General features: G+C 36.8%; 4 protein-coding genes across 7 annotated transcripts; 2 read left to right on the top strand and 2 right to left on the bottom strand.

Annotated features, from left to right (window-relative positions):
• Positions 1–28,194: 28,194 nt before the first annotated feature.
• LOC7471722 (peroxisome biogenesis protein 5) lies at positions 28,195–36,608 on the top strand. 2 transcript variants are annotated; one of them, XM_024593632.2, is made up of 15 exons: positions 28,195–28,390; positions 28,587–28,727; positions 28,831–28,978; positions 29,656–29,849; positions 29,985–30,236; positions 30,773–30,886; positions 31,126–31,290; positions 31,867–32,060; positions 33,436–33,682; positions 34,180–34,264; positions 34,491–34,600; positions 34,740–34,964; positions 35,540–35,605; positions 35,929–36,023; positions 36,109–36,608. In XM_024593632.2, exons 1-15 carry the CDS (start codon positions 28,268–28,270, stop codon positions 36,185–36,187), a joined length of 2,238 nt encoding a protein of 745 aa, XP_024449400.2. In that variant the 5' UTR covers positions 28,195–28,267; the 3' UTR covers positions 36,188–36,608. The 2 variants fall into 2 exon arrangements, with proteins under 2 accessions (XP_024449400.2, XP_024449399.2); XM_024593631.2 differs by having other exon boundaries at positions 28,196–28,390; positions 30,767–30,886.
• A 12,873-nt stretch (positions 36,609–49,481) lies between these two features.
• Positions 49,482–51,161, bottom strand: LOC7457676 (scarecrow-like protein 18). The gene has a single exon (XM_002300563.3). The coding sequence runs from the start codon at positions 51,008–51,010 to the stop codon at positions 49,694–49,696; it is 1,317 nt and encodes a 438-aa protein (XP_002300599.1). The 5' UTR covers positions 51,011–51,161; the 3' UTR covers positions 49,482–49,693.
• Positions 51,162–55,590: 4,429 nt separating this feature from the next.
• On the bottom strand, positions 55,591–60,649 carry LOC7471723 (probable protein phosphatase 2C 6). 3 transcript variants are annotated; one of them, XM_002300564.4, is made up of 6 exons: positions 60,378–60,649; positions 59,869–60,137; positions 59,249–59,629; positions 57,267–57,384; positions 56,749–56,972; positions 55,591–56,443 (listed from the first exon to the last, which is right to left on the bottom strand). In XM_002300564.4, exons 2-6 carry the CDS (start codon positions 60,133–60,135, stop codon positions 55,904–55,906), a joined length of 1,530 nt encoding a protein of 509 aa, XP_002300600.2. In that variant the 5' UTR covers positions 60,136–60,137; positions 60,378–60,649; the 3' UTR covers positions 55,591–55,903. The 3 variants fall into 3 exon arrangements, with proteins under 3 accessions (XP_002300600.2, XP_024448302.1, XP_024448305.1); XM_024592534.2 differs by having other exon boundaries at positions 59,869–60,165; XM_024592537.2 differs by having other exon boundaries at positions 59,869–60,165; positions 60,271–60,649.
• An 8,721-nt stretch (positions 60,650–69,370) lies between these two features.
• Positions 69,371–70,430, top strand: LOC127904894 (uncharacterized). Its single transcript, XM_052449976.1, has 2 exons — positions 69,371–69,917; positions 69,979–70,430. The coding sequence occupies exons 1-2, from the start codon at positions 69,371–69,373 to the stop codon at positions 70,428–70,430; spliced, it is 999 nt and encodes a 332-aa protein (XP_052305936.1).
• Positions 70,431–72,079: the final 1,649 nt, after the last annotated feature.

Genomic DNA, 72,079 nt, shown 5'->3' on the forward strand with positions numbered 1-72,079 from the left:
CCTATGATATGTGAGAGTTTTCAATTTGACCCTAAAACTCTAATTTTCTTGCAATTTTGCTTCTGATTTCAATCAATTGACTTGGTAAAAATTAAATTTGGTCACTTAAAATTCTAATTTTCTTAATTAAGCTCAAATTAGGTTCCCAAACTTAATGTTTTACCAATTAAGCCCTTAATAAAATTAATTTGACCTATTTAAAGTATAATTAAGTCCTTGCACCTAATTAAATCCTTCAATTGGACCCATATTAATTCTTAAATAGAATTAAACATTAATTTGACGCATGATTAAATCAAATTGACCTATTAAAATTTAATTATGTGCTTGGAATTAATTTTTATGTAGATTCATTCAAAAATCATTTAATTTGACCTTGAATCTTCATTGTTTCTTCAATCTTGGGTGTAATAGGGTACAATTAGGCTTCCACTTTATTTTAAATTGTAGCTTGATCTTCTTATATGTTTGAACTCATTCTCAACCTGCTTTCTCAACATTTCCAGCCTTTTATTTTATTTTTTGATTTTTATTTTGGAAGAAAAATAAGTGAATTTGAGGAATAACCCATAAATAGGTTATGACACTGTTTACCATCTTCTTCCCCTTCACTAGTTTTACAGGCGATGGAGGAGGGTTTTTCTTCCCTCATTTGCACCTAGTTTTGGTCTTTTTCTCTCTCTTCCATGTCCCCCACACCACAACATAAAACACGTCCTTCTCATGACCTGCCACTATGCCTGACATGAACAGAGAAACAAGTCTTTTGGGCGACTGAAAAGTGGCCGCGCAACCACCCTATCCTTCGACGTGCAATAGACAACAATAAGGTGGCCCAACTCCCGATTTGCCCCTATAAATAACCCTTCACCAGGTGGTGTGAGGGGGTGGTGAAAAAAAGAAAGGAACGAAGAAAAAGAAAAGAAAAGAAAGAAAAGAGCAGAGAAAAAAAAAGAACAGAGAGAACGAAAAAAAAAGGCAAAGAGAAGACCCCTATTCTCTACACCTGTTTTCCAGAGAGTTTTCTTTGGCTCTGCTCCGAGAAGAAGAGTGCCCTCCCTCCAGCTAAAACCAACCTCTCTCCCTCATCGTTTTGACTACACCAGAGACTCTAACAACTGGTGGTACCAGCTACTTCCGCCACTCAACAGTAGCAGCAATGACTTCTCATTCCTCCAGCAACAAGAATAGCCCCAGACTAGTTTTTGCTTCTGCCGACAGCAGCGCCTCATTCCTCCCAGACGCCACCTCAGGCGATGCCATCGTGAGTGGCCGCTAGCGTCAGTGACTAGCGACTCCTCATTCTAGGTAATCTTCCCCTTTCTATTTCGTCTTCTTTAAACTCGCAATTCCTTTTGCTTCATTTTATTTGCATGCAGAACATAATTCACGTTCTGCAACAAGTAATTTTAAATAACCAGTTACTGGGTTGAACCCAGTAACCACTCAGGTGGTCTCGGGTTGGACCTTCAGCCCAACCCATATAGCTGAGCTAGGTCCAGCCTTCCCCTAAAAAAAGGGTTTTGTTGGGCCCTTGGTAGGCCCAACTAGCCCAGCACCTAGGTTAGGGTGTGTTTGGCAAATACACCCTTGTGTCTTTCCTTTAGTTTTAAACTTGCCTTTATCTTAGGATCCGACCAAACACACCCTTAAAAAACCTCAGAAAATTCTAAAAACATTTATGGATCATTTTGAATTTATTTGTAGGCCCCTCACATGTTTTCCTTAATTTTTTGTTCTTTTTAAATTAATTTATTTCAATTTCATCCTTCAAACTTCTTTTTTGCTTTTCTTTCAATGAGATTATCCTAATTTTATGCCCATGGTCATAGAGTTTGCGAGATCATTAGGTTTAACATGTTTTTTTTCAAAATTTTGTTTTACATTTCTGCTATTTAATATTAGGTTATTTGATAACTCGAATGGGCTTAGGTTTGATTTGTTTTACCGTTTTTCTATTGGTATATTTGTTGTCAATTTATTTATTTTTATTGTATTCTTTTGTTCATATTATTTGAATTAACAATTGAACCAGTAACTCGTGTCTAGGATTTTCTTACCCTACCATTCTTTTTTTACATAAAAAAATTTCTAACCCGCGACAGAGCATGAGGAACAAATCTAGTTAAGAAATACTCTAAAAGGTAAGGGGAAAAATAAAATATTACTTTTCCCCACGCCATTGTTCACCAAGGAACAAATCATCGTGGATTGTCACAGTGATTTGTTTTTTCTTTTTGTCTTCTTTTTTGTTACACTCTTATGAAAAATCTTTTATAGTTTTTTTCAATAGTAATAACATTTTTTTTATTTTTTTAATAATTATATTAATAATATTAATAATAATGAAATAATAATATTTACAACAACAACAACAATAATAAGTAAACATGTCAGACCCATGTTTATTTGGATCTAGAAAACATGCCAGACCCACTTTATTTTGGATTTGGTTAATCATCACATCCACACACTCTAGACTTGGCGTCAGACACCTTGGATCTAGCAACCATGCCAAACCCACGTTACTTGGGTCTGACAAACATGTCTGATCCATGTTTACTTGGTTCTGGCAAACATGCTAGACCCACTTTACTATGGACTAGGTTGACCACCACATCCACACACTTTGGACTTAGCGCCAGCCAAGTCCAGACATCTTGAATTTAGCAAACATGCCAGACCCATATTTATTTGGATTTGATAAACATGTCTGAACCACGTTTACTTGGGTCTTATCATTGTGCCTGGGATGGCGAGGTGCATTGAACGATGCTCGGTTCTTTTTTAGGGCCTCACGTGCCACCCGAATGGTGTAGGCGGTGCCCACTCACTGGCGCGTGCTCAGCACGCCATTTCTAAATATAAACAAAAATTTATATATATACAAATAACCAATTACTCCTAACCCCACATAATATTTACAATAAAATCATATGGAAATGATAAAAACATCCTTATATACAACCTTGTTTTTGTTGAAAACTAAAAGTAATTTTGTATTTGAACCCCTCTCAGGTATTTCTCCCTCCCCTCCTGTTAGTGTTGATATATGTGTGAGTGTGTGTAATTTACTGCCTTTTAATGTTTCCATGTCATGTCATTATTGGCAGACCTGCAGTCTTTAGAGGTCCTACTATATTAAATATCGAATTCAAAGCATGCGATCCATTTCTTCCTCCTTTAAATTCCACCACTAATTACTACTTTTTATTAATTTTCCATAATTAATTAAGTCTTTTCAAGTTATGAAAAAGTATATGTTTCTTTGGGGCTGGGGCTGACTGACACATGTTTCTTTCTTTCCTGATATGTTTTGGTGCCTCTCTTTGAAAATTAAAGCAACAGAGCATGACGAGCAACCTTTTGCATCCATTCCATTCTTGCTGCCCAAAACTATTGAAATTCTCGAGTTGAAACCTGTACTTGGAGATGATGCAGTCTTTCTGGTAGAGAAAATCGGAGTTTCCTCATCCAAGGATATTGATTTCAGCATTCCACTGCCTCCATTATTGTCCTCTGCTTTTGCATTACATTGCTTGTCGCTTCACTTAGATTATATATCGGACAGGCTAATGTAAACTATAACCAACTCCCTCCCTAATCTGCTAGAGTTGCATCTTGAAGATAGACCACACTATGAACCGCTACCTTACCAAGACTTGGCCAATGGTGGGATTCAATCCTTGGCTTCTTTCATCAACTAACTGCCCTCTCCCTAGTACGTAGTAGAAAGAACTACCAAGGATCGTTTGAAAGTGTAACTGACATAGCCATGTTTCTGCTTTCTGAGAGTTGCAAAAGCTTGGAGTCCGTGAGACTTGCTCCAATCCTGTCACAAGGTAAAGAAATTTGAAGTTCACAATGCCTTGTTATTGTCAGACTTTGCCTTCTACCATCTCACCAAGTTTCAAGCTTTTAGATGTTCTGTTGCAGAGCCCAATGCTAATTGCATGGCGAGGCGAAATGAAAAACGTGAAGGGCTTGGTCCAATAAGGGGACCATCGAATGAAAAATGAGTTGAGCTTATTTCTGTACAATTGACTGTAATTGGGCTAGATTTAGATCTCAGTTTTGGTGCCGTTACTGACAATCTGCGTTAAAATGGTCTTCAAGCCCGCTCTACGTCTTTCAAGTCTCCCATGCGTCACTGAGGTGAGCATCATTGCTTTGATCAACAAATTATATACATGTACACAGGGCTCTTGGAAACCACATCTTTCTACGCCCAAGACTAATTAAACGCGGAAGCCAAATAGAAATGAGATGCAAAGAATAGTCTGATTGATTTATATTCTTTTTTCAGAATGTTTCATTTTCTGCTAAATATAATTCCTAAGTTTCTACGTGCTAAGCACATCAAAACAAAACGGCACCACTCAATTCTTAAATGGTTAAAAACGGCCACAAGAGAGCGAGTAGCTGTTCGTCCACCCCTTCGACTGTGCCTGTCATAGGCAGTGTTGAATTTGTCTACAAGCTCATTCATTGTGCTGGAGAAAAGGGAAGGAAACGGGGAAGATGTTGTGTTAAATCAAAGGATGAAAGATATAACCATGACACATCAAGCGAAAACAATCATTCCATAATATGAAAGCTTCACGTATGTGCGTATGCACATTCCAAGGACACAAATAGGTACAAGACGCCAATCCTAACACTGTGTTTGCACCAGAAATTGAGTGAACAGGTTAAGTTCAGCAAAGACGTTCTATTTTATTGATAAGCAGCTGTACGAAGAGGAATTTGCTAAATCAGAGATCAGGATAGTCTCTACTTTGATTTCTTTTTCTTGTAAATGTTCCAATGATGAAAGTAATACCATCAGGTTAAAAGTTGGTAAGGTCACAAGTGCTTCGCTTTCTAGATTAGCGTGTGATTAATCAAGCTATGCTATCTCTGCTCCTTGTGCTACATATTCCCTTTTTCTTAAATTATTATGTTTATAGTAAAAAGAAAGGGGCAATTGCTCTGGGCTCCCGACCACAACATTGCCCCTTCAATTCTTGAGAGCAGCCACTACAAGTAAAAGGTATCTATAATATGTTTAGTGATTACTTTTCGTGAAGGCAGTATAGAGGTTTATAAGGAATGGTTGGGATACGGTGTGACTGTCATTACTGAGTAAATACTCAGTTTATAATTAGATGTTTCACGAATCTGAACCCCGACTAAAAATCATGAGGCAGACCTCTACTCCTCACCCAACCTAAAAATAGGTTTATTCGCAAAAATTAAAATGTATAAAGACATTAATCAGTATCCAATGTACTTATGCATGAGCAGTATAAAAATGCATGCTAAAGTAGTAAACATACGAGCTAAAATTAAACAGACCAAAACAAACATGCAAACAATCAAACAAGCAAAGCTTATTCCAACAAGACAAGGTGTTCCCCAGTGGAGTTGTCATCCTAAAATGGGGTGTGCGCGCGAGGCATCGAGTGACGATGGGTCTGCCTCCTTTCTTGGCCGGAGGCAAACGGTTGCTGGAGTCGTTCTTGGTGTTGCAGGGAAGACCAGAGCATGGTTGGTGGCGGAAACGACGATTGACGCGTGGTGGAGGAAGAGGCCAAAGTGGTGGTCGAGAGGGGAGAAAGAAAAATTGGGAAGAGAGATGATTTTTTCTTAACTTCATGGTATGGTCAAGTGTTAGTTCATCATTTTCATGCAATTTTTGTCAAATTTGGTTAAGAAATGAAGCATTAAATGCCTTGAAAAGGTGACCACCCGATCAACTTTTGGGTGAAAAATTGATGAAGAAGATGAACAGTACCAGACGACGCGTCGTCTAGTCTGTCTTTTTTTTTTTTTTAACCTTTTGAGTAAAAAACAACACCATTTTGGTCAGAACCCATCGTTTCATTTAAATGAAACGATATTGTTTTGGCTTTTAAGGTTTTAATTTAGGGATTTGGTCAAAGTTCAATTTGGTCCTCAAGCTTTTAATTTCTTTTAATTGCACCCCGAATTGATCCTAAACTTCCAATTTTATGCAATTTTGCCCTTGCCGAACTTGAATGTCAACCCTGGATTTTAGTGTTTTTTTCACATTAGTCATTGGTATTGAATTTATGTAATTTACCCTTAATTGACCATTAAACTTTCAATTTTCTTTAATTTCACCCTTGATTTCAATCAATTGAGTCCCCATAGGTTGATGCCTTTTGCAAAATGGTCATTGACTGTGAATTTCTTCAATCTAACCCCTAATTGACCCAAAAACTTTGATTTTCTTGTGATTTTACCACTGATTTGAACCAATTAACTTTGTAAAAATTAAGTTTGTTCTCCTAAAATTCTATTCTTCTCAATTAAGCCCAAATTGGGCTCTCAAACTTAATTTTTCACCAATTAAGCCCCTGATAAAATTAATCTGACTCATTTAAAGTATAATTAAGTCCTTATACCTAATTAAATCCTTCAATTGGACCCAAATTAATTCTTAAACATAATTAATTTTAATTTGGCCTATGATTAAATCAAATTGGCCTATTAAAAATCTAATTATGTTCTTAGGTTTAATTTTTATGCAGATTTGTTCAATAATGATTTAATTTAACCTTGAATATGTATTGTCTCTTTAGTTTTGGGTATAATGAGGTACAATTATACTCTCGATTCTATCCAAAATTGTAGCTTGATTTTTTTACATTTGAAATCCTTTCTTAGCCAGCTTTTTCGACGTCGCCAATCTCCTTGCTATTATTATTTTATTTTTATTTTGAAAAGGGTAAAAATTTGAAGGAATAGCCCAAAAATAGGTTGTGACAACCACATTTATCCCTTGAAGAGTGGTGCATATAACACTAGGGAGACCATGTTCATTCATTGGAGATTGGTGGGGCCACCGCCCTTAGGGATCACCTAGAGAAAATGAAAAGTCATTTTGAATAAGCATTTTTATTTAAGAAACTTACAATGTTATCAAGGATTATACATCCTGAGGTGATTTAAGTGATATGTATAGGAGAGGCTCTTAGGAGGAAACACATCATGGAGGTTGCACTAAGATGTTGGCTTCAGGTACCCTGATTACTTCACTTGGAAAATCATTGATGTTGGTTGTCCTTGTAAAAACAAGGAGGTCCATTTTAAAGTAAATTGGCCTATTCAAACCGTACATGATTTTTCCATGAATTGTTTTACTTTGGACAGGCTTTTATCTGGTAAAACATAAAGTTTTCTCTAAAGGACATGTTCCCTTTCTCCTCTTATTAAGGCTTCTAAGGCTACTGGCTCAATCAATTCTTCCATTTTGAGCATCTTCACGTTGAATCTCCTCAAATATACCCATGTAGACTCACCATCTTGTTGGGCCCAACTGAAAAGCTTTATAAAGGTTTTTCTAGTGGGTATGTTGGTGCTAAAGCATGGAACTAGTTTGGCATATAGGTCACTGAAACCTTCAATAGAGTTTGGTTCTATGTTGTTATACCAAGCATGTGTAAATCCTTTGAAGGTTGTGGGGAATATCTTGCACATTGAGTCATGGTCTTAGATGATTCAATCCAAGCTACTGGGTATATTTTGCACATGTTCCCTTGGGTCGGCCAAGCCATTATAGTTGTCCAGACTCATATAATCCTCAGGGAGTTGAGTGTTCAATATGTATTTAGAAAAGGGAGAAACCCTCCACTAATGGGGATTATAAACATCTCCTGGGTATGTTCATTCCTTTAGGCGTGGATATGTACAGACTGTCTCTTAGCTCTTTGTCTTTTGGGCTCTTGGGCCTAGAGGGTTTGGCGTAGAACGATGGTTACGGTGATCGGTGTCCATCATATAGTAACTAGGGGAGTACGTTCAAAGTATTTACTCTATGCATGGGTATGATAATGGCAGGAGTGATCCCTTGAGGAACTTTCATGAATGTTATTTTGTTTAGTCTCCTCTAAATAGTGTAATCATCTACGAGCTCCTGGTGTAACTGGTGGACCTGGAGGTAAGGTATTGTTTGTTGTTAGGGGTGTTAAGATTTGCAGGGGTGGCAAGGTTTGATTTTTCTCTCGGGTTGTCAACACAGCCTGGGTGAGGAGTTTCACTGACTAGTGAGTTGTAGAATCTCTTGTTGGGTAGGAGTGTACGCGACAACAAGTTGATTTGTCTCGCGTCTTAGCCCAGATGGGCATTGGTTGTGTGCTATGGAATGCCTTGAAAATGCCAAAAACAAGTTGTAAGAAGAAAATGATGGCTTTTTTATTAGTTTCTTATAGACGGCGCCACTGATAATGTCCCAAAAATCCAACTAGCCTAGGAATAAGGCTCCCGGGTTGGACAATCGGTTAATCAATTGATCTTAGCAATCTTCTTCCTTCTCCCTAGCTAAGGTAGTTGATAGTAACTTGTGGCTAGTACCTGCAAAATATTTTATTTGGTGGAGGTGAGGACTCTCCAATGTTTAAATAAAAAAAATTTTAGAGAGAAAAAATACAAGAATATTTTAAAGAGAGATGCTCTGAAAATATATATGCAATAGAGAATGAAGATTGCGAACCTTTGTTCTAAAGGTCTCATGGTGTATTTATAGCCCATGAGACTTGTTCTTTTGTAAAGAGGAGGGCCTACAATGTAATTAGTCTGATAGCATTTAATAATGGATAAATATCTCTTACATATGTATTAATATTTGATGGGAATATGATGGGTCCTTAGAGGACTTTTATACACCTAAAAATGTGTAGGGAGATTAGAGTTTAAGACATTAAATGTATCTAAGCCTATAGAAGTTGAGTTCTTCTCCGAGGTTAGACCCAAGGGAGGATGGTCATTTCCATGGATATGCCAAGGGAGGATGGTCGTTACCTTGGACTTGGCTAACTGCCAAGTCCAAATGTCTTAGGTCTAGCATCTTTATTAGACCCACATTATCTTGGACTTGGCTGACTACCAAGTACAAGTGCATCGGACTTGGCGGATTGCCAAGTCTAAGTGCCTTAGGTCTCGTATATTTGTCAGACCCACGTTATCTTGACATGGCTGACTGCCAAGTCCAATTGCTTTGGGTCTCGCATGTTTGCCAGGCCTACATTACCTTGGGCATGGCTGTAACAACCTTGATTTTCTACATCGTTTTTTTGTGATACATTGGAAATTTTCAGTAAATTGTTTTTGTTTTTTTATACAGGTTCCACCGAAATTTCTACTAAAATTTTGGCGGAGTCTCCCCTATACTGGGAGGTCCCACCCAAGTTATTGACAAAATCATATTACACTTTCAATTTCATTTCACAACCCGATCCAATCATCCTAGATCTTAACCCAACTCATCATCATCATCAACACAACATGTCTTATTCAATAACATCATACAATTCAAGTTCACAAAATAACAATGTATAATTTAATTGTTATATAATATCATCATATAAACTATATCTTACATAATAACATCATATAATGTAATTCAAGTGAAGGATTCGATTTCAACTATAAACATGCATGGTTAAATAGGTATTTAATATTACATTTCAAGTTTTAGGAGATAAGTCTCTTAATTTACAAATAATTACATGGTTGAAAGCAAAAGGTAACTAAACTAAGATCACTCCTGACACGACCCAGATGAACATGAAAATAGAAATTAACATGTACATATAAATATAAAAATATAATAACAAATAATAACAATGACAGGTAATAATTTCCACGGAATTTCTTTTGATACATAAAATTAGGCGTAAACCTCTTTTACAACATATATTTTCCATCTTTACCAATATTCATCTAATATCCTATCCAATTAGAATAATTTCATCTTGGAAATCTTTACACAACTCAATGTTTTCGAACATCATCTCTTTATGAATCAATTCTCACTCTTGCTACTAAGATATTTCTCTTTTAGTATCATTAACTTATCTCATTCTTTCGGAATAACTCATCAATACTTTCTCTTTTATTTTCCAAAAGGTGATTGCCGATATTAATGAATCTCATTAGCATCATTAGTCTCCTAATATCATGTTAGACTAATCAATTCTATCCAAGTGTTGATATCAATACAATCGATTGATATAATTAACTATTCCTACCTCGAAATAGTTAATCAATTCTTATCTATATCTGGTTTACCATCAAAATTGCTGATGTCAAGAACCCTTGACATCATTGGTCTCCTTACCTGGAGTAGCTAATCACACTAGAAATGGTTGCCGATACCAATATGACCTATTGATATCATTAACTATTCTCGAACCAGAATAGTTAATCAACTTATCTTTTTCCCTCAACCAGGAGTAACTATGCCGATGTTAGAAATCTTTACTAACATCATTAGTCACCCAATTACTCAAGATCGACTAATCAATTTAAGGAATGTCAGTAGTAATGGAACCCTATTGATACCATTAGCTATTCAAACTCGGATAACTAATCAATGTCATATGAAATTCTGGTACGAATGAAATCTCATTTGTCATAAACTATTTTTAGGTTATTCCCCAATTCATATTTTTTTCTCTCTTCAAAAAAATACAAAAAAATAAAAAATATTATCAAAAAATATAACAGTGAAAAGAGGATGTCAGAGCGCTCAAAAAATGATCAAAAATTGGTTGACGATATATCGTTGACTGATGAGAGCCCTGTTGATGAAGAAAATTTGATTTGAGGAAGAAAAGTCTAAAATCAAATATGGACTCAATTAAATTTTATTAAAGGTTTAATTGGATTTATGAAGGGTTTGATTGCAAGAAAAATTGATTTTGAAGTCAATTTGGGCTTTAATTGGAAGAAATTAAAGTTCTGAGGTCAAATTATGATTTTTGAGAGTTGATTTGGTCAAATCAGGGGCTTAATTGCATAAATATTAAAGTTTGATGGCCAATTAGGGACTTAATTGAAGAAATCCAAAACCAAGGACCAAAATGAAAAACACGCGTAAATAAAGGGGTTGTAATTAAACCGAATCAGGGGCCAAATTAAAAAAATTAGAAGTTTATTGATCAATTGAGGGTCAAATTGCATAAATTAGAGCCCAAGGACTAAAGGGAAAAAGGCGGCCAACTTCAAGGCCGAGGATTGAATTTGGCAGGGATGCAATTGAGTTGATTTTTAAAATCAAAATTGCAATTTAGGACTTGATTGAACAAATTTCAAATTGAAGACTGATTTAGACTTTGACAGGATTTTGCTGCCTTTTCCTTTTAAATGAAAGGCGCGTTTTGTCCAAAACGGCGTCGTTTCATCTATCGCGGGGGCAGGGGCGGGGGCGCGAGCGCCGTCGTCTGGCGACTGCGGAGGCTTCCTCCTGTGTGAGGTGTTGTGTGTTGGGAAGGGTTTTTGGATTTAATCATAAAATTATGATTAATGTTTAGGAGTCGCCACCTATTATTATGGTCACTAAGAACCTATGGTCTGCGAGAGTATGAGGAAGGGGCTGGTTGTGCAAAGGGAAGACGCATCACCCCAGTGCACCTACCTAAGGTAAGCTGCATTGTTGTTTGATTGTTTTTTCTAAGTCGGGTTTCCATTTGTTGGTCTTTTCTAAGGCTCAAGATAGATTTCTCTTCATGAGAGAGTCTCTACCTTATCACGTTAAATCCTAACCGTTCTAAAGTCTGAATTTTAGCATCGCATTTATTTACACCTTGTATCTTTAATACCTAAAGGTGTAATTTATCGTGTAATTTTACATCCTACAAATATTAAAGTCTATATTTGGATCCTAAAAAAGATTGGAAAAAGATTTTTGACATGTTGGCCAAATCCTAATGGATAATCATGAACTGGTTACGATATCCATTTTTGGATTTTTTAAAGATTGAATTAGGGATTTTAACTGATTTTCAATTTAGTCCTTTATCTTTCAATTGCTTTCAATAGAACCCCTATTGGACCCTAAACTTTTGATTTAATGCAATTAGGCCCCTGCGGAACTTCAACCTTAGCCCCGTATTTACGCGCCTTTTGCAAAATGGTCCTTGGTCTCGGATTTAAGCAATTTAACCCCTAATTGACCATTAAACTTTCAATTTCTTCAATTTCACCCCCAATTTTTGTCAATTAAGCCCCTATAATTTGGCGCCTTTTGCAGATTGATCCTTGGCTGCGAATTTCTTCAATTTACCCCAAAACTTCAGTTTTCTTGCAATTTGGTCCCTAATTTCAATCAATTAACTTGGAAAAAATTAATTTTGGTCTCTCAAAATTCCAATCTTCTCAGTTAAGCTCAAATTAGGCTCCCAAACTTAAGTTTTCACCAATTAAGCCCCAAATAAAATTAATTTAACCCATTTAAAGTATAATTAAGTCCTTGCACTTAATTAAATCCTTCAATTGGACCCAAATTAATTCTTAAACATAATTAAAATTCAATTTGGCCCATGATTAAATCAAATTGGCCTATTAAAAATTTAATTATGTCCTTGGACTTAATTTTTATGCAAATTCATCCAATAATCATTTAATTTGACATTGAATTTGCATTTTCTCTCTATTTTGAGGGCATAATGGGGTACAATTAGGTCTTTAATTTCCTCCAAAATTGCTGCTTGATTCCCCAGTTTGCTTTCTCCACGTTGCCAGCCTTTATTATTATTATTATTTTTATTTTGAAAAAGAAATTATCATATTGAGAAATGATGAATCCTTTTGAGGGCTAGAAAGCGCACTCAGAGTAAAAACTCGAAGATTTTTCTTTTGAAAATTCAAAGATTTTGAAGTGGTCGAATTGTCATGGGTGACCTACCCAAGTGAAAAACGCAAAAAAAGTTTTTTGAGGTGCTCTTATTGTAATGGGTGAACTACCCAAGTGAAAAATGCAAAGATTTTTCAAAGAGGTGAAAAATACGAAGATTTTTCAAAGTGGTCTTGTTGTAATGGGTGACTTGCCCAGGTAAAAATAAAGAGACTTTTCGAAGTGGTAAAAAATGCGAAGATTTTTCAAAATGGTCTTGTTGTAATGGACGACCTGCCCAGGTGAAAAATGAAAGGAGTTTTTGAAAGAAGTGAAAAATACAAAGATTTTTCAATGTGGTGAAAAATACATAGATTTTTCAAAGTGGTCTTGTTTTAATGGGCAACATGCCCAAATGAAAAATGAAAGAAGTTTTTAAAGATGTGAAAAATACAAAGATTTTAAAAAGTGGTGAAAAATACAGAGATTTTTCAAAGTGGTCTTGTTGTAATGGGCGACCTGCCCAAATGAAAAACATTAAGATTTTTCAAAGAGGTGAAAAATACGAAAATTTTCAAAGTGGTCTTGTTGTAACGGGCGACCTGCCCAGATGTAACATTTTTGGAGGTGGTGAGAAATACGATGAATTCTCAAAATGATTTTATTGTAATAGGCAACCGGCCCCAGATGGAAGATGAAAAGGTGGTGAGAAATTCAAAGATTTCTCAAAATGGTTTTATTGTAACGGGCAACCGACCCAAATGGAAGATGAAAAGAGTTTTCAAAGAGGTATGATTATGATGGGTGACCTACCTAGGTGAAAAAAAATGAAATGTCTTGAAGGAACGACATGATAGGGCTTGAAGGCGTACTATTCAAGAGACGGGATGTGAAGCCCGAGAATAAAGTATACAAAGAGGGGGAGGTTTATAATAATTCAAAATGTTGTTATAATATAAAATAATAAAAAAGAAAAAGAAAAAAAGGTGAAAGATGGGGCCAAAATGGAATTAAGAAGAGATGGGACTATAAATACCCATCCCTTCTCTCATCTATGGCTGGCTGATAATAAGAAGAAGGAGGGGGGAGAATTTCAGATTTTTTCCTTCATCAAAACTAGGAGTAAACACCTAAAATTAGTAAACCCAAATAAGCCTTGGAATTATTAAGTGGAGGAACACAATCGGGTGGAAGAATTAACAAGAAGAAAAGTGAAGAATTGGTGAAGAAAAGAGGGGGAAGAGTGGCTGACTATATACAAGGAGAAGAAGGCAAAGATTCTTCTAAATTTGTCAAGTAAAGTTTAGATTTCCATCCAAGTAAGGAGTTCTAATTCCAATTTCTATGAAATCAACTTCAATTTGATTAGAAGTTTATGCTTTTCTTGAATTGGGAATTAGGGTTCTTTAACATAAAATGTTGGGAAAATGCAAATCTCCTGTTTGGATTATATCACATAGGAAACAGTGGTTGCATGGGATTTAATGGAGTCGAGGCAACAAGTCTGGAATCTGGTAGATGCTGGTCGACAAACTCGAATGACAGAAGGATGTCAATCTCGGCAAAGACATTTAAGCAGTTGATGTTATGGCAAGACCTGACTAGGCAAAATAACTGAGGTTTCTCAATTGAGAGTCATCTTCTGATTCAACGTTCTTCACAGTTCTGGAATCCACGGTAGAGCCTTCAATCTTTCCCATCTTGATAGCCTGTTTAATTTTTGGCAATCCACAAAACTTCATGTCAATCTTCCAATGTTGTTGTTGTTGTTTTAGGATTGTTGGAAACCTTCAAACAGCTAGGTAATCTTGGCAGCGCCCGGAAAAATGCAACATTGCCATTACCGACGTGTGGAATCACACATTATCAAAACTGGAAGAGAACCTGATGAATCTAAAACTCTTTTATCTCATCTTCGATTGCTCGCAGATAGTGCAACAAACAGACGCTTGTAGAGGAAGTTTTGCTCTGTTGAAATTTCAGTCTTCTTCTTATTTTTCAGCCCAGACATGTCTCTTTTCTCTACTTCTGCGTTTTAATGCTGACATTAATGGTAGACAATCATAGATGATATAACACTACCACCCCCTTCTTTGATTCCTCATTGGCAGATTCACAAACAGATTTTTGTGGAGAGAGTTCTGCTACGTTGATGTTCTATGTCTGCTCCTATTTTCTAGCTCAGGTCTGGCTCTTCTGCCTACTACAGTGTTTCAGTGTAGAAACTGATATGGGAAAGTTTCATAGCATATGAAACTACTACATTCCCTCTTGCATTCCCCACTGGCAGATCCACAAACACATCTCTACAGAGAGAGCTCTGTCACGTGAACAAAGGTTGTCATTAGTGGATGACTGAAGGCATTGCTGTCGTTGTTCATGACTGAAAAGGAGAGGTGCAGCTTCAATGGGATGTGGACAAACAGTGTTCCCACAGAAGACCGTGTAGACATTCCCTTTCCATTTAAAGCTCAACACTTGTTCAAGCATATCTGAGTCTAGCTACTCCATCCTTGATGCTCCCAACTTCCTTTTACCAATGAGCCTCTCTTTGACCCCTTTCTTCATTTCCCATCGTTTTCAGTCCAGTGTGGTAAACCTCGGATGGGGGAACCTAATTTTTCATCCCGGTATATGCATGATAAATGTATGACATGTAATCTATATGATGAACTTGCCCTTCGAGGGGTGACATATGGTCATAACTCTTGCATGATGAAACAAGAATTTCTATTCTTGCTCAAACTCTACAATAGAAATTTCTTAAGTGATGACCATTATATCCCCAGTAAGTTCTGAATTCAAGATGCTTCAAGAAGGGCTTGCTCAGATGCAAAACAATGTGTATGGAGCATACATCTTAAAGACAAGTTCTAATCTTTTTACGTGAGACAAAGGGTAGGTTTACTACTTGGTCTCTAAAAAGGGTCTCTTGTTGTCCTAGTGATCACCCTCGTAAAGGCAATATGGGGGCCCAGTAGGTAATAGAATGGAACGTGTACCAATCATCACCAGTCTAAGCACTCAACGAAGATTTGGGGTTTACACAAACTTAAACCTTGTGTGTACTTTCAAAAATTAAAACATGTGATGCATGAAACAATTCTATATAATGCATAGATAAAACAGAAATAAAATAAGACAAAGAGCAAAATATTTAAACACATAAAAAACACAAAGCTTAGTCCAGTAATGTTGAAAACAGTACCTTTCTAAGTGGAGTCGTCATTCTGTCACACGTCCCCCACGCGACGTTCGTTGGCGATTTTTCATCTCATTTGCTTGATTGGTTCTTTGGGAGTCACCACCTAGTATTTCATTGAGGGTTACTAGGAAACCCAGATTACTTGTCTTTGTCAGAGATTAGAGGGTAAGGGACTGGTTGTGGTTAGGGAAGGTATTAGCACCCCTAGCGCACCCTACATAAGGTAAGCTGCTTCGTGATTTGATGTAATTTTAAAAATAAAATACTAGCCAAATTCTAAGGCTTTAATAATTCAGTTATTAAATCCCAGAATATATATAGAAACACGTTCTTACATTTTCATGAGAAAGACAACACATTGGTCCCTTTCTTTTTTACTGTAGACTAGTATTTATAGGAGAAGTGTGGCTTGGCCATAATCACATTGGTCCCTCAACTCTTTATTTTTTGTCAACTTTGATTTTCTCTTATTTTTTTGTATTTTTGAAAGCGGACAATATCAACGTCGACTCAACAAGGAAAATTAGTGATCATAAAATTTACGCGTTAAAAGTTGAACGCGTTCAAAAAACCTTTGCAAATTTAAATTCTTTTGAGATGGCGTTGAAAATGCTAAAAACGATGCAAATATATGAAAAATATATTTTTTTGGGGTTTTCGTTGTTTTGTTTTGCTATTTTTGGTTTTTTCTGAAAAAATATCAAAAACATTGGTCAAAATTGGGTAGCAACAATGATCTTAAGAAACCTTAATCTTTTCTGTTGTTCCTTTCTAATCTCCCTCTCCTTCCTCTCTGATTAGTACTTAAAAGTGCATTTTTATCAAGGTTTTATATCATCATTTTGCACTTGAAGTATCAATAACTCCTTAACTAGAACATGTTTTATAATAACAAGTCTTACAATATAAGATACCTTTAATTTATGGTAAATGTTTATTTTAAATGCAGGCCTATCTCATAAATCAAAGAATTGATTGATGAGTTTAACTACTGAAATTGAAAAGACAAAAAGAGGGCTAAGCTTAGAAAAGAGATGCTGGTTGAATTCAAATTGGAACACCATTCGGTTATTAGATCATAATTGGAGCTGTAAAACTTGGATTTAGGTTTGGTTTATATGGATAGAAAGCTAAGACATGGGCCTAAAACTTTCATGAAAAGTCCAAGATTCAAAAGGACCGTTTTCAAGTTCAAATTATAGCAACAACAGAGAAGTCGGAATCTGTCCTGTAGCCCGAACACTGTTCAATATTTAGCCCATATCGTGAGTTCTAGAAGTCCAAATGACCTTGTTCTTGTTTTGTTGGAAAGCTAAGACAATTTCCCAGAACTTTCATGAAAACTATCTGTTCAAATTCTGATGTTAACAATGATGTTTTATGCAGACAAGAAGATAAAGATTGTTACCAAGTCAAGAGGTGGCTACCCACTCAACAATTAGTCATCAAATCAATATTTCCGAATTTTGGCCTATAAAAGGAGGCATTTTCCATGCATTTAGGCATCTTGGTTTTCGAATCAAGATCATGTTCTTGCTCTTTTTCTTTATATTTTTGTAATGCTTAAGTTTTGCTTTCATTAATCTCTTGTTTATGCCTTTCATTTCCTTTACTATACTTATATAATCATGTTCTTCTCTTGTTTATTTATGTTTCTCTTCTTCATTATGTTTAGCTAAGTTTATTATGTCAAGGTGAAAAGGTTTCACTTATGGTGTTAGGATAAGTATAATATAAACTCAATATGAACTTCAATGATTATATCATAAACAACTTGCTATTAACATGGCTTATCATTTTTATCTTATTAATTCTTGATACCTTGCTTGTTAAATGGTTAATCTAAATTTGTGTTGTATAACACTTGGTACAACAAATGCTTGACACTTTCATAGCCAACCGTATGGTATAACCTATACTTGTGCTATGAAATGAACTTGATTTGTTAATAACATAAGTTAGCATCATGAATTCCTGATAATATTTAAAAGTTTGGTGTTACTTAAATAAGATAATTAATATGATCATATTAATAATTTATAATGAGCTATTAATGACAAATCATTCGATTTGAACCTCCTTTGTATGTGGTTTCCAGTTGAGTAATAAAAAGAGTTTATATTATACTTATTTGAAATACCATTAGTGGATCATCTAACATTGACAACTGTTTTTATCATTGTTTAATCTTCACATTAATCTTACATCTCAAAGTCCTTTTTAACTCCTCCTCATCATCATCATCATCATCATCATCATCATCATCATATTATTATTATTATTATTATTATTATTATTATTATTATTTATAATTTATATAGTTAACCTCCTTGTGGTTGGATTTCGGTATTGCCAGGTTATTTATTACTTTGACACTCCTACACTTGGGAGAAGACATCAATATTTTGGTCGTGTCACTCTCCTCTGTTCTCTCTTCTGCCTCTATGTGTTTTTTCTTTTCTGCCTAGTATCGTTTGTCCCTCTCTTGTTTCTCTTCTCTCTTTTTTAGTTTTTTTCTTCTCTTTTTTCCTCCTCCGCTAGGTCAGTAGAGGGGGCTTATATATAGCCTAATATATCTCTATTTAGGAAAGATTCAATGCACTAATTCTAGGATGTAAATCTCGGCTGATTTACAACCAAATAATGCAAATGAGGAAACTACAATATTCTCATTGATTATGTGCTGATTCCAGTGATTTCTTTCTAACATTAACACATCATCCTAGCCATCCATGTTAGGGATAAAATCCTAGTCATTAGATGATGGTGAGATTCCTCTCTTCATATCATTTTGCAGCAGTCACAGAGGAGGCACAAAATGGTTTCCTTTACTGCAATTCTGGAGTGACAAAAGGAGGGAGTTCTCTTGCATATGCCAATTAATAGAGGAGAAATTCAAAACAAAAACTAGCGGGAATGGTTGTGTAGTGAAAAAGAAAAGAGTTGCAGAAGGGGAGGGGGTTGTTCTCAAAATGACAATGAACAGTACCATGCTAATTAAATCCTATGGTGTTGTTTTACGCTGCCAAGTAATAAACATTATTGTGATGTTTTCTGATCCAGACCCTGTTTTTTTTAATTCCTCCAACGAAACCGATTCACTTTCCAAAGTTTGAAATTTGTCTTTAATTAATATGATAAATCCTTTAAACATTAAATCGGGTCCCTTGAATCAAGACCTGAAAAACTCGGGCTGGAATCCTTCTTGTGGCAGGATTCTCTGCTTTTCCACTAAATGTTTAAACGAGAATATATTGAGCTTATGATATCAAAATCAAGCGATTCAAAAGCCCAAATTCATCAGCACGTACAGGAATAAAACTTCCATGAAGGATTTAGAGTGAGATAAAATCATTTTGAAGAACAGAATTGCAACAAAACTCGGCTGGAAACCTTCTCGCGACAGGATTCTCTTCTTTCACATTAGATATTCAAACGGGAATATCTTGAGCTTATGATCTCGAAATCAAGAGATTCAAAAGCCCAAATTCATCTATGCATCCAGGACTACAACTTTGATGCAGGATTTGAAGTGAGATAAAATCGTTTTAGAGAACAGAATATGGCAACAATCTGGTTCGTCAAAAAGGGTCTCCTGATCTAATTCAGAAACTGACAATGCCGAGCATCCCGATATGACTGAGAATATGACCTAAGAACAACGACCAACTAAATTGTGACGGAAGCCGAGTATTTAGTGCAAAACTCGGGTCAAAATCCTTGCGACAGAATTCTCTATTTTCACGTTAGATATTCAAATTGGAATATCTTGAGCTTCTGATATCAAAATCAAGTGATTGAAAAGTCCAAATTCATCTACGCGTCCAGGACTATAACTTTGTTGAAGGATTTGAAGTGAGAAAAAATCATTTTAAATAACAGAATCTGGCAGCAATCTGGTTGGTCAAAAAAGGTCTTCTGATCTAATTCAAAAACTGACAATGTTGAGCATTCCGATATGACTGAGAGTATGACCTAAGAACAATGACCAATAAAATTATGACAGAAGCAGAGTCTTTAGTGCAAAACTCGGGTTAGAATCCTTCTCGCGACAGAATTCTCTACTTTCATGTTAGATATTCAAACGGGAATATCAGCTTCTGATATCGAAATCAAGCGATTCAGAAGCCCAAATTCATCTATGCATATAATAATACAACTTTGATGAAGGATCCAAAGTGAGATAAAATCATTTTCTAGAACAAAATCTGGCCATAATCTAGTTGGTCAAAAGTATCTCCTGATCTGATTCGGGAAATTGACAATGTTGAGCATCTCAATCTGACTGAGAGTCTGCCATAAGAATAGTGAGCCCTAGGACCCAATAAAGGTGTAGGTCAATTCTTTAATATGTCATGAGTGACAGAATATAACTGGGATGGTCAGATATTGCACGAAACCAAGTCAGAATCAAAGCCTAAGTTGGAACAAAAAAATTACGACAACAACAGAATCAGTTTTTTTTTAGTGCAAATTCTGATGGATTTATCCAACCTTAAAGACCAGATAAAGAAGGAACGAATTTAGCATTATGAAGACTCCTAATCAGTCTAAGAAACCTGACGATTTTGGCAGCAAAAGGGGAGGATAAATAAGGCAGAAAACAGCTCAAAAATGGTTCGAAAAACATTTCTATCTTCTTTGCTTTTGTCAATTTTTCAACAATCACGAACTAAACTCCTGCATTTGGTTCAAGAGGGATACATACCATCTTCAGCACGTGGGGCCCAAAAATGAGTAACAACAAATGTAAATAAAAAAAAGTTGTTAACAATAACTAAAATAGAAACTAGAAAAAATGAGAGATGGATATAGATCAAGAATTTTAATCTTGCAAAATGAGACATTTACCTGTTTTTGTCTACCAAATACAAAACAATATATATATTTTTTATAAAAAAAAAAACTCTATTAAAAAAGGTTTGGAAAACCCATGGCCTAGGCCATGAGACTAGGATAAACTGTTAGAAAAGAAATTGAAGATAGGCTATTTCAATATGTTTTTTTACATAAAAATTCAAAGTGTAAATCGAAAAGTTTATCCAAACATCTAATCAAAAAAATTGATAATCATCAATGTAAATAAAAAAAAGTTGTTAACAATAACTAAAAAATAAATTGGAAAAAGTGAGAGATGGATATAGATCAAGAATTTTAATCTTGCAAAATGAGAGATTTATATGTTTTTGTCTACCAAATACATAACAATATATATATTTTTTTATAAAAAAAAACTCTATTAAAAAAGGCTTGGAAAACCCATGGCCTAGGCCATAAGACTAGGATAAACTGTTAGAAAAGAAATTGAAGATAACCATAAAACCAATATTTTTTTTAAAAAAATAATGCAGAATGATAAAACCATAAAATAAAATGAGAAAAAAAGAATCCATAACCGTATCAACTCTTAAAACTTGTAACTCATGTCATTAGATTGGAAGCATGACAAATGAAAAAACCACGAAGCTCAATCCTCAACGAATCCGCTAAAGGATGGAACTAGAGAAAAAATCTATAACACAAAAAACAGAAATCAAAAGAATAAGGACCGAATCAGAAAAAATAATATATAACAAATTTTAATTCAAGGATGAAATTAAAAACATCAAAAACTTTTTCAAAAGGACTAAGGACTAAAATAGGCAATCAACAACATACAGACTAAAATTGAGAAATAAAAAGAAAAAAAGGACAAATGTGCATTTTGTAGGGAAAGAGAGAAAAACATGAAAAAGAAAAAAACAACCACCAACGACAAACCATCTATCAACCACCACCACGCCCCGCACCATGAGGAAGAGGGTGAGGCGGTGCTTCCAATGATATGGTGGAACGATAGATTTGACCACGAGGATATTCTAATGCGGAACAATAAATAACAAATTAAAGCATGAACATAAAAGAAGCTTTAGAAAAGGAAGAAGCTGAAGAAGAGAAGAAAGGGGATTGGAGATATGCAAAGTCTGCAATATTTTCATTAATCATCAAAACTGTTTAACATTTAGAAAAGTAGGATATAAATACTAAAACCCTAACTAGAACAGACGTTTGGGCTTATGACCCACTAAATAAAATACCCAACAATAATTAAATCAAACCCAACAAATAAAACCAAATTAATAAATCTTAACTAAAAGTTCATAGCAATTAAACCTAAAAACATAGGCTAAAGCCCAATTTCTTAATAGTTTGGGTTATCCTCCATCGTTTATAATCATACGCATGCGTAACCAATGTTTCCGGTTCGGTGTCCCCATCAATTCTCCCGGGGTTGGAAGAACTCGACCTCGTCGAGTATAGGTCAAGGCAGCTCCGATAATGCTCTCAAAGATAAGGATCAAGCTATTATGATATCTCTATGATAATCCAAGTATAGTCTGAATCTGGTCGTCGAGCCCATATACTGGGATTTGCTGAAGTTCATCATCCCTGGTAAAAACAACTTGTGCATTCAAAGTAGCATTAATATGTTCCTTTTGTGCCAAAGATATGGATAATGAGGTATGGGTATCAAAAGAAGCATCAGGGATAGGCTGTATTTTATAAATACTAAGGTCTTTCATGTTAAAAATAGAGCTAATATCAAAGTTTAATGGCAATTTAATGACATAATTATTTGATTTAATCATTTGCAACATTTTGAATTGTCTAGCACTACTTACTTGCAATTTATGATCGGTTTCCAAAGGACACCGTTCAGGTCTAATCTGTATCATGAAATAATCTCTAACATTAAGTGCATCATGATATTTAAGTAAATCAGCTCGAAATTTATATTGTTAATTACTTGCTTGAATTTGTTTCATGATCTCAATATGCAAATTATGAACCCTACATGGTAACGACTCAACTGACTTAGACATCCTATCGTGAGGAGATATGGGAAGGTGTTCTATAGGCTCCTCAGGTTTGTAACTATGAACACTAAATGATTGAGGGTGTGGAATGAGACAAACATTGTTTGAAACCTATGTAGATATGGTATGGACACAATCAAGTAAACTAGGATTATCTTCATCTTCCTCATCACGTGCATGTGGTAAGGGGCCAAGAAGCTCAACATGTTGCTCTAAACTTATGATGTGTTGGACACCAAGCATGTGGGATGAGGAATCAGGTGGTTTAGAAGGACTAATATCATAAGACTCTTCTAAGACCATACTCATCTTTATAGGCGATTCCACTGAAGAGTTCCCTAAAATTTCCTCTGCCATTAAAGCAGACATATGAGACTCTTTCTTAACCTCAGTCTCAAGCTCATGTGGACTCATTGTGTTAAATCCTTCTTCTTGCACATCCTCATCATCTAGGTCACTAAAATCCTTAAGATTTGGCTCATACACTTCGACACTACAATATTCCTCTTTACCTATATCCTTATGTTTTTGGATGACTAAGGGTTTAGAGGTGCAATCTAAAGAGATATGACCAAAACCTAAACAATTAGTACACTTAACCTTTGAACTCACCTTAGACATTTCATTGACAACTCGTTTTCCTTTATCTTTCTTACAAAGTTGGGCGCTACTAGGATTAGGTCTGTGAGGTGGAGCACCTAACAAAGAATCACTACTTCTGAATTGGGACCTAGTAGGGATACTATAAGAGCCCTACGATTCATCCACTGATTCTTCATGACCAACTTGTAATTTTGAACTAAAGTATAAGCTTGGTTAAGGGTAGATACACCTCGAAATACAACTTCTCTACTAAGATCATCATTTAAGCCTTCACAAAATCTACGCAAAGTCATGGCTTTATTCTCTCTTATGGCACATCTAATCATGTAATCATTAAACTGCGTTATATACTCATTGATAGACTTATTCCCTTGTCTTAGATTGTTCCATTGGTCTAAAAGTTTATTCCTATAAGACTGGGGTATGTACTTCTCCTGAAGTTTTTGTTTCATTTTGATCCAATCAGTTATAGGAGATTTACCTCTCATCTCTAAACAATCCTCAACATCTCTCCAATAAATTTTGGCTTCATCAATGAGTTTCATCTTAGCAAATCTAACTTTTCTATTATCAGACATGTTATGCCACTCAAAGAATCTATCCATATCACGAATCCACATATCAAATATCCAAGGGTCATGACGACCGTCAAAAGTGGGGGCTTCTATTTTGTTAGGACTCAAGATTCGCTCATTAAAGTCATCGTGTTTAGAGTAAACTAAATGATAGTCATATTGGTGGCGCTCAGAGTGAACTTGTCCATAATGATTATTCTTGTGATATTTATTGGTCTTTGAGTGTTTTATTCGAAAACTCTCTTGGGGCTCAATTCTTTTAAACATGTTGATCACCTAAGTTTGCAGTTCCCTTTAAATGGTCGTAAGAGTATCACTAAAGGTTGAGTCTACAGTAAATGTAAACTTAAGCTTGGACACTAGATGATCATGACGCAAATGCATGCAACACTAACTTATAAATGGAATTGAGATCACAAATGGTTCTTGCATGTAAAATCACAATACAAAAATAAAGCTAATTTTTTTTTATCTTTTTTTTAATGTGGAGATTAATCAAGAACAAATTACACTAATAAAATTGTAAGCATGTAATACTAGATTTTTAAGTGTAAATGATTAATCAAACACGATGTCACAAGCAATAACTCATAATTATCAAATAGAATAAGATATTAGCTATCATTGATGAAAGAGGTTGATGAACAAAAATTAACAATTAAAAATGCTAGGTGAGATATATTTTTTTTATGATTTTTTTGGCACAAAAGTAATATTAATGATAACTTTAAATGAAAATTGCAAAACCAGGTAAAATTCAATAAATCAAAAGCTAGACTGATTCACTAACTATATTTGACGGAGGGACTTGGAACTTGCTGCCGCTGACGTGAAAGACTGGATGATGTGGCGGAGTATGCTGACATGGTAGTAAAAGATTGCATGGCAGCTGACATGGCAGGATAAGCTTTAGTGGTTGCTGACGCAGATGCTGCTTAAGAGTGATGAAGCAGCAGGTGACGCGGCGATGACGTGGCAGGGTGAATTATTTTGTGTGGTGAATCACCAGTCGGTGCTGGTTGTGGTGGGTTTGTGGGTGGCTGTGGCTGGTGGTTTGTGACGCTGGTTTGGTTGCTGAAGCCGAAGGTCTGCTTTGGAGGTGCCGCTGATCTATGTCGGAGGTAGTAAATCGGCGTGGATCTGTGGGCTGATGCAATGGTCTTCTCGGTGGTGGTGGGTCTACCGCTGTGATTGGCTGAGGCGCTGTTGATGGTTGTCGTTGATGATGAACAGTGACACTTGATTTCGGTGGTTGTTTGCTGGTGGAGAAGATGAACAGTGTTTCCCCCTTTTTTTTTTCAATCAGAACAGTAGGACTTCTTTTGCACAGTGAACAGGGAACAATTTTTTTTTTAGATCAAACCGGATCTAGGGTTAAGCATAAACATTGTGGATCGTTTAATTGTAAGAACAATTAAAACCCGGGCTCTGATACCAAATTTGATGCGGAACAACAAACAAAAGAATTAAAGCCAGGAAAAAAAAAGAAGCTTTTAGAGAAGAAGCTGAGAAGAGAAAGCAAAGAAAGAAAAGAAAGGGGATTGGGTTCATATACCTTATCATCACAATTATCTTCTTCATCCATATCCTATTGCCCCTTGATGAACAAAGCCTTATTAGGGCAGCTAGAGGAAATATGACCAAAACCCTGACACTTAAAACACTGAATTCTTGAAGTTTTAGGTGCTTCATGAAAAATACCCTTACCCTTGTCTTCTCTAGGTATCTGGGAAATCAAAGGATTGAGTTTACGAGGTGGGGCACCTAGTATGGAGTTATTACTACCAGGTTGAGATCTAGAAGAGGTATTACGAGTGTCCTAACGTCTTGTCCATTGGTTTTTTGTGACCAAGTCATAATTTTGTACTAGGGTTAAACGTAATCATATGGATCGTTTAATTATAAGAACAATTAAAAGTCATGCTCTGATACCAAATTTGATGCGGAACAATAAATAATAAAATTAAAACAAGAACAGAAAGAAGCTTTAGAAAAGGAAGAAGATGAAGAAGAGAAGAAAGGGGATTGGAGATATGCAAAGTCTGCAATATTTTCATTAATCATCAAAACTGTTTAACATTTAGAAAAGTAGGATATAAATACTAAAACCCTAATTAGAACAGACATTTGGGCTTATGACCCACTAAATAAAATACCCAACAATAATTAAATCAAACCCAACAAATAAAACCAAATTAATAAATCTTAACTAAAAGTTCATAGAAATTAAACCCAAAAACATAAGCTAAAGCCCAATTTCTTAATAGTTTGGGTTATCCTCCATCGTCTATAATCATACGCGTGCGACACCAATGTTTCCGGTTCGGTGTCTCCATCATATTCTGCACGGGCGCCTCCTATGCACCAATGTTTAAGGGTCACGCTCATACTCTTTTATGATTTAAAAATTAATTAATTATAGTAAAAAGTTCAAAACACCCATTGTAATTCTAGCATTCATAAAAAAACCCACGTGAAAAAAATGAAATTGCTCGTAAACTCTTTCCTTATTTTTTTCCTAATGTAAAGGCAAAAAAATCATTTTATAATCTTGAAATAAATATAAAGGCATAAATACCCTTGGCAAAAGTTCAATTTTTTTTTTAAGTTTAGAGGTAAATAAATGGATATTTAAAAAAAATTGAAATAAGAAAAGTAATTCCTACAATCAGTTTGAAAAAGACAAAATTACTCTCGAAAGGCACCCAAAATTTTATTTAAAGGATAAAATCGCAGCATATTGCCACCATCCACAATGTCTCCATGCCCACAGTAAAAGAGCAACGCCTTTTATTTTGTTAACGAGATGGCATGTCCGCACGCTGCCGCGTGCTTATAAAACAAATGTATTTGATAGTGTTATAATTGTGAACCAACACTAGATAAGTAATAGAAACTAAAGGTAGGATGAAACCAATATTTCATGACGGAAAAAAAAGTTGTGCTGGTGATAAAAAACTTAGAGATTGAATAAAATGATTTGTAGCAATCCACATGATTTAGCTTTTCTGTTAATAAAAAGCAAAAAAAAATTATAAAGCTAAATTCTCCACCAACTTAATATTAAACAAAATCGACAAAGATAATTTTGGAAGGAAAAAACACCAATGAGAAAAAACGTTGTAGCAATTGATAATATTTTGTGAGGAAAACTACAGTGCTTTCCCCAATAAAATCGACAAAGACAATTTTTGAAAAAATCATAAAAAAACCATTTAGAGAAATACTGTAGCAATCCATAGTGTTTTGTGAGGAAAACAACAACGCTTTCCTCATATGATTTAGTTTTATTGTAATTATAATTCTTAACCAACTCAATATTAAAAAAAAATCGATAAGGATAATTTTGGAAAAAATCATAAAAAAAATCAAGTGGGAAAACACTGCAGCAATTCACAGTGTTTTAAAGAAAAAAATTACAAAGTTAAATTCTCAATCAACTCAATATTAAAAAAATAAAATCGATAGAGCCAATTTTAGAAAAAAAACTATAACAAAAAAAAACACAAAAAAGGAAAAAAAAATCATGTTGGAAACACTGTAGCATAATTTTGGGACAAAAAAGGACAAAAAAACAAAAGAAAAAAAATGAAAAAGTACTATAGCAATCCACAGTAACATGTGAGGAAAGCTACAATACTTTCCCCACTTGTTTTAGCTTTATGTATAATGGTTTTTTTTTTTTTTTTCTGAAACTATTATTTTTAACTATATAAGATAAACGATAACAAATTCAAGTTCAATTAAAAAGAAAAAAAATCCCACTAAACTTGTAAATTGGAACAACTTGGGTTACCCTAGCAAATAGATAAACCATTTTAACCCCGTAAAAAGGCAAAATAAAAATAAATAAATTACAAAACTTAATTTTCAATTGCATCAATATTAAAAAAAAATAAACAAAAAAAAATTTAAAAAAATAATAACAAAAATTTAAAAAAAGTGAAAAAAAGAAAAAATTAATACAGTGGGAGTGAAAAAAAATTACAAATTAAAATTTTTAATCAGTTCAATATTAAAAAAGTAAAATTGATAAAGATAATTTTGAAAAAAAAAATACTATAGAAAAAAAAAAGAGAAAGTAATACACATGAGTGAGAAAAATAAGTGAAAAAAAAAAAGAAAAAGTGCAAAAAATTAAATGAAAAAAAAAAGTAAAAGTGTAAAAAATTAAATGAAAAAAAAAAGTAAAAGTGTAAAAAATAAGTATAAAAAAAAACATAAAATAAAAAATATACTGTGAATTTGTAATTCACAGACAAATACATAATGAATCAACAATAAATTTTACATACTCTTTAGCTTATTACCCAATGTGAGTCATACCGGTGTGGGTGAACATTCATTCCCCACCGCCTTTAACTTATTACTTAATTAGTTTTCTTCAAAATCGCAAAAGAAGAAGAAGATGGCGATGCGAGAGCTTGTAACAGGAGCAGCAGCCTGTGCTGTTCCAGGTTCTTCCTCTTCATCATCTAATCCTCTCGGTGCTCTCGCCAATGCTCTTATCGGTTCCTCTTCCAAGCCTCTGGTTTTTACCCCTTTCCTTTTTCTAACAATTCATCTTCTTTTTTCTCCTACGCTACGCTACGCTACACTACACCTCTGCCTCTGCTTCTGTTTTTTTTTCCCTCCACCTAAATGTCTTTCTTCTTTTTTGAACTTATTAGTTGCTAGCACTCATTTTTTGAGATTTGTCTTTCTTTTTCCTTAAAAAAAAAACACAGGAAGGGCTGAAGGAAATTCCAACCTCTACAACCACAGCTACAGAGCCTCCGTTGTACCAGGATGCCACTGCTGAGGACCGCTTGAGAGGACTCCCTGGAGCTGACTTTGATCACTCCTTTTCTCAGCATCCTACTTCTCAGGTCTCTTCTTCTTCTTGTTTAATTTATGGAAAATTAAAAAATAGAAAATAAAGTGTCTAATTTTGCTTCACAACTCTCTGATTTTTTTTTCTTCTGGGTTTAGGGTTCAGAATTTCTTCGTCGCTTTCGCACTTCTGATCAGAATGGATTTGCCAATGCTTGGGATGAGATTCAGCGCTCTGGTCCTCCTCCTCCTCCTGCTCTATTGGATCACGGCCTACCTCCTCCTCAGCTTCAACCAACTTTGGACGGTAACTACTTAACATTACTTATAGTTAAATAATTAACTTCTTGCTACAGTCTAGATGATGAGCTGCAAGTGGCTAACAAGTTGTACTATAAACGATAATCAAATTCATAAGGGAAAAATATTATTTTCATTAGACTCAGTGCGTCCTAGACTGTTGAAGTAGAATAGGATGTGCGTGATGCAATGTAAATGGGTTGAGGATAGAGTAGTTGAAGATTCAAAACTCATTTATCTATTGCAAGTTTTGCATATTAATATACATACTACATCTGGAAAGCCTTTGAAATGGATGCCATTGTGGTTAAGGCATGGAACTAAAATTTAGGATGTCATGATTTCATTTACACGAATTACTGTGGAACTAAATTTCGAATGTAAAGGATAATACTTCTTTCACGAGGATCCCACAGCTGCCCTCCTTTTGATTCATTTATTAAAAGGTTTTCCTTGATGTAGAAAATGGTCTGTGATACCATGTTTGCTGTGACGACACTCAGAGAGTACAACAGTAACACGAGAAGAAGAATTTCAGCATTGAATGAAATCTTCTAGAACTTCACAATTTTTGATGTCTAGTACAAGCCAAACACTGTAGGAACTGTTTTTTTTACAAGAACTACCAATAAATCTCTCGTGAGCATATCTTTTGGGTTATGTTTTCTACATTTCAAATTGCAGGACCACCCCAAAGAGTGTTGTCAAACTTTTTGCACTCCTTTGTGGGCAGTAGCCATGGTGGAATTCCATTTCGTCCTGCTCCACTACCTGCATTAGGATTGTCTGAAGGTGACAAACAATGCATACGTGACCGTAGCAGCATTATGGCCCGGCATTTTTTTGCTGACAAGAGTGAAGATTTTATCAATACACAGGTCTGCTGCTGTTTCTTTGTCCAAGGAGAGCTGATGCTATTACTAGCTCTACTTCCAATTGTTATTTTGCTTTAACATCAATCCTGATTGCATTAGCAAAACTGCAATTATCCTTTGATTATGGTTCTTCTGTAGGTGAATGCACTTTTGTCTTCGTTAGATATTGATGGTGATGTGCGGGTTAAGGGACCTTTACCCGGTAGGTTCCAAGAGCTAGAGGATTACTGGAACGAGTCTCAAGCTGCTCGGAGACCTGGTCCTCCTCAAGCTGATGGATGGGTTACTGAATTTAGCCAACACAGAATAGACCATGGTGATCCTAATGTTTGGGCTCACTCATTTGAACAGCAGCATGGTGCTAATGGTTGGGCCTCTGAGTTTGAGCAGGTACTAAGGGATTACACACAACAATTTAGTCACCAGACGACCAAATTATCTATCCTAGATCCATCATTCAATGGTACAATTAAGTTACAGATTCATGAAAAGATAGTGAAAATATAGGGCTATTTTCACTATGAATGAATGATGCCTTGTTGCCATTTCTGTTTCTGGCAACTAGTGTCATTCACTTCCTACTTATACTGCGTTCACCCATTATTTCCTTATTCTGTCTTTTTTTTTAATTGTAAAAACTGTGATTTTATGATTTGCTTCTCCCTCCCTCCCTCCCTCTCTATGAAAGAACTATGCAATAAGACATTGCTTTTGGCCATTATGTTCTTCTTTTTGCCTTGTTGATTATTTACCATTGTAATCTTCATTATCTTATTGTTATGCAGTATTTTATCCCTTCCCCTTTGCCAATCATGATGTTTGTAGTTGCAGATTTTCCTCTTATATAATTGACTGGTTACTGCCTTTATCCTGATTGGACATGGCGCTGGCTTGCAATAACTTGTTTTTATTGGTTTTAGGAACAGTTGATCTCAGCAGCAGATCAAATGGGAGGTGCAAATATCTCAAACTTATCTACAATGGAACAGACTCGAATGCTTGCACACACACTAGCTCAGAACAATGACCCCAAATTTCAGGTTCATATGCTTTACCATGAAGTAGTCTTCTTCACACAGCTTGCAAGTTCTTTCATGGTCCCCTGGAATCTTCTGGTTTGTGCATGGGGTAATTTACAGTACGAGCTAGCTACTATGTGGGGACATGAACATACTAGCATTGCATGATGAAGACTTAATTATTTATTTATTTTTTCTTTCATTTTTTATTGTTTTGCTACTTGTACTGAAATATTAGTCATATGTGATGAGCCCTGCAGAATTCTAAGTTTCTTCAATTCGTCTCAAAGATGAGTCGCGGTGAACTTATTATTGATGACAATCAAGTCAAGCCAGCTGCGTTGTCTTCACCAGGGGATTGGGCAACGGAATATCAGCAAAAATATTCTGGGGGTCGTTGGGCTGATGAATATGCACGTGACCAGGCAAGTAAAGCTCTTGTGCAAGTGTGATTACAAATTCGTTGTTCTGCTTTTTGACAACAAATTAAGCAACAAAAAAAAAAGTGTCTGTGAAAGTACACACTTTTGTGTACCAATTTATATAGGGTACCTAGCTATTGACAGCAGCATCACATGTGATAGCAATTCTGTGTTTTCAAAATAGCTTATTCATTTCACTCATTTGATTTTCAGAAATTGCCAGTACCAATCTGTGCCAAAGTCTGTAAAATAATACTTCTGTGCACAATCAATTTGAGGCAAATCTTCTGATTTCATTCAAATTGATTCTCATAGTTAGGGTTCCTTTTTACATTTTGGATAAAGATTGACCACTGTGCTTGACATTTATTGATATTTATAGAGAAGACAACAACTCGGAGGCAATGGGAGTCTTTTATGGCTTTGTAGAGCAGAATTGTGAAGAGAGGAATTCTGTAATTGATAGATATAGTTGATGTGCATGATCTCCTTTTTTCTTCTTGCTGCTTGCTTAAACAAGCAGCAAGTTATGTTTGCCTTTATTAATAAATTCTTCTATCTAATCTGAGTGTTTTTCAGCTTTCTCATGGACCTGATCAATGGGCGAATGAGTTTGCTGCTGAAAGAGAGCAAAGTCGGCCTGTTGATGATAAGTGGGTAAATGAATTTTCAAAGTTGCATGTTGATGACTGGGCAGATGAATTTGGACGACAGGTTGGAGAAGGGGCTTTTGGGGAGATTTCAACTGATAATTGGGCAGATACTTATGATGAGTGAGTACAGTAGACATTATTGAAAGATTTATTTCTTACGTGGTAGATTAAAGGGTAAAATGTGCCAGCCCCTCCTAGCTATTGGTCAAAGTGCAAATAGTCCCTATCCAATTTTTTCTGGGCAAATAGTCACTGAAGAAAATTGGGGGTAAAAATTAGTCCTTATGTTAAGTTTGGTTTCCATCCAAATTTGAGTTTAGTTTTTGTCAAATGGCACAAAAATTCACGTGAGAATCACATGTGTTGATGGTCATTTAGTGTCACGTGAGAAATACTCACCCCATTTTGGATGGGAACTTATCCTGACTTAATAGAAGGGCTAATTTTTCTGTTAGTTTTCCTCAGGGACTTTCTACGCTGAATAATTGGATAGGGACTAATTATGCTTTGACCAATAGTTTAGGAGGCCCTTGGACATTTTACCCTAGATTAAATATTACTCAATGGCTTGTGTCCATTAACTGGAGATATCATATCCAATTTTTTAGGTAGTGGTTGTGCTTCAACTCCCTTCTAATATTTCAGTCTTGCTGGTTATAGTGTTCATTAGTTACAAATTCTCCTGACGCAATTCTATAATGGACAGTGATATTTAGTCTAGTGTCTAGTGGTGTGTGGCTCTCCTTTATGTACCAAGTAGCTGTCTAGGATTTAGCATCACATTTTTGAGTGTTGAAACTGATCATGTTTCTTTACTGTCTCTTGTATCAATTCTGTAATGGTGCATCCAGTCTACTGTTCAAAAGCATTTCAACTAGTGTCCACATCAAACAATGTTTTTTTTTTTTTTTTAAAAATCATTATCAGTTGTCAAGGTCTATGTTAGTAATTTTCTTCCTGGATGAGATGCAAGTAAGCTCCATTTCTTTCTTGAAAGTTTTAATTTGGTGCTACACTTTCTTGTTAATTTGTTTTAGTTATGATTATAATTATAATATAAAAATTGAAGGCAACAGTTATTTTCAAGAATAAAAAATGGTTAAATCAAGAATCAGATTGCATCTTTGCATCATATCTTCTATTTTCTGTGTATTCCTGTTTTCTTTTAACCATGTCAATTTCAAGGTCATCTTAACTACATATGTTCACAGTGAAAGTAGCAGGTCCAATTCCCTTCCAGTCTATTACTAGTTGCTTCGGAATTTTTTTTTTGTAATCATCTAGTTTCTTTTGGAAAAATTCAGTCATAATAAAATCTGATATAGGCACATCAGTAACATTTGTCATTATGCTTTAACCTATAGATAAGTTTTTTGTTTTTTCTTGCTCATTATTAAGAATACCATTGTTTAGAGTAGTTCAGATGATCTAGTCTATCTTTATGTTGTCAAATGCTTGAGTAAATTTTTTTCCCTTCATATATAATATCTTATAGGTACCTAAGTGAGCAAGTAGTTGCCAAGCAGAAGCCAGATGCTTCAAGGGGCGTCTATGTGTTTACAGACATGAATCCTTATGTCGGTCACCCGAATCCTTTGAAAGAAGGCCAGGACCTATTCCGCAAGGGGCTTTTGAGTGAAGCTGTGCTTGCTTTAGAGGCTGAAGTTTTGAAAAACCCAGATAACGCTGAAGGTTGGAGGTTGCTTGGAATAGCACATGCAGAGAATGATGATGATCAACAGGTTGGGCAATTTTCCGGTGTTAACTGTTAGATTAGAATAATTTCTAGATGTTTTGCTTAAAGTTGATTTCTCATTCTTTTCAAGAACTTGGTGAAATAGTTTATACCACTTCTGCTTGTTTATAGTTGAATGAGACCTATAGTATACTAGGTTCAGTAGTCATGTAAGATTTTGTTGAGCCAATGGTTTTATTTGAGCTGTATATATTTCTGTGAATTTTTGTTTTCAACAAATTAAAATTTTATGCTGCAGGAACCGGAAAATAAAAGTTTGATTAGTTATATCTCTATGGTCTTTTGTTTGGATGCATTAGGTGTCTTATTTATAGCTTTAGTTAGGTCTCAAGTTGAATAATGAGAATATGCAGATCAAATTTTATTTGTTTTTTGTTGTGGATATAAAAGCTTTGCTTGATCTGTATTGTTCATGAAGGAGTCCTGTTAGCTTTGATTTCAATGTAGAATAGTGTATATGAATCTGATTCAATATCAATACAGGCGATTGCAGCCATGATGCGCGCGCATGAAGCTGATCCTACAAATCTTGAAGTGCTTCTTGCTCTTGGTGTGAGCCATACAAATGGTTGGTCATTGCTCCTACACATATTTACAACTTATATTTCAGCTTAAATTTGTGTAGTATTCTTTAGGCATGCTTTTATAAAGATTGTATTATAACAGATCCTGATGGAATTCTTTTACCACTTTATGATTTGTATAAAAACTCTAGAAATAGAGATTCATTGTGAATTTATTAGTTCTTGAGGTGCTGAATTTAGGTGGGTAAATAACTTGCCTTCAAATTTCAGAGTTTGAGCAGGCAGCTGCATTGAAATATTTATATGGATGGCTACAACATCATCAAAAGTACAGAACACTAGCCACTCCAGAGCTTTCTGATTCTTTGTATTATGCTAATGTAAGTGTTGCCGAAATACCTTTGTTTCTTTAAATTTTTATATGTTCTGTTTGAAATCTTTTAATTCTTTTTTATTTTCCTTTTGAATTCTTTGGTGACTTTTGGGGTTCTCATCAAAATTTTAACCCGTGACATGCAGGTTGCTAGATTATTCAATGAAGCTGCTCAGATGGCACCTGAGGATGCTGATGTGCACATAGTACTTGGTGTCCTGTACAATCTGTCCCGGGAATATGACAAAGCCATTGCTTTTTTCCAGACAGCTTTGAAACTCAAGCCTCAGGATTACTCTCTTTGGAACAAGCTTGGTGCAACACAAGCCAATAGTGTTCAGAGTGCTGATGCAATATTGGCATATCAGCAGGTATATCTCTATACATCTAAAAGCAGTTGTTTGTTTGGATTACTTTGGTACAGTTTGCCATATCTCATAGAACATATGCACCTTTCCCAAAATAAGAAACTATAATGCTAATCTAACAAATCTTGCTTTACTTTTTGATTCCATGGGCAGAAAGGTTTCCTAGGTGTTCCATGTTAAGCCTGTTTTGTTAAATTGAGAGTGTGTGCATGTTAGGGAGGTTCAAGTGTGTATTTTCAAAGGATCAATTTTTTTTCTCCCCTTGTTTCCTGCTATTTTTGTTTGCAAAAAATAGTTCATTTTTTTTTTCCTTAAAAGCCTTTCTGCCCTGTATGTATTTCCTGGTTGCACAGCATTCTATGCTGTTCTCCCACACTTTCTTGTTTCATGGTTGTGGCTTTTCACATCATCTTCATATATTAACAAGCATGATGATAATTGCACATGTTTTTATCAGCTATGGTGATTTTGCATTTTGGTTTGGCGATGATGTTTTCCAAATTTCTTTTGGTTGTCAACTTTGGATTGTTGTTTCCTGATTGAATTTATTTGTTGATTTCATCTCTCTGGTCTTCCAGGCACTTGATCTGAAGCCTAACTATGTTCGAGCATGGGCAAACATGGGAATCAGTTATGCCAACCAGGTTTTTACCTCTGCCTCATTGTTCATAATTCTGTTCTTAGATTCTTTGGCATCTGTTGGATAGTGGTTTCCCTTCACTCAGTTGCTTTTACAGCTTTCATGAGATAAGTAGATATCACAACTTCTTGTTTCTCATTTGTTATTTACTTATTTAGAGATTTACAAATCCTGCTTAAAAGCTTATTTATCCCTTTGTAGTCAGAATCAGTTCACACACACAAAAAAAAAAAACCCTCTAGCCGGAATGCCTGAACCTTGTTATTTGTAGATTATCATGAAGTGAACTACCACTTTCAGACATGTGAAATATTTTCTTGCCTCTAGGGTATGTATGAGGATTCCATCCGATACTATGTTCGGGCACTTGCTATGAATCCCAAGGCAGATAATGCTTGGCAATATTTGAGGATTTCTTTAAGGTATGGTGGTGAAAATGAAGTTTTACCAATTGTTCTGAAATTGAATGAAATCATACATCTCTTTACCTTTGTTTTTGCCTTGCAGTTTTGCTTCTAGGAACGACATGTTGGAAGCTTGTGATTCTCGAAATCTTGATGCTCTACAGAAGGAGTTCCCACTATAATATAATTATCGGTCACTGTATTGAATGAATAAAGGATCAATGAGACAACGGCAGGATTCAAAAGCCTCCTGTTTGTGAAATTAAAATCTTCAAACACTTGTGGGAATGGGACGATGCGTGGTGCTTGTGAGTCCTTGCATCAGTGCATTTGGAGCTCTTGCTGAAGGGTAGCTTGATTTCTTATGAAGTAGGAAAATCAAGCATGGTTTCTTGGAGCTAACTCGAACAAAAACTTGTATGAAGTTTGAAACCCTGTACCTGGGTGTCACTCGGGATTCTTAAGCACCAGGGGAGATAAAGGAAAGGGAAGTTGCCCCATTTCATAACTATTGGGATGAAATTGTAGGAAGCGACAAATCGAAAGTGTGTGTGATTCTGTTGTGAATAATTTACTTCAATATTTCTTTTTACTTGTTCAATATTTCCATTTGTCTGGGTTAGAGGTATGGGAACGTGAAGATAAGGTACATGCTTAATTATAGCTGTGCATTTAAAATTGTAAAATCAAAGCGAAGGATATCGATGCTGAGCAGGCAGGCAGGCAAAAGTGTGCCTGATTACGATATAATGAAGCAGTGGTCTGGTCAAGAATCCAGCTTTGTGGCCGGTCTTACTTGCAGCTCGTTGGTTTGTGATTTCATATTTTGAAGAAGACATTGCACAAATTTCAGTCACAAAAAATAAAATAAAATGAATATTGATATAATTAACAATTAAATTTTTATAGGGAATAAAAAGTAAATGAAAATAGTTAAAAAATATTTCAGATATATATAAAGAGTTGACTTCAGCATAAAGAAAAATAATATATATAGTTTTATTATCTTGGCAAAAATAAAAAGAGATAAGTTAAAATTATGTTTGAAGGTTCAAATATATTCAATTAAAAGAAAGAGGTACGGAAATAAAACTCAGTAGCGTAATGTGCTTCCACTAAACAAATATTATCTATGATATATAATTAGCAAGTTTGCTTGACTATAACTATGCTATTAGAACGTACGATGGCCTGCTTTATCAGGAAACGACTGGGCCAGAAAGTAATCAGCAAATTAAGAAGAAAATATTGCACTTGTTAATTAAGTCTATAACATGAGTGATCATGCTGACTTAAACCAGCATTTTATTCTGAAATTAAATATATAATGTAATTATGTCATAAAATAAAACGCAATTTTGTTTTGTTGCTTTTCTAGATTAAAAGGGTTAATTGATTCATTTATCATTATATTGTGATGGGTCATGGTTTCTATAAACCAACCTCATTTAAAAGGCCATCGCACGAGATCACAATCCAAAATGGGGCTTTGTCTTTTCTGGTGCCCAACCCTAGGTTGGGTCATGACATGCCCGCACCCAACTCCAAGTTAGGTAAGGGCACATCCGCGCCCAGCCCCACGATGGGCTAGGAACGTGTTCGCCCCTAGCCTTATGTTGGGCCAGGGACATGTCCCGCCTAACTCCACATTGGGTCATGGCATGCCTGCTTCCAACTCCAAGTTGGGTAAGGGCACATCCGCACCCAACCCCACGATAGGCCAGGGACTCATCCACGCCCAACCCCCTGTTGGGTCAGGGATGTAACCGTGCCCAACTTCATGTTGGGCTATGATGCGTTCGTCCCTGACCATTCTTGAGTACAGTCACAAGCTGAACCCAACTCCTACTAGAAAAGTGTGTGAGTTGAACCCAACGCCCCTCAGGTTGAGTGCACAGCTAAAAGGTAACTCCATACTAAGCCTTCTATATTTTGGATCTGGGGTAGTAATTATGATACCCATCACATCCTATTAAATATGAACAAGCAACCCATGCTTATATTAATTAGATGTGATGGTACAAGCAATAGAATAATATTATTTTACTATTATGAGATTACATCTCTACCCCTCCTACATTGTATGACACAGGTCAAGCCAAGTAATATAAAAAATGAGTGAAATATATAGAAAGGGGTTTGAAACCTTATACTCTGAGACAAAAACACATTCTCTGCTTCTTTTTTCTTAATTCTACATCTTCTCCCCCTTCCTCTTCTCTATCTTCATAAAAGTTCATTAATACTTTCATTAATGTCTTTTGTTATATAAAAATACCTGGTACTGACTTGACCTTCGGAGGGTCCCCCACCAACACCCCCAGGGGACTTTGTGCAGGTATTTATTTAGGAAGAGATTAACACCACTGAGGAGATCTATTAAAGAAGAAGCTAGTGCAGTCTTGAAGTGAAGGTCGTATAACACACTATGAATGATGTGCAAGGATCTCTAGGAATAATTCATCCTAGAATATTCCCAGTGATTTTTGTAACCTCATCAGTTGGCGTTGTCTGTGGGAACTTTACAAAAAGTTAATTACTTCTCCAGCAAGAAACTAAGCTTTGGCGTGCGGTTCTATCTATTACACCAATATGACAGATCCATACACATTAGGGCATATCACAGATGCCAATGTTGCTGCTGGTACATCCGCCCAACCTCAAATTGAGAAGATGGTTGAGCAGATACGTTTGCTCTCTAAAGAGGTCGTCAGATTGAGAGTATAACTCACGGTTCATCCTCAACCTCACCACAATGTCCCAACACACAACTTACCAGTTACAAAGAGATCTATATGGCTTTGAAGGGTAAGAATCTACTTCAGTATCTAATCCCAGCCTCAAGTTCTCCAAGAAATACTATCAGTTCCATAGAGAGAAAGGACACAACATTGAGGACTGTTATGCTCTCAAGAAAGAAGTGGAGAGACTTCTAGCACAAGGATACCTCAGACAGTTTTTTTTTAAAAAGGATCCATCTCTGGATGGGGAGGGAGGTGAAGTAAGACAACAAAAACTAGCACTTTCAGAGGTCCTTGTCATACTGGGGGGCTTATCTACCAACATAGGCGTCACCAGTAATAAGAGAACAACGCTGAGAGATCAAATTTTAATTACAATGGATCAAGAAAGTTCTTAGCATGAACCCATCACCTTTACACCTGCTGATGGGCAAGGGACTAAACACCCATATGAGGATGCCTTGGTGATTTCCACGGTCATGGAGGGTCACATGGTCTATAGGATCCTAGTGGATCACGACAACTTAGTGAACATCCTATTAGCAGAGGCAATGACAAAGATAGGCATACACGCCTCCAAAATGGCTCTAGTGCTAACACCCTTCATCGGGATAGAAAAATCAGTAATGCCGGTGAAGGGGGCAATAGAGTTGACTGTTACTGTGGGGATTGCACCTTATTGTGTGACTTGTTAAATAATATTTATGTAGTCTTATTTATTAAGGGTAGAATAGTACTTTCAGTTTAACCTATATATACTTTGTTTGTATTTAGGTTAAGACTAAGCACTCATAATATACATATTATTCAGAATTCTAGCCTCCTTTTCGTGTTTAAGCTTAATTATTTTAACATGGTATCAGAGCTGGTTTTATGGAACGAGGCTTAATCCCGAACACAGCTTCGCGGATCCAACTCTGCGGTGAGTTGGCTGGGGGTTTGCAGGGGGCAGCGCGCTCCTGCCGGGGTTCGGACTGAGATTTTGGACTGAGATTTTGTCTTCCGCTTCTGCAAAATTTGATATTTCGTCAGTTTCTGCAATTATTTTGGTATTTCATCTTCCCTTCAGCTTCTGCAATTTGGTATTTGCGTTCAGTTTCTGCAAATTTGTTCTGTGTTTTGGAGTAATCGTATAATTTTGAGAAGATATTTGTTTAGTTTCTGCAATCTCTGTTCAGTTTCTGCAATTTGGTATTTTGTTTTCCGCTGCTTTTGCATTCTGGTTCTCTGTGATTGTTGATTATGGCTACTGAACGAGATGATTCGCTTCAGTCTGTGAGTGTGAGGTTGGATGGGAAGAACTATTCGTATTGGAGCTATGTAATGAGAAATTTTCTTAAGGGTAAGAAGATGTGGGGATATGTCAGTGGAGCTTATGTGGTACCTAAGAATACTGAAGAAGGAGATACTGCTTCGATAGATGCATGGGAAGCAAACAATGCAAAGATCATTACTTGGATCAACAATTCTGTTGAGCATTCTATAGGTACACAGTTGGCGAAGTATGAGACAGCAAAGGAGGTTTGGGATCATCTGCAAAGGTTATTCACGCAATCAAATTTTGCAAAACAGTATCAGTTAGAGAATGACATACGAGCTCTTCACCAGAAGAATATGAGTATTCAGGAGTTCTATTCTGCCATGACAGATCTTTGGGATCAATTAGCTCTTACAGAATCGGCAGAATTAAAAGCATGTGGTGCTTATATTGAACGTAGAAAGCAGCAACGATTGGTACAGTTTTTAACAGCACTTCGCAATGATTTTGAAGGACTTAGAGGTTCAATTCTGCATCGTTCTCCACTGCCTTCTGTTGACTCTGTTGTCAGTGAGTTATTGGCTGAAGAAATACGTCTTCAGTCTTATTCTGAAAAGGGAATTCTTTCTGCTTCAAATCCTTCTGTACTAGCAGTACCTTCTAAGCCATTCTCTAATCATCAGAATAAGCCTTACACAAGGGTTGGCTTCGATGAGTGCAGTTTCTGTAAGCAGAAAGGTCATTGGAAGGCTCAGTGTCCTAAGTTGAGACAACAGAATCAAGCTTGGAAGTCTGGCAGTCAGTCACAATCTAATGTTCATCGACCACCTCAGGGTTATAAACCACCACACCACAATACTGCAGCAGTAGCTTCACCAGGCTCTATTACCGATCCTAATACTTTGGCTGAACAATTTCACAAGTTTCTCTCCTTGCAGCCACAAGCAATGTCCGCTTCTTCCATAGGTCAGTTGCCTCATAATTCCTCAGGTATGTCACACTCTGAATGGGTCCTGGATTCTGGTGCTTCCCATCATATGTCTCCAGATTCCTCATCTTTTACCTCTGTGTCCCCTTTGTCCTCCATTCCTGTTATGACTGCTGATGGCACTCCTATGCCCTTAGCAGGTGTTGGTTCTGTTGTCACACCTCACTTGTCTCTCCCTAATGTTTATCTTATTCCAAAACTCAAATTGAATCTTGCGTCTGTTGGTCAAATATGTGATTCTGGTGATTATTTAGTCATGTTTTCTGGTTCTTTTTGTTGTGTACAGGATCTGCAGTCTCAGAAGCTGATTGGGACAGGCCGTAGGGAGAATGGACTATATATTCTGGATGAGTTAAAAGTGTCAGTTGCTGCTGCTGCCGCTGCTACTACTACTGTTGATTTGTCTTCCTTTCGTTTGAGTCTTTCATCTTCTAGTTTTTATTTATGGCATTCCCGTCTAGGTCATGTTTCGTCTTCTCGTTTGAGATTTTTGGCATCCACATGAGCTTTAGGAAATTTGAAAACTTGTGACATTTCAGATTGTAGTGGATGTAAACTGGCAAAATTTTCTGCTTTACCTTTTAATCGAAGTATTTCTGTTTCATCTTCACCATTTGATTTGATTCATTCTGATGTATGGGGACCTTCTCCTGTTGCTACAAAAGGAGGGTCTCGATATTATGTCTCTTTTATTGATGATCATACTCGTTATTGTTGGGTTTATTTAATGAAACATCGTTCTGAATTCTTTGAGATATATACAGCTTTTCGAGCTCTTATCAAAACTCAACATTCTGCTGTGATCAAATGTTTTAGGTGTGATTTGGGTGGGGAATACACCTCTAATAAATTTTGTCAAATGCTTGCCTTAGATGGAACCATCCACCAAACTTCATGTACAGATACTCCTGAGCAAAATGGTGTTGCTGAAAGAAAACATAGGCACATTGTCGAAACTGCTCGTTCTCTCTTGTTGTCTGGTTTTGTTCCTAGTGAGTTTTGGGGAGAAGCTGTTCTTACTGCTGTAAGTTTGATTAATACAATTCCATCTTCTCATAGTTCGGGTCTATCTCCTTTCGAAAAGTTATATGGGTATGTCCCTGATTATTCCTTATTTAGAGTCTTTGGTTGTACTTGTTTCGTTCTTCGTCCTCATGTAGAACGCAGTAAGTTATCCTCTCGATCCGCTATTTGTGTCTTTCTGGGTTATGGTGAAGGTAAAAAGGGGTATCGTTGTTTTGATCCAATAACTCAGAAACTTTATGTGTCTCGTCATGTTGTCTTCCTTGAGCATATACCTTTCTTTTCTATTCCATCCACTACTCATAGCCTGACAAAATCTGATCTTATTCATATAGATCCTTTTTCTGAGGATTCTGGTAATGATACCTCTCCCTATGTTCGATCAATTTGTACTCATAACTCTGCAGGTACTGGTACTTTACTCTCTGGCACACCTGAAGCTCCATTCTCATCTACAGCCCCTCAAGCTTCATCTGAGATTGTGGATCCACCTCCACGTCAGTCCATCCGCATTCGTAAGTCCACAAAACTACCAGATTTTGCTTATTCTTGTTATTCTTCATCATTTACTTCCTTTTTAGCTTCTATTCATTGTCTCTTTGAGCCCTCTTCCTATAAAGAGGCAATTCTTGATCCGCTTTGGCAGCAAGCTATGGATGAGGAACTTTCTGCTTTGCATAAGACAGATACTTGGGATCTGGTTCCTCTACCTCCTGGTAAGAGTGTTGTTGGTTGTCGTTGGGTGTATAAGATCAAGACTAATTCTGATGGGTCTATTGAGCGATACAAAGCTAGGCTGGTTGCAAAAGGATACTCTCAACAGTATGGTATGGACTATGAGGAGACATTTGCCCCGGTTGCAAAAATGACTACTATTCGTACTCTTATTGCCGTAGCTTCGATTCGTCAGTGGCATATTTATCAGCTTGATGTTAAAAATGCCTTCTTGAATGGAGATCTTCAAGAAGAAGTTTATATGGCACCCCCTCCTGGTATTTCACATGACTCTGGATATGTTTGTAAGCTTAAGAAAGCATTATATGATCTCAAACAAGCACCCCGTGCTTGGTTTGAGAAATTCTCTATTGTGATCTCGTCTCTTGGCTTTGTTTCTAGCAGTCATGATTCTGCTCTTTTTATTAAGTGCACTGATGCAGGTCGTATCATTCTGTCTTTATATGTTGATGACATGATTATTACTGGTGATGATATTGATGGTATTTCAGTTTTGAAGACAGAGTTGGCTAGACGATTTGAAATGAAGGATTTGGGTTATCTTCGATATTTCCTGGGTATTGAGGTAGCATACTCACCTAGAGGTTACCTTCTTTCTCAGTCGAAATATGTTGCAGATATTCTTGAGCGGGCTAGACTTACTGATAACAAGACTGTAGATACTCCTATTGAGGTTAACGCAATGTACTCTTCTTCTGATGGTTTACCTTTGATAGACCCTACTTTATACCGCACTATTGTTGGGAGTTTGGTATATCTCACCATTACTCGTCCAGATATTGCATATGCTGTTCATGTTGTTAGTCAGTTTGTTGCTTCTCCTACTACTGTTCACTGGACAGCTGTTCTTCGTATTTTGCGATATCTTCGGGGTACAGTTTTTCAGAGTCTTTTACTTTCATCCACCTCATCATTGGAGTTGCGTGCATACTCTGATGCTGATCATGGTAGTGATCCCACAGATCGCAAGTCTGTTACCGGGTTCTGTATCTTTTTAGGTGATTCTCTTATTTCTTGGAAGAGCAAGAAACAATCTATTGTTTCTCAATCATCCACCGAAGCAAAATATCGTGCCATGGCATCTACTACCAAAGAGATTGTTTGGTTACGTTGGTTACTTGCTGATATGGGAGTTTCCTTTTCTCATCCTACTCCTATGTATTGTGACAACCAGAGTTCTATTCAGATTGCTCATAACTCGGTTTTTCATGAGCGCACTAAGCACATTGAGATCGATTGTCATCTTACTCGTCATCATCTCAAACATGGCACCATTGCTTTGCCTTTTGTTCCTTCTTCCTTGCAGATTGCAGATTTCTTTACCAAGGCGCATTCCATCTCTCGTTTTTGTTTTCTGGTTGGCAAACTCTCGATGCTTGTAGCTGCCGCATTGTGAGTTTGAGGGGAGATGTTAAATAATATTTATGTAGTCTTATTTATTAAGGGTAGAATAGTACTTTCAGTTTAACCTATATATACTTTGTTTGTATTTAGGTTAAGACTAAGCACTCATAATATACATATTATTCAGAATTCTAGCCTCCTTTTCGTGTTTAAGCTTAATTATTTTAACATGACTATCCAACATACCTTCATGGTCATTATCACCCATCTCTTATGCAACGCCATCATAAGGAGGCCATTGCTCCATCATATCAGTGCAATGGTCAGCACCAAGTATTTGACCATGAAGTTCCCAACAGTTAAAGGGGTAGCTGCAATGAAGGGGAATCAGGAAGCCTTAAGAAAATATGCAAACACCTTTCTGAAAGGTAAGAAGGCCCTATTGGTTGATCAACTACAAGGCTCTAACCTTCCTCATGCATGACACTCAAACCACCTTAAGCTATATCATTGTTAAATACATAAATAAAGAATGCATATTTTTATCACTTGTGTTCTTACTTAATTTACGTTCCTTTCTTAGGAATACTTCCTATCGATCCAATCGGGGTTGCACACCCCTGTGGCATCCAGGGCCCACTTCTCCAGGATGGTAGCGAAGTCCTAAGTGAGCATCAACATCTATTGTCACCAATCGGGGTTGCACACCCATGTGGCGTCTAAGACCCACTTCTCCAGGGCAATAGTAGGGGATCAATGCTTCACTCTTCAAGGCGGCTTTCAACGCCCCCTCTCTTCTTTCTGTCTAGCCTTTTTAGTTGGAAGTAAGAGCACTGGAGCAACCTTATCAGGTTCATCCTATCTATCCAAACAGGCTACATACCCATGTGTGCGGTCTGGGACCCACATCTCTCCTGGACAACATGGGACTAGTCTCTATGGCATTCAAGAGTGTTGGGGCGGCCTTTTCAGGCTCACCCTGTAAACCCCCGTAAATAAAAATAAATAAATAATAAAAAAAAATATTAGGATCGAAGTAATGAGGTCTCGATGAATAATTGAGATTCGGTATGAAAAAAAATGAATAAATAGTAGGAATGACATTAAATGTGTCATGTGAGAAAAAGAATGATCTCCATAAACAAATTTAAAGGTATTGTTGAAGTCGAAATGAGAGTCATGATTTTTACTAACTTATTAAATTCTTGGTCTTTGCATCTATGGATGAAACCACAAAGAGAAAGGATAAAGTGAAATAAACGAGAAATTAAAATGGATTTGAGTACTTGATTGATTTAAGAATATGAATTACATTAATGGACTTCGTTGATGATCGTTCCTTGAACTTGATTAGCCGGTCCAGAATGCGGAGGCTAATGATGTTAGTAAGGTTTACTAACATCGGCATGATCATCCCTGAAAATGAGAGATATTGAACTTGATTAACTATTCGGGTGAGAATAGTTAATGATATCGACCGATGTTGTCGATATCAGCAATTACACGAAACTTGATTAGCTAGTCCCGAATGTGGAGGCTAATGATGTTAGTAAAGTTTACTAACATCAACATAATCATCCATGAAAATAAGGGATATTGAACTTGATTAACTATTCATTGTGAGAATAGTTAATGATATCAACTGCTACTGTCGATATCGACAATCAAACGAAACTTGATTAGCTATTCCTGAAGTGAAAGCTGATGATATTAAGAATCTTGACATCAACATTTCCGGAAATATTCCAAGGTATTATGGAAAGAAAAATCTAATTGGCTATTTCAGGTTAGAAATAATCAATGACATCAATCAATGTCATTGATTTTGGCATTTACAATGAACTTGATTAGTCGGTCCTGATATATGGGCGACTAATGACACTAATGAAAATTCATGTATTATTTTTTTTTAGATTTTTGAAAATTATTTTCTTTCATCTAGAAAGTGGAAAAAAAAACGTATAAGAGCATATATGAGTTTTTAAGGACGTATGAGAGGGAAAATCTTTTTAAAGAATATGAGAGAATATGTAAACCAACACAAAAAAAAGTTGATGTTATTTGTAACATGAAATGATATCCCAAGAAATAAACTTAAAACTAAAAGCACATTTGTGTTAACAGATTAATAAAAAACTATTCATGACACAACCTCGTTTTTAACCTTGTTAGAGATTTAATATAAAATTATTAGTTGCGATTTTATTTAAAAATTTAAATTTTTAAGTTAAGATAGTTTTTTAATTTTGTATCAGAGTCTTGATAATTTAAATATCATGTTTTTGAATTTTATCATTTCATTCTTAAAAAGATGTATTAGAGAATTAATAAAAAAAAATAAAATATTGTTGTAGCCAGCTTGACTGGAAATTAAGCTTAAACTTTTGAGTTTGAAAAGTTTATTTGGCTGTTTTATATGCATCATTATGAAAGTGTGTATGCACTTGATCACAAGGATTCAATATGGAATATTTTTCATGGATTTTTTTTTTATGAAAGGCATTCTTGATGATATAAATTAGATAAAAACATCATTATCTTCATGACACAATGATATCAAAAACTAAGAAGGTAATAAATTGCAACCTATTACATAATAAAAGTTTGACAAAATCCTTTACTAATAATCAACAACAACCTTTGATCAAGTAATAAATAATGGACATTTACACAAGCTCACTGGAATTTCATGACGAGGATAGGAAGTTTTCTAATTATGCATGCACACGGTCAAGCTTAGTATCATTATATGTTAATAGAAGAACAAGCCCATTGATGAAAGATTTCAACCATTAATCTAAATTAATGTCAAGGAATCTCGATACCTTTCAATTAACAAGAGAGACAATTACCGTAGGGATACCAAAATCTTATTTCAAAAACTAAACATACTAATTAGAAATTTCATATACAAATTGAATCTATATTAAAAAGAAAAAAAAAAGGAAAGGAAAAGGAAAACAAAAGGAACGAAGATTATTAACCACCGACAATTTAATAGTGCATAGCGCAGATTGATTACGCCACTTTTAATAACACAAATTGTTACATTTTTGTTGATTGCATAACTTTTCATTCAATACGTACGGTAACAATTTGAAATGTGTTATTTCCTTCTCTCTCTCTCTCTCTTTTTTAATAACTGTGTTAATATATATATATATATATCCATTGATAGTCTTGTATGTATCAAATGACAAATATGTTAGTGATAGATGGAAATAGGTAAAGCAGATGCCAACAGCAGCAGGAGGTACTTATGTCTGAATCAGATGGAAAGCTATACATATATCTGAATGGATTGTATGTAGATTGGATAATTTGATTCTGTCTATCATTATTCATGGCTTGCAATGCCATGCGTGCACGAACCCTAGCTAGCCCTAGGTAAGCCCTTAGTGGCAGTCTCTTAACTTGAACACGCAAACTAAAAGCTTTGCTTTTGCTTTTGCTTTTGCTATGCTATGCTTGTGACCTTCGTATCAGTGTGTCAGCTATCAGTGGAACCAGCTGCTAAGAGCCCTTATTGTGGCATCTTCTACTCTCTACTACTAAGTCACAACACTTCCCTTCCATGCATCATGCGATGCCAATTGCCATGCATGTCAAGATAGATTTACACACACACACACACATATATATAACATCATAAGAGATAGAAAAAGCCAAGCATATATACGTAAATCAATCAATTTTATGGTATATGTATAAATGGGGTAAATTCGTAGTACACTACTACTAGTTTATATATATATATATATATATATATATATATATATATATATATATATATTACCAGCTTCTTCTTTTTTTTAATGTAGTACTAGCAAGCTGAGGGGAGAGAGAGAGACACACGGATGGCCACTTTCCTTTCACCATAATGCCTAAATGATATATGTATGTATGTATGTATGTATAACGTTAATTACACCTTTAATTTGTTGGCGGAACGAAAAAGATACATTAATATAGTTAAAAAATTGATGGTGGGAAAGGTAGTAGGCGCATCATATCGATCAAATTAAAGAGAATGCAATACTACGTACTAGAATATGGAAGTGGTTGTTAATGAGAAATTAATTACTTGATAAAAAAGAAGAAGTACAGGACACGAGAGAGATCCATACCAGGCAGGAGGGTTTTGATCATAAATATGTGGTTGCATGGTCTTAGAGGAGGCAAGAAAAGGTTTACTTTGGGAAGTTCGATGATTTTGTTGTTGAGGGAACAAAGGACAGATATTAGGGTAACTAAGGGTTCAGATATGAAAGACAGCAATAGGCATATACGGTGACTTATTGCGGAAAACAAGAAGTAAACCTACCTAGCTAGCTCATGTATATGCGCCCCCTCTTTAAACCACAGCTAGATTTAAAAAGAAGAAGAAAAAACAAACAAACAAGGGGATTTTGGGGAGCAACATTAGGCTCTCATCTCCCTCTTCCTTTCCTTAATTAATTAATGGTAAGAGAGAAGATATAATTAAGTGTACTAACTAACTAACTAAGAGAGCATCATAAATTAGTTAAAATAAAAAACACAGTACTCTTAATTAATTACCTTAGTATATTTAAAGCAATCAAAAGTGAAGCTAGCATGCATTAATTATTATCATTAAAAGAAAAAAGAAAGAAAGAAAACCAGCCCCCAATATTGCACTGACTAATTAATTAACAGACAAATAATTAATTAAAACACTCTTTAATTTGCTAAGAAGAAGAGAAGATGCTGCAATATGCTTTGAGACCGGTTAATTAATTTTTCGGTGGAAACTAATTGTCGTCTTCCTCAATATATATAATACTCATGTTATGATGCCGATCGAAAATACTTAATTAACTGATTCAACTGAATTAATTAGTTAAATAACGAAGAAAGTAAAAGGTTACTAGCTAGCTCCCACCTAGACAAATATATAATCACTACTACTAAATGAATGTAGTGATGTATATATGAGGAGGTATTGAGGAAAAAAGAGAGAACTCATATGTCAACGACCGCATCCCACTAACCATAGAGAATAGGGAGTAATTAAACATATACATAAATGATAAACTACATGATCAATTAATTCATTAATTTAAGCTCCCCAAAAAAGAACCGATCGGTCAAAGCTTGTCTTGAACATATACGTTCAGTACTGAAGCTAGCTAGCGAAGGAGACGGGAGCCATAATATTGGCCTTCCGGTGGCCGTTTACCAAGCTATCTATCTAGAGACTCAAGATATGTGCTATCTTGCATTGCATGCACACATATAGCAACCATCACATCTATATATATATAGGCATATGCATTAATATATATGGAATTAGAATTAATATATTATATTAATTACGATAATGGAACTTCGTTGTGGGGTACTGGGTAACAGAAAGAGAAAGCCACATTAGAAAGATAAACATATAATTACTTAATTAACAAATCAAACAAGGTCATGTAATGGCAAGAAGGTAGCAGAGAAAGAACTAACTATTAACGTTCATTAACTATATTCTTTAGTGGGATGGAGCGGTTGAGGTGTTAAATTAGTTGGCTAACTAGCTAGCTCTTACATTTAAAAATTAATTAGAAGAAGGGCAATCAATTCAGGTAGCTAGCTAGTGCCATGAAGAGACAGAGAAGAGGGAATGATTTTGCCAACCCAAGAAGAAAGAATTGTTGACAATCTGAAGCTGATAGCCCTTAGAAGGATAATGGAGCCTTAGTAAGAGCTTGGCCTGTGAAAGTGCAAAGGGACTCAATGGAACGTTGCTAAACCCTGAACTCTTTAGCATCATTTCCCATGTCTCGAACCTCTGGTGCCTTTCTCTTCTTCCCTCTCCCTCTGCTGCTACGATGTCCATTATCTCTCTCCCAAACCATATCTGCTCAACTGAAAGTCTCTCCTTGCTGTTTGGTGGTAGGGTTGCCTCTAGGGAGTCGAAGAGAGCTGTATAGTGATCCAAGGCCTCCAGGAACCTCTGTAAGAAGAGAAGGTGGTTGTGGTTGGCTTCCCTTTCAGCAACCGTCACCACGTTGGGGTTCAAGGCCTTGATTTTATGGAGTAAAAGGAGCAGTTCACGAGAATCATCCATAAGGAACCGGTGAAGACACAACACGCAGTTCACCGCTAGGGCTTCATCTGGGAGAAGAGTAATTGCTGAGGAGAGATAGAGGGCAAGAGAGGCAGGGTCATTGTTGAGAAGAAGAAGAGGATGGAATTGGAACCTGAGGCCCAAGGAGTGGGCAAATTTCAAAAGGCGATCCCCAGTCCTGTGGAGGATGCTCAAATCATGACCAGTCCCTGTGATCCGAAGCATAGGAGGAGGATGAAGAGTGTTGTTAGATCGGTCGGCCAAAGCTTGCATCAATGGAGGCCATTGCACCCCATGCATAATATCAAAATCTATGATGTGAATGGCTTGCTGCCCTACTTGTATGGCTTCCAAGATAGCCTGATTGGCAGTTAGATGGCTGAATCTTATGAATGGGGTGATCTGATTCAAAGACAAATAGCAAGACTGAAGAGTGTCCTGATCCATCGACTCATAGCTGATCACCATCCTCTTGTTATTATTAGTATTAGTAGTAGTACAAGGAGGAGGAGGAGGAGGAGCTATGCTGTTCATATTGAAAACAAGAGGAGCAGTAGTAGTACTCCTAGCGGGATTGGCATGGCGATTAAGGCGGAGAGAGAGGGCTCGAACAAATTGATGAACCAACCTCTCAGTGGAGTCACCATAAGGAGAAGAGTTGTAAGTGGACAAAAGATGGGAGAGAAGGCGTTGAGCGGCGGAGAAGTCAGATTGAGAAATGAGATCTGCGCAACTGACTAGCAACTGACGCGTATGGAATGCTGTTGTTAGTGTCGGTGGATTAATCTCTTCTTCTTGATCTTGTTCCTGATCATGATCATGGGAATTAGGTGAACTCATCAGCAACTGCTGTGAATGTGATTGACGACTGTGACCGTGAGCCAAACAGACACACACACACACACTAGAACTAGCTAGCTATATTATGTTTCGGTCATGAAATATATATATATGGGTCAGAATTAATGAGATATTAGCGGCAATTGCTTTCTTGGATTAATGGGGATATTCCACAAGGATGATAACTCTCTATATAGCTACCTAGGCTAAGCTGAACAATTCTTTCTCTCTCTCATCGATGTAAAAATCTATGAAGATAAAATTAAAAACCTAACTAGGTATGGAGAAATATAAGAAGCAAATATTATTTGGGTCAGAATTAAGAAGGGTATGCTAGCCTGCTAGATGCCAAGGCCACTGCCAGCATGCAGGGGCTTGCATTTCTTAATTTAAGACATATGATCAGCCACATACAGGGAAGAAAGTAATTAATATCTGTTACTACAAGCTAAGCTTAGCTAGTCATATATAGTTATCAATACAGTGCTAACTTATATGTTAGAAATTCAACAACACTTCAGAATTTATCATGAAGGACCGACTTCGATCGTGTTTGTTGTCACGGACCAGAGCCTCCAAATAATTTAGTTTTCAGATATTTGAGCAAAAGAAATCATGTACGAGATTAATTATTTAATTCGCGGGAAGCTAGCCAGCGTGCCTTAATTCCTCGGAAGTTTGGCTGAACCAAAAGCTTCTCTCTGCAAGGGGAAAATGTATTCTCCCGTGGTTCTTGAATTCATCTTATGTATCTCCTAAATCTATTAATGTTATAAAATCTTGTATTTACATCCCTTTTTTATTATATTTATTTATTATTTTCAACTTCATTTGAATTTCTCTAAGTTTATTTAAATCTACATCCTTTTATAATATTTAAGCTTACAAGTATTTATGTACATGTACATATAAATAAAAGCATTATTGAGAAAATATTAGACACACATATATAATTATATGTTCATATGAAATAAAAGTGTTCCTTCTTCACCCCCCCTAATCTCCATTGTTATTATATATTCTATTTACTCTTTATTAATTATATTGTTTTATTATTGTATGCTTCTTGATACATAATTTTACACCACGTTATTAACATGAATTGGTCCTTACTTTCATCTTAAAGCAAACAATCATATTTGGTAAGAAGTAAAAGCACAAATTTCTCCTCGTTTTTGTCTTAAAGTAGATAATCATATTTGATTTGTTGATAAGAAGTAGAAGTAACAATGACAAACCTTGCCAAACTTGAGTTCGTGGCACTTGATATTACGGGCAATAATTATTTGTCGTGGATACTTGATGCTGAATTCACCTGGATGCCATGGGTCTTGGGGACACCATTAAATATGATAATGAAGCATCTAGTCAAAACAAGGTAAAAGCCATGATTTTCTTATGCCGTCATCTTCATGAGGAGTTGAAGATAGAGTATATCACAATCAAAGATCCCCTTATTCTTTGGAAAAATTTGAAAGACAAATATGACCATTAAAAGACAGTTATTCTCCCAAAAGCTCATTATGATTAGATACATTTACGATTGCAGGATTTTAAATCAATAAGTAAATATAATTTTGCAATGTTTAATATCAATTCTAAATTGAAACTATGTGGAGACAATATCACCAATGATAATATGTTAGAAAAAAAAACATTCTCTACTTTTCATCCCTCGAATATGCTTTTACAGCAGTAATATAGAGAATGGGGTTTTAAAAAATATTTTGAACTTATTTCATGTCTCCTTATGGCTGAACAAAATAATAAGTTTTTAATGAAAAATCATGAATCACGACCAAGTGGTTCAGTTCCATTCCCTGAAGTGAATGCTACGAGATATAATAATAATTATGGTCGTGGTTGTAATAGAAGCCAAAGGCGTGGTCATGAGAGAAGACGGTTTAATTACCGCAACTATAATGGTCGTAATTCATCAAATTCTCACAAACCTCCATAAAATGATGAGAAACAAGAAAGGAGGAAGAATATACATAGTGGAGATATCAAGAAGGTATAAAATGTTTGTTATCGATGTGGAATGAAAGGATATTGGTCTTGTACTTGTTGTACGATCAAACATCTTGTTGATTTATATCAGTCCTCATTGAAAGGAAATGAGAAGAATATAGAAATAAATTTTTCTCACCCATATCAAGAATATGGATTCACATTATGCTATAAATAAGCCCAATATCAGTGGTAGAGATATATGCTTAGTAGATAGTGCAACAACACATACTATTGTCAGGCATAAATAATATTTTTCAAATATAAGAATGATGAAAGCAAAAGTGAATACAATATCAAGTTCAGTAGACTTGATTGAAGGCTCTAGAAGAGCTAATATAATGCTTCCTAATGGAACAAGATTTATTATTGATAATGTTTTGTTCTCTACTAAATCAAGGAGAAATCTACTATGTTTCAAAGAAATACGACTTAATGGGTACTATATTGAAACTGTCAATGACAATGGTATAGAATATCTTTACATCGTATCAAATGTCTCTACTAGAAAACAAACATTGAAAAAATTACTTGTTTTATCTTCAGGTTTGTACTACACAAGTATTAGTACAATCGAAGTCAATGCAAAATGAACCAGAAGTTCAATGAACCAAATAATTTTATTATTTTGTATGACTTGTTAGGCCATCCTAGATCAATAATGATGCGAATACTTATCGAGAATTCACATGGTCATTTATTGAAGAACCAGAAGATTCTTCAATTCAAGGAAAATCCCCGTGTGCTACTTGTTCTCAAGGCAAATTGGTTATTAGACCATCACAAGCTAAAGTTGGGACTGAATCCCCAAGATTTCTAGAACGTATTCAAGGTGATATTTGTGGGTCCATTCACTCACCATGTGGACCATTTAGATAATTTATAGTTTTAGTAGATGCATCTATAAGATGGTCACATGTGTGTTTATTATCAACTTGCAACCTGACGTTTGTGAAATTACTTGCTCAAATTATTAGATTACAAGCATAATTTTCAGATTATATAATCAAGACTATTTGTCTTGACAATGCTGGTGAATTCACATCCTAAGCATTTAATGATTATTACATATCACTTGGGATAAACATTAAACATCTTGTTGTCTATGTTCATAGTTAGAATGGTCTTGCTGAATCACTTATTAAACGCCTCCAATTAATTGTAAGACCACTACTCATGAAAACAAAACTTTATGTCTCTATTTGAGGGTATGTTGTTTTACATGCAGTAGCACTTATACACATTAGGTCAATAACGTATCACAAATTCTCTCCATTACAATTGGTTTTTGGTCATGAGCCAAACATTTCTTATCTAAGAATATTTGGTTGTGCGGTATATATTTCAATTTATCTGCCACAACATATAAAAATGGGTCCTCAAAAGAGGCTAGGAATATATATTGGGTTTGAGTCCCCATCAATAATTAAATATCATGAGCCCTTAATAGATGATTCATTTACGACACAATTTGCCGATTGTCATTTTGATGAGACTATGTTTCCAGCATTAAGGGGAGAAATTACACAGCTGGATAAAGATATTACATGGAATGCATTGTCATTATTGAATTTTGATCCTCGTACAATATAATGTGAACAAGAAGTTTAAAAGATACTTCGTTTGCAAGACATTGCAAATTAACTACCAAATGCATTCATTGACTCAAAAAGAGTAACCAAATCTCATATACCAACTGCAAATGCTCTAGCCCGGATTGAAGTCCTAGTAGGACAATCCACTAAAATTATAGCAAATGAGTCCATGGCATGCCAGAAGCATGATAGATCAACTGGTTCAAAAGACAAAATCCTCGGAAAAAAAAAGGAGCAAATAATCAAATTGGCATTATTAAGAAAGAAAATGAGGAGATAAATATAACTGATTATAAAACCCCAAAAGAGGTTCAAGTACCTGAAAACAGTAAAAATGAGGAGATCTTAATAAATTATATCTCTTCAAAGAAAAGATGGAATCGAAATGAAATAATTATCGACAATATTTTTTCATATAATATATCGCTTGATATCATTAATGAAAATGAGAATCTTGAGTCTAAATCTGTCGAAGAATGTCAATGCATGAATGAAAAGAAGCAATCTAGACAGAATTAAATTCACTTGCAAAACATGAATTTTCTTTTGGACATAACACATGAAGGTGTAAAGCCAGTTGGATATAAATAGGTATTTGTGCGAATCGTAAATCACGACTTGTGGCACACATCTTTGTTTCGTAGGTCCAGGAAGATTCACATTCAACTTCTTGAATAGCTGATTTGTGATTAAATGCTTCCTTCCTTGCATCTGCTAGCTATTGCCTCGAACTTGTAACATCATCAACTTCTGCCATTTTCACAGCTTCCTACTCCATTTATCTTAGTTGTGTTAAAGCAGAGCAAGTGCTTCTTCACACATATATGGCGCCCCCACTAGCTAGCGGGGAAGGAACATGCCATATTCCAAACTAACATTTACGAAAGACCAGAGCACATTCTGCACGTTGTTCGAAATATTAAATTCTCTTATTTGTCAAGCAAGACATACAAACAAATAGCTTTTTGCGAGAGATTTAAAGAAAAAAGTCAGCATGAATTTGATTGCAGTACAACAAACAACATATGGTCATATTCCATGAATAATATCACGAACAAAATCTGTGAGGCCACTCTTCTCAGTAGGATACTCACCTGATCTAATGAAAATACCAACTTAAAATTAGAAAACGATCCCTTTTCAATATACTGGGAGACCTTTCAATTTGTAGCCAGCAACTTCAAACTATATACAGTTGCAAAATCAACAAATTTCATCAGCTTGATTGCAAAGACGTCATCAAAATCAGATTTGCTTAGATTAAAAGAGTGTAGAGGCTTCAGATTTCTCATATCCATTTTCTCCAACTGGCTGATCTTTTGTCACCAGCCAAGAGCCTAGGAAGGCTCAGCAAACTATTAACCCTTGTGATACCTTCTAGGGCCGACCACTCCTCATCCTCTGCAGTTGAAATGCACTCTGCCAGGCTCCTCTTGGACTGGCCCAGGCACTTCACAGAAGGATTTTCAACCATCAACTCAGAGACAGGTACAATCTCATCAGAGTTTTGTGTGGTACTCGAATGTGTAAAAACAAGACCACAAGAATCATCTTGTGTTTCTAACTGCCCAACGTTCTCATTGGTCACAAAATGCTCCCCAGGCTCTTTAGGAATCTTTTTCTTATCCTGCTCTTCTACCTCTGCATTTGCTGCACAAAGATGTTCAAGAAAGAGGCATACAACTGCACAATCATCATTCTTGGATGTTGGATATTTAAGTCTCCATGCTCGGACAGCACAGTCTACAAGAGCTCTGGCTGCTGTTGCACGGCCAGGGGCTGAAGCCACAATATCAACTGCTTCCTTATTTGAGAGGACATCCCAAACCTATGTTATTAACATATCAATAGTAATGTCAGTATTGGAAAAGTAGGGATGGAGTTCATCCATATGATGGTAGGTCAGTCTCTGTCCAATGCACTTAATAAAAGTGCAAACCCATCAGCATTCTAATTATCCAGTAACAATAAAGCTTCATATTAGCAGGACAACAAAGTGGTAATGCAAAAAGTATCAAGATCATGGCAAAAAAATGGAAACATAGCATGCTTCTTAGACATTAAATTGCCAAATGGCCTGGAATAAGAAAAAGAATCTCTCACGTAGATTAAAATGAAAGAAGGGAATAATACCCCATCTGAAGCAAGAATAATGAATTCATCCCTCTCAGTGAGGCAGCGATAATAAACATCTGGAACGGAAATTAAACCAAAATCCTTCAAGCAGAAGTCCCCAAAAGCTCTAGCCATTGCCAGACCAGGTGAGTCATTGTTAGGCAACCATACACGTGGAACCTCTGGCTCATCCTGTAACGCAAAGACCCTTCCTTTACATTGCAGGATCCTGGCAGCTTCCCCTAATCCAAATAGACAAGATTGCTAAGCTCTACCAATATATATGCGAAGCAGTTTCCCGATATATGATATTGCAGAGAGACTCTTTATTTTTATTTTCTGTTTCCTTAAAACTGAATCTGAGGCAAAATATGAATGCATGTGCACTCGTGTGTGTGCGCGCTCACGCTCTTTATTTTTATTTTCTGTTTCCTTAAAACTGAATCAGAGGCAAAATATGAATGCATGTGCACTCATGTGTGTGTGTGTGTGTGTGTGAGAGAGAGAGAGAGAGAGAGAGAGAGAGAGAGAGAGACTTGGTAAATCAGGTTTCAAGTCAACTGTCAGTTGAACAGCAAGCAAGGAGTCATCTTTGTCTCTGGTTGCTAAAACTGCCCTGGAGTCACCAACATTTCCAATAACAAGATCCTGGCCCTGAAAAGCCACATTTTCACATTACAGTGTTGTTAGATCCAGGTTTAATTTACTATATCAAAAAAGTCATTTTGGGAAATCTAAACAAGATACAAGACAAGTCATGTTTCTCAAGTTGACAATATAAATCAAAACAGATATTACGAACAGAGACACTCTGAAGTGCAAGAAATCCTCAAGAAAAATCAAATAAAATTAAAGGATAAGTCCATTCCAATTGAAGAGGAATTATTCAATGTACCCAGAGTTGTACTCCCTTCTCCACATGATGGTGGAACCCGTGGATAATTCTCATGGTGGGTTCCATTTTAGGCAAGAGGGGGAGTACAGCAAGAAAATCCTTCTCAATGTGCTAGTGGTAGAGAGCCTTAAAGATGCCTAACAACCACTCTGTCACGCAAAATAATCATGATATTCCTCTCCATTTAAACATACCATGTAACTGCTAGCTCAATTCTCTGCCAGAGAACCTCACAATCTTTTCGCTTCCAGAATTCCTAAAACGAATTAACAACAAATCTGCTATAATTGGTTTTTGTCCCCAGTATTTGCCACCAAAATCACAAAAGCCCATGCCATGAACTTCTTGCAAAAGCAAAATTTAGAAAAGATGCCCCCGGTCACAGTATTGCTAAGGCAAACATCAGGAAAACATTGCCATGTGTACTGTATATTTATTTAGATTTCCATAACATGGTTTAATGATCTAACATAAAAGTTCACAAAACTCTGCAATATCTACACAAGTAGAAAGACCAAACTTCAGATATGATTGTTATTGAAACAATGACTTGGCTTCTACCACGAAATGGATTGTATTAATGAATATGTGGAAATTCATGCTATCATAATGTGAGATTTAGAAGGTCAATGGAGCAGAACTGATGGCACCTTCGATGGCAACTAGTTTTACTACTGATACTCTGGTAGCATGTGATATTGTACAATGATTCTGCAAGTATAGCTTAAGCTAAAGAGCAAGATCTCTCTTCAAAGTTCACCTTACTGGAGGAAACTAAGGACTGTCTAGGCAGCTTTGATGCATGCTAAGCTAATGGGAAACAAAAGGTAGCTGCATTCCATGCATTGTTGAAAAAGGCACGGTTCTTTTTGGGTTTAGATGCTTTGGGTCTTTTTACACTCTTATGCTTAGTGGTTTCATAATCAAATTTTGCTTAAAACACTGGATGTGATTATTCAGGTTGCTTTCATTGTCAATTCACTTTTTATGCTTCAAAATTTCAGACTTCCTGCAGAATTATGCTACCAAAAATGAGGATTTCCAACACCTAAACGAATTGTAAACTGTTCTGCACATTACAAATAACAAAGCTGTAAACCTATACTTCAATTCAACTACAGTGAAGAAACTCTAAATATCTTGCATGACTAATTCATGCTTGGGAATTTGAAACATAGCCATGCATAAACAAATCGAATTGCATGTGATACTTGTATCAGAAGTGAATAATAAACAGTTATTTGATGTCTATGTGATTTAATTAATTCAATATTAATGATTTTTAGATCATCATAGCTCAAAAGAGATAATAAAAGGCTTAATTCTTCCTGTTGAAATCTAAATCACTAGGAAATTATCTACACAAAGATAGCACAAGTCAAACATAATGATTGTTAACAACTTAACAAAACAAATATGCTTCTAAGAACTTCTAATTGGTATTGCATACAACATTTGGAGCAAACTTGATTAGTGACTTCGATCGAAATCCAGCAAGTGTTTGAACTAGACTTTCATCCTCAAGCTTGAGATTAAATTTGATAGAGAATTTGGGTCTGAATATTAGAAAATCATAAAAGAAAAGAAAAGAAAATGGATAGAGAATGAAGCAGGAACAAGTACCTGCTTGATCAAAGTAACAGCAGTGGTCCCACTGCAAAAACAATCGATTGTTGGATGCAACTTCAACTCCTTATCCATTAATTTAAAAGCCTTCAATAAAGACTTTTTAAGTGGAAGATACATATCTGGGAGTTGTTTTTCAGTTTCATCGACCTCCAAAGAATCAAAAGATTCATCATCCACGGCTTCATCAGAATTTGTGGTTGCTGCTGCTGCTGCAGGGGGAGCATTTGGAAGGCAGCTGTGTTGAGCAGAATTCCAGTGGGTAGAAAGTATGAGTGGAAGGGAATCGCGAACTTTCTTGGCGACCAAATGACCATAAGGACCATGACCATCAAATACCCCACAAAAAACGGTATCATTTGTGGTTGAGCTGAAATTCTACAGCAGAGAGAAACATTCCAATTTCCAACCCAGTCAGAGTAAGTCAACATTATATCAAACCTACAACCAGGTCAGAAATCAAAAATAAATTCTCTGTCAATTTTTTTTTTTCAAACAGAGTAATGTAAATGAGACTGTTTGAATTACAATTAAAAATTGCATTTTTTATGCAAATTACTAAGATAAATTAAGAAAAAAAAAAGAGGGTAATAATATTATAAATGACTACTAGGTACCTCCCAAAAGAGCATGGCGTCTTGATTGGTGCCTTTCTTGCCCTGCTGAGTATATAAGCAACCCAGTTTGGTGGCTCCATTGGTGGTGAGCCTGCCAGGAATGTGAAGGAGCACACTTGGATCAGCATTAGCATTAGTAGCTGATGATGATGATCTCTTCTTCCAAAGATGAGAAGTTGAAGTGATTGATGACGATGATAAGGATAGTGGGTCATCGTCAGTATCCTTTTTCTTCTTCTTCCCCATGATAGAAAAGCAAGATCCCATTACTAGTAGTAGTTAATTAGTTAGTTATGGCTGTCAATTACGAGAAAAAAACATTATATACTTAAGATTAATATCGGCTAATGGCATGAGTGGGTCAATTTTGAAAAGAAAAAAGAAAGAAAGAAAGAGTCGTACCTAGCTAGTAAGCTAGCTAGCTAGCTACTGGAGAGGAGAGAAGGACAAGAAGATGGAAAAGAAAAGAAGAGATAAAGGATAAAATTAAGGAAGACAAATATTAATACCATCTATGCGGTAGCTGGAAGTGGAAGCAGAGATCAATATTTGTACAGGCGATTGGCTTGGATTGGACTGGAAAGGGAGGGAGCACTGATCATATCATCATCGATCCAGATATACAATACAAGAAGACGATTGATTTGATCAGATTCAAAATGAAAATAACGGCATTAAACGACCAGAGAGAGCCAGCCAGCGGCCAGGGAGAAACCAAGAAACCAAAATGTTAGGTATGGTATATCATCACCATCATCGTCTATTTCCACCCTATACATACATACATACATACACACACACACACACACACGACCACCAATAACTACATTTTACAAACACAGTATGCATGTACGTACATAACCTCCCTCAAAATATTATTAATATTTTACATTTTATCATTTTACAAAGCTGTAATTTGGGATAAAATTATTTTTTTCAAGAGAATCCATTAGGTATCACAAGATTAATTAGGGATAGATCCATATATATTTTTTATACTTTAATAACTTTGTTTCACTTAAAAGCATGGTTTTGAAACTCGGCCTGACCCAACGGATTGACCTGGAACTCAGCTAACCTGAGACTGGAACTGGATTGAGTTTAAAAAAAAATTAGCCAAGGATTTGGCTCAGAAAAACTCGGTCGACCTGGAGGGTCGACTCAGGACCCATAAGACTCAGGTAAAACCCAGATGAGACCTGACTGTTATATATATATATATATATATATATATATATATATATATATATATATATATATATAAAACGTCACCGTTTCATTGAAGAGTCGAAGACAAAAAACCTAATCTGTCTGTTTAAGCCAACGAAGCAGCTGCAGAACCTACTCTTAACATTCAATCTCTTCCACACTCTCTATGCTACAATTCTTTTCTAAACAATTCTTCTCTCTTAGCTCCCTTTTCTTTTCTGATTGCTTAAGCTAACCTGTAACCAGACACTTAGAGAACCTCATTTTTGCAGGTAAACTATTTATATTATGTTTTCTATTGGTTGATTCTTCCATGTTGGTTATTTCTTTTCTAAACCATTATTCTCTTTTAGATCCCTGTTCTTCACTGATTGCTTAAGCGAATCAGTAACCGAACACTTGGAGAACCTTTTTTTGCTGGCAGAAACATTCAGGTAAACTATATATTTTTTCTGTTTTTATTGCTTGATTCATCCAAGTAAAACAACATGTTGGTTATTAAATTACCAAGGTTGGTAATTTTTGCATATTATTTAATTAAGTATTTTCATCTAGGAAGTTATGATTCATGAATTAGTTCTTTATTTGCATCTTCCTAGTTTTGGGCAAACTAGTCTTTTCTGGTTTTAAAATATTCTAGAGCATGATGATAACAAACTTAGAAACAAAATTACCTTTGTCTGCAATGAAGTCAAGGGGTGTTGTTTCCACGATGGCATGGAAGACTTTCCTGTGTATATATCATGAATGAGAAATTTTCAAACTGTAATATGTAATGCTTTGACTGCACTATTCCCTTAGTATTAGTGTAGGATAGAAATTAATGTGATTGAAAGGAGAAAGACACACATATAAAATATATCATCCAATGACCACCTTGACATTTTTAGAGAAGGCATTTTGTTGCAGTTGTTCAAAGAATCATGGACGTTTCCTTTCATGATCCCCGTATGGCCTCATACCTCTCTGACCACTCCCTAGATATTGAGGATATCTTGGTATGCAATGACAAAGTCATCTGCTCAAATGCAATAACATTTTCTAATAAACATGTTGCAAAATCAATCTGTTTTTTGCTTCTATAAATCCGCTAATCTCACTTCGTATAAAGGCGTTTTGTAAATCCTTCAGTCATTGCTTCTTCAGGCACCAAAAGATCAAACCATATATCTGCAAATAAATAAATAAAACTGTGAGATTCTTAAAATACTGGTTTCATAGGGGCATCTAACATTGGTTCCAAACAAAGAGTAATAAGTGTGCTAGTATTTGTTTTTATTGGCTTTAATTGCAATAACTATACAGAGCCTTTATATATGTGTGTGCGCTTCTGGCATCAGCTATTTCAATTTATGCCCTTTGACTTTTCCAGCACTTAGTTTTTTTATACCCATGCAGCTCCTCCCGTAAGTTGCATGTTTATTGTAAGCATGCAACTATATGCTTGTTTTATTGTTAATTAGGTGAATATAATATGATAATTTATGTTTGATTTGGTTTAATATAGGTCCTTAAAATGTCTTCTCGTGATAGTAGTACTTTAAATAGTGATCCTTCAACGGTCCAATCATCTCAACCTTTAATTTGCATGTCAAGTGGTAGCAGAGGAAGAACAGATTTGGCATGTGGTCATTGTAGAGAAGCTCCTGAACTTAGTGTTAGATGTAAAAGAACTAAATTAATATGTTTATATTGTGCTAAGGTTTTTGCGGATGGTGACATTAATCGATTTAAACAACATTTAGCTGGAGCTAAAGAAGAAGTTGAACAATGTCGTAAATATCCTCATGATGTTCGACATTAAATGCTTTTAAATCTTAAAGGAAATGTTTTAAAAAAAGAGAGTTAGAGAAATGCAAGTAGATTTCAATCCATTTAATGCACAATAAAGGGAGCATGAAGAGATAATGATTAGGCAATTAAAAGATGATGATGATGTTGTCTGTTGTAACCCAATTTTGGCCCGTTGGCTTTTGATTTAATTTTACGGGGTTTAAAAGGGAAAATTAAAAGAATATAGAGTTATTTCGATGAAAAATGTGATTTGTTAGCTTGCACAAAAACCAGGGACTACAATGTGTTTTTATCATTATATCCTTATCTTCAAAATAAGGATAGTTATCTGCTTTCGAATTTGATTCTTAATCAAATTCAAACTTTAAAGAAGAGAATGAGTTTGATTGAAACTTTATTTCTCACATGCGATGAGACTCTTGCACTATAAACACAGATCTCAGTGTATGCACCTAGAGGGTAGAGAAAAACAAGAAACCTGAGAGGGAGGACATTACCGTAAACCCTAAAAGAGAGAAACATAAAAAAGAAGAGAGGGTAGGGCGGCGAAACCTATACTAGCCATCGCCCCCTTCAGCCCTTTCCTTTTTTTTTTCTCTTCCTCTCCAGCCTCCAGATCTTCATAGAGCAAGGGCTCCCTCTTCTTCACCATTTTTCCTTGGCTTAGAACGTCAGAAGGCGGGCCTCCTTCAGTTCACCCCCATAACCCATACTGAGTAGAACACAAAAAGAAAGGCAATCTTCCTCAACCAGAGCAAACCCCTCCATCCTTACTATCACCGTCCACCGTGTTCACTGCCAAAACTAGAAGCCATCACTCTCCTTTCCTTTCCCTTCGGCCAATACTGCCACCATGTTGACCAACCTGTGACAGCTCCCCGCAACAAGTTCTCCTTATATCAGCCACTTTCTACAAGACTGCACCCGCTATGAACAGCGTACAAACCAGCAACCTATACTCTTGCTCCCCAGCAGCAAGCTTCCTCTCTACGGACTAGCACTGCGCGCCTCCTCCAGCTCCATCAACATCCAGCAACCACCATTATGCATCGTGAGCATACACCAGCCATAGTAGCAGTAACCTTCTCTTCTCAGTAGAGACAGGACAGACACAAACACAGGGACACGAAGCAGGAGACCAGGGTAACGAAGCCAACACCGGAGACTAAGAAAAACAGAACGACCATAACAAGTGAAGATAAGAAGAAACAGGGGGAGTGTCTGCTCGGCCAACAACATCACGTCTCCATCGCCATCGTCCTCGTCTCCGGTTGCACACCCTTCCCTAAATAGACAAATGCGAAGGAGAACAAAGGAAGCACATGACAAGCTGGGAAGAGGGAATACAAGTGGAGAACAAGAAGCAACAAAAGAGGAGGAGAAAACAGTCGGCCAGTCTTCCTTTGCCAGCGTCTCCATGGCCAGCATCAGGTAAGTTCTTTGCTTTCCCTCCATTTTTGCATTATAATTCACTTGCTACAGTAGCTGTGAATTATAATTCACTTGTTACTGCAACAGTGAATTATAATTCATTTGGTTTTGTAGCAGGCGTGCGTTGACGCATGCCTACTACTCGGCTGGGTCACTAGTTTAGGCTAGTGACTAGGCCGGACTAGGTGGGTCAGCCCCCCTCCAAAAAAATAAGTTTATGTATGGATTAAGTTAAATTCACTTTATTGGTTTATTCACTGACGCCAGAGTTAGGAATACTATACGTCTTCTTTTTCACTATGTAATATTTATCAACGCCAGAGTTGGAGGTATCTGTAATTGAATATTCATTGACGTCAGAGTCAGGAATACCGTACTTTATGGATTGCACAATATTTATCAACGCCAGAGTTGGAAATATTCATAAGTGAATATTCACTAACGCTAGAGTCGGGAATATTATAGGATGACTACAAGAACGAAAGAAAAACAAATCTTGAGCAATTTAAGACAAAACCAGTAATGCAACCTGCCTCAGGTAGGATGCTTAAGGGGTGATAATATCTTCCCTTTTGCGTAACCAGTCCCGTACCATAAAATCTTTGTTGACCAGTTAGGGTTTCTAGTGACCATAATACCAGGTGACGACTCCTTAAATAAGACCTTTTTTTCTCTAAAAGAACAAGATGCCAGATATTTATTCTTTTTCCATAGAGATTAATTTGTAATTAGTCGTCGTGATGTCCGGGTGTGACAATGTCAATACTAAAAAACATATGTTACCACCGAAGGTTGCAAAAAAGAAAAAGAGTCAAAGCACCAACATTGTAAAATAGAAGGAATCTACAACATTAGGGGCATATTTCATGTCAAAAACAACTCCTAGTGCTCAAAAGTCTCTCAAGAATTGTTGGCAAAGAAAGGAAGTAGTTAAGCGGTGTGATCTTGCTTTAGCGAAGTGGATGATTGATGCATATGTGTCATTTAATATTGTTAACTCAGTGTATTATCAACATGCTATAGACGCTCTAACAACCATGGGTCCTAGTTATAAAAGACCAAACTTGCATATTATTTGTGGTTATTACTTGGCAAAAATGGTTGATGAAGTGAGGATTTATGTTGAGAGTTATCGAGAGATTTGGAAGAAGACTGGTTGCACATTAATGGCTAATGGATGGACAAATTAAAAGAGGAGAACTTTAATTAACTTCTTAGTATATTGTCCTAAAGGAACAATTTTTTTAAAATCTGTAGATGTATCAGATGTCTCAAAGACTGCTAGATTATTGAATTAGTTATTTTATATATTGGGACAGAAAACATTGTGCATGTGGTGACTGATAATGCTTCTAATTATGTTGCTGCTGACAAGTTATTGATGGAAGAATTTCCTTCAATATTTTGGTCTCCTTGTGCTGCTTATTGCATTAACCTTATACTTTAGTACATTGGTAAATTGTAGTTAGTTTGTTCTGTTGTTGATCATGCTTCTGATATCACAAAGTATATTTATAATTATTGTTATCCGTTGTATTTGATGAGGAAGTTCACTAAAGGAAAAGAAATACTTCGTTCAGCTCTTACTCGCTTTGTTACCAATTTCATTGCATTGCAAAACATTTTAGCTCATAAAGATGAGTTGAGAGCTATGGTGACATCTAGGGAATGGGTCTCATCTGCTTATACTAAAGATACCAAAGGAAAAAAGACAACACCAAAACACCCAAAACACAACCTCCCTAACCTCTACCCGACCCACTCCCCCCTTGGGTTTTTAGGCCGATAAGATAAGAGTTACCGACTCTAACACTTGATGCACTCTTGACCCCATCCCTCGTAAGCCGGTTGGCTCTCGTCTCAAAATGACTAAGGGATCATGGGATAAACCTTCTGCGGTGTGGCATCGTTGCTTTGTAGGTTTTTTCCTGGTTTTAAACTTCTTTGTTCTGCTATGAATTTAATTGCTCACAGGATATGGAAGAGGTTCGGCCTTGAGGATGTGACATCCTTGGCCAATGGATTTACAATGTTTCGTTTCAAAACAGAAGATGACCTACAAAAGGTCATTGAAAATGGTCCTTGGATGTTTGGTGGGAAAGCCATTATTCTTCAGAAATGGCATTATAGGTTTGTCTTCGACATGAACAAGATCACCAAAATTCCAGTATGGATTCAAATATATGATCTACCTTTTCCTTTATGGACAAATGAGGGTTTAAATGAGGTAGCCAGTATGGTGGGCCAACCACTCTCTTGTGATGAGTTGACACTTGGATGTAAACGCTTAGACTACACGCGGTTATGTGTGGAGGTAGATGCATTTCTACCATTTATCCACAAATTTGAACTTAAGTTCTCCACTACTATAAGAGAAGTTCATGTGAACTATGAATGGAAGCCGAAGAGATGTGAAAAGTGCCAAGTTTTTGGTCACTCATGTCAGCCTTCAGCTGATAAGTAGGTTAACGGTGATGCCTCTCCTAGTCATCAGGGTAAAGGTAATGTCATTACCTCCCCTGCCACAGACACAGATGAGATGTCCTCTGAAGACTCAGATTCCTCAGCTGAGACAGATACAGATTCCTTAGACGAAACAGACACAGATGAGTCAGCCTCTGATTCCTCAGCTGAGAGTCAGCTAAAGCCATCTGATATTGGGGATGTTAATTCGATAACTCCACTGTCCATAAATGACCATGTTACGACATTGCCACTAGAATTGCCTGTGTGCACTACTAGTAAGCAAATGTCTTTGCCATCTTCTTCTGAAACTAGTTATTCATCTCGGGTACCTACCATAGATTTACCTAAAATGACACCATCTCGAGCACGTCCTTCAGAATATCTATCTGTTGCACAATCTGTTGGATGTGATGACGATGGATTTACTCTTGTTACTAGGAGGAAAAAGAAGAAGGATATCCCCGAGATGAAAACTCGGGCAGCTACACATCATGTGGCACCATCTTTTTTAACTTCCAGATGAGCGGTTATCTTACCTGAGTTTTGATTATTTCTATATCAACTGGCTGAACGGTTTATCCTGCTTTGTATGTTTTCTTTCGATGTACATGCTTGTCTCCTTTTTGTTCACCTTCTAGGTCCTTTGTAATACTTGGGGTATACCTCTCGTATCATGTACTTTTTTGGATTTATACAACTTAACTTTTATTCCAAAAAAACGTTTAGGGCTTAGGGGTTTAGGGTTTAAGGCTTAGGGTTTTAGGGTTTAGGTTTGGGGTTTTGGGTTTCAGGGTTTTAGGGTTTCAGGGTTTTAGGGTTTAGGGTTTTAGGGTTTAGGTATTTGGGTTTGGGTTTGGGGTTTTGGGTTTGGGGTTTCGGGTTTCGGGTTCTGGGTTTGGGGTTCGGGTTTCGGGGTTCGGGTTCGGGTTCGGGTTCGGGGTTCGGGGTTTCGGGTTTCAGGTTTCAGGCTTCGAGTTTCGAGTTTAGGGTTTCATTTGGTTTTGGTTTGGGGTTTGGGGGTTGGGGTTTGAAGTTTGGGGTTTCGGGCTTAGGGTTAGGGGTTAGGGGTTAGGGGTTTGAGGTTTGGGGTTTTGGGGTTTTGGATTTGGGTTTGGGTTTGGAGTTGGGGTTCGGGGGTTCGGGTTCGGGTTTAGGGTTTGAGGGGTTTAGGGTTTTAGGGTTTGAGTTTGGGTTGGGGTTGGGGTTTGGGGTTTAGGGTTTTAGGGTTCGGGGTTTGGTTTGCGTTTGGTTGGGTTGGGTTAGGGTTTGGGGTGTAGGGTGTAAGGTTTGGGGTTTAGGGTTTTGGGTTTGGGGTTTGGGTTTTGGGTTTTGGGTTTTAGGGTTTGGGTTTGGGTTGGAGTTTGGAGTTTAGGGTTTTAGGGTTCGGGGTTTGGTTTGCGTTTTGGGTTTGGGTTTGGGTTAGAGTTTGGGGTGTAGGGTGTAGGGTTTGGGGTTTAGGGTTTTGGGTTTGGGGTTGAGGGTTCAGGGTTTGAGGTTTAAGGGTTTGGGGTTTCGGGTTCGGGGTTCGGGGTTCGGGGTTCGGGGTTCGGGGTTCAGGGTTCAGGGAGGGAGGGTTTTAGGAAGTTAGAGAGAGGTTAGAGAGAAAAGATAAGGAGGGGTGGTTCTCCGACAGCCATATCACCGGATTCCACCGTTGGATCAGGCCAAGATTTGAGTATGTTGTGCACCTCATCATTGTCTTCATTCTGACCGGAGGGATCGTCCAAAGCTGTCGCCGTTTGGGAAATCTAATTGTTTGAAGGTTTCTGGAAACCCCCCCTCAGACCTGTGAGCGTCGCTGGCCGATTTCTCATTATTCTACCGTTGGATCAACACGAATTTTGGATCTGTTGTGCGTCCCTATAGGTAATACATCCTGACCAGAGCGATCGTTCATATTTGAATCCACTAGAGAAATCTTACCATTTGAAGATTTCTGGACAAACCACTCTGGGAACAGTCAGAGCCTCCGGCCTAGTGCTCCCTTGTCTACCGTTGGATCAATCTGAATTTTGGATATGTGATACGTATGGTTGTATTACACATTATAAACGGTGGAGATGAGATGAAACCCATCCAGCAAAGTTTTATGCACGTTCAACAGGGGCTCGTCAATCTCAGGTCAGTTTCGGTCTAACTCCGATCTAGGGAGATCTAACCGTTAACTTCAGCTGATATTTGGATATGTGCTGCATAAGATGTGTGTTTACCTTTGTACTGTTGGGATTTGTTATTGATAGAATATCTGGTGAGTAATTGTTGTGTGAAGTTGTGCCCAGAATCTGTCATGGCTTCCAATCCGAAAACCCAAACACCCAAAGCTAAGACCACCCCCTCAACCACTAAACATCCCACAAACCAACACCAAAACACCCAAAACACAGCCTCCCCAACCTCTACCCGACCCACTCCCCCCTCGGGTTTTTGGGCCGATAAGATAAGAGTTACCGACTCTAACACTCGATGCACTCTTGACCCCATCCCTCGTAAACCGGTTGGCTCTCGTCTTAAAATGACTAAGGGATAATGGGATAAACCTTCTGCGGTGTGGCATCGTTGCCTAGTAGGTTTTTTTCCTGGTTTTAAGCTTCCTTATTCTGCTATGAATTCAATTGCTCACAGGATATGGAACAGGTTCGACCTTGAGAATGTGACATCCTTGGCCAATGGGTTTATAATGTTTCGTTTCAAAACAGAAGATGACCTACAAAAGGTCATTGAAAATGGTCCTTGGATGTTTGGCGGGAAAGCCATTATTCTTCAGAAATGGCATTCTGGGTTTGTCTTTGACATGAACAAGATCACCAAACTTCCAGTATGGATTCGGATATATGATCTACCTTTTCCTTTATGGACAAAGGAGGGTTTAAGTGAGGTAGCCAGTATGGTGGGCCAACCACTCTCTTGTGATGAGTTGACACTTGGATGTAAGCGCTTAGACTACGCGCGGTTATGTGTGGAGGTAGATGCATCTCTACCATTTGTCCACAAATTTGAACTTGAGTTTTCCACTACTATCAGAGAAGTTCATGTGAACTATGAATGGAAGCCGAAGAGATGTGAAAGGTGCCACGTTTTTGGTCACTCATGCCAGCCTTCAGCTGATAAGCAGGTTAACAGTGATGCCTCTCCTAGTCATCAGGAGAAAGGTAATGCCTCACCTGCCACAGACACAGGTGATAAACAGGTTAACGGTGATGTCTCTCCTAGTCATCAGGGTAAAAGGTAATGCCATTACCTCCCCCGCCACAAACACAGATGAGATGTCCTCTGAAGACTCAGATTCCTCAGCTGAGACAGATACAGATTCCTCAGACGAGACAGACACAGATGAGTCAGCCTCTGATTCCTCAGCTGAGAGTCAGCTGAAGCCATCTGATCTTGGTGATGTTAAATCGATAACTCCTCCACTGTCCACAAACGACCATGTTAGGACATCACCACTAGAATTGCATGTGTGCACTACTAGTAAGCAAATGTCTTTGCCATCATCTTCTGAAACCAGTTCTTCATCTAGGGTACCTACCACATATTTACCTAAGATGACACCATCTCGAGCACTTCCTCCAGAATCTCTATCTGCTGCACAATCTGTTGGATGTGATGACACTGGATTTACACTGTTACTAGGAGGAAAAAGAAGAAGGATATCCCCGAGATGAAAACTCCGGCAGCGACTCATCGTGTGGCACCATCTTTTTTACCTTCCAGTTGAGCGGTGATATTACCTGAGTTTGGATTATTTCTATATCAACCGCTTGAATGGTTTATGTTGCTTTGTATGTTTTCTTTCGATGTACAAGCTTGTTTCCTTTTTGTTGACCTTCCAGGTCCTTTGTAATACTTGGGGTATGCCTCTCGTATCATGTACTTTTTTGGATCAATACAACTTAACTTTATTAAAAAAAAAAGTTTAGGGTTTAGGGTTTAGGGTTTAGGGTTCGGGTTCGGGTTTCGGGTTTCGGGTTTGGGGTTCGGGGTTTGGGGTTCGGGGTTCGGGGTTCGGGTTTCGGGGTTCGGGGTCGGGGTTCGGGGTTTCGGGTTTCAGGTTTCGAGTTTCGAGTTTAGGGTTTCATTTGGTTTTGGTTTGGGGTTTGGGGGTTGGGGTTTGAAGTTTGGGGTTTCGGGCTTAGGGTTAGGGCTTAGGGGTTTGAGGTTTGGGGTTTTGGGGTTTTGGATTTGGGTTTGGGTTTGGAGTTGGGGTTGGGGGTTCGGGTTCGGGTTTAGGGTTTGAGGGGTTTAGGGTTTTAGGGTTTGAGTTTGGGTTGGGGTTTGGGGTTTAGGGTTTTAGGGTTCGGGGTTTGGTTTACGTTTTGGGTTTGGGTTTGGGTTAGGGTTTGGGGTGTAGGGTGTAGGGTTTGGGGTTTAGGGTTTTAGGGTTTTGGGTTTGGGGTTTGGGGTTTGGGGTTCGGGGTTTGGGTTTCGGGGTTCGGGTTCGGGGTTTCGGGTTTCAGGTTTCAGGCTTCGAGTTTCGAGTTTAGGGTTTCATTTGGTTTTGGTTTGGGGTTTGGGGGTTGGGGTTTGAAGTTTGGGGTTTCGGGCTTAGGGTTAGGGGTAGGGGTTTGAGGTTTGGGGTTTTGGGGTTTTGGATTTGGGTTTGGGTTTGGAGTTGGGGTTGGGGGTTCGGAGTTCGGGTTCAGGGTTTGAGGGGTTTAGGGTTTTAGGGTTTGAGTTTGGGTTGGGGTTTGGGGTTTGGGGTTTTTAGGGTTTAGGGTTAGGGGTTAGGGGTTAGGGGTTAGGAGGTTAGGGGTTAGGGGTTAGGGTCTAGGGTCTAGGGTCCTAGGGTCTAGGTCCTAGGGTCTAGGGTCTTGGGTCTTGGGTCTTGGGTCTTGGGTCTTGGGTCTTGGGTCTAGGGTCTAGGGTCCTAGGGTCTAGGGTTTTCGGGTTTAGGGTTTAGGGTGGTTTAGGGTTTAGGGTTTAGGTTTAGGGTTTAGGGTTTAGGGTTTAGGGTTTTAAAGAAAAAAAAAAGGGTTTAGGGTTTAGGGTTTATGGGTTTAGGGTTTTTAGGTTTAGGGTTTTAGGGTTAGGGTTTAGGGTTTAGGGTTTAAAGAAAAAAAAAGGGTTTAGGGTTTAGGGGTTAGGGTTTAGGGTTTAGGGTTAGGTTTAGGGTTTTAGGGTTTTAGGGTTTAGGGTTTAGGGTTTAGGTTTAACAGAAAAAACGGGTTTCGGGTTTCGGGTTTTCAGGGTTTACGGGTTATTACGGGTTTCTGGTTTACGGGTTTCGGGTTTACGGGTTCCCGCCAACCCCCACCGGGTCGGGTTTGGGTTTCTGGTTACACTGGTTTCGGGTTCTGGTTTCGGGTTTCGGTTT

Source organism: Populus trichocarpa, chromosome 1 (assembly GCF_000002775.5).
Source record: "Populus trichocarpa isolate Nisqually-1 chromosome 1, P.trichocarpa_v4.1, whole genome shotgun sequence".
In the NCBI taxonomy this organism is placed as follows: domain Eukaryota; kingdom Viridiplantae; phylum Streptophyta; class Magnoliopsida; order Malpighiales; family Salicaceae; genus Populus; species Populus trichocarpa.

What these genes read in the sequence shown, in the direction of transcription:
- LOC7471722 (XM_024593631.2), top strand. Translation starts at nt 28,268, where the DNA reads ATGGCGATGCGAGAGCTTGTAACAGGAGCAGCAGCCTGTGCTGTTCCA. An exon ending in ATGAATATGCACGTGACCAG is followed by an intron (nt 31,291 to 31,866) that starts GCAAGTAAAGCT and finishes AGTGTTTTTCAG; the next exon opens with CTTTCTCATGGACCTGATCA. An exon ending in TGGTGTGAGCCATACAAATG is followed by an intron (nt 34,265 to 34,490) that starts GTTGGTCATTGC and finishes TTCAAATTTCAG; the next exon opens with AGTTTGAGCAGGCAGCTGCA.
- LOC7457676 (XM_002300563.3), bottom strand. Translation starts at nt 51,010, where the DNA reads ATGAGTTCACCTAATTCCCATGATCATGATCAGGAACAAGATCAAGAA.
- LOC7471723 (XM_002300564.4), bottom strand. Translation starts at nt 60,135, where the DNA reads ATGGGATCTTGCTTTTCTATCATGGGGAAGAAGAAGAAAAAGGATACT. An exon ending in ACGCCATGCTCTTTTGGGAG is followed by an intron (nt 59,630 to 59,868) that starts GTACCTAGTAGT and finishes TCTCTGCTGTAG; the next exon opens with AATTTCAGCTCAACCACAAA. An exon ending in CTTGAAACCTGATTTACCAA is followed by an intron (nt 56,973 to 57,266) that starts GTCTCTCTCTCT and finishes TATTTGGATTAG; the next exon opens with GGGAAGCTGCCAGGATCCTG.
- LOC127904894 (XM_052449976.1), top strand. Translation starts at nt 69,371, where the DNA reads ATGAATTCAATTGCTCACAGGATATGGAACAGGTTCGACCTTGAGAAT. An exon ending in TCCTAGTCATCAGGAGAAAG is followed by an intron (nt 69,918 to 69,978) that starts GTAATGCCTCAC and finishes TGTCTCTCCTAG; the next exon opens with TCATCAGGGTAAAAGGTAAT.